Here is a 69,462-nt window from a genome sequence, read left to right as displayed (position 1 = left end):
TGTGACCAAGGAGTAGCCTAGTGGTTAGTGCAGCGGACTCTGATCCTGGGGAATTGGGTTCGATTCCCACTACAGCTCCTTGTGACTCTGGGCAAGTCACTTAACCTTCCATTGTCCCAGGTACAAATAAGCACCTGTATATAATATGTAAACCCCTTTGAATGTAGTTGGAAAAACCACAGAAAGGCGGTATATAAGTCCCATTCTCTTTCCCCTTCCCTTCAACACAGTTTCACAGTCAGCGGCAGCTCTTCATAGGCGCCCAACACTGGCACCCAGGTCATGCTCAGTTTTCTTGCGCATGCGTGAAAACTAAGCAGAGTGCCAGTGTTGAGCAGCAAAAGAGAACTGTCTCCAGCTATGAAGCACACCAGCATTAAATATAAAAACGTTTTTTTTTTTAATGTCCTGGGCACTGCAGAGCCCATCCCCACCCTGATACCTGCCTACATTAAATATAAAGTTTTTTTTTTTTTTTTTTTTTTTTTTTTTTTTTAATGTTAACCTGGACACCTGAGACCATCCCCACCCAATAAATAACCCACCAAAATTTAAAAAAAAATATACAGCCTTTTTAAAATTTTTACCTGGGCACTAAGCCCACCCCCACCCAGAAACCCACCAACATTAAAATTTATTGTTGGTGAGTTTATGGAAGGGGATGGGCTGTGCGGTGCCTAGGGGGAAAAAAAAAGTTTATTTAATGATTAAATATATATAGGCAGTAAAGAGCCCACTCCTACCCAGAAGCCCACCACCAGCATTACACTCACTGTACATGTAAAAACATTTATTTTACCTGGGCAGCTGGGCTTCAGTTTCTCTAATTTGTGTGCAGGTGGTGGCAGATGCAGCCTGTGCTCCGTGTGCTGGCTCTCGTACTTGCCTTGATGGGGCTGTGGGCCTTGGGATACTGCTGAGGCCTGGCTGGTTGGGGGGCTTAACTGAAAGTTGATCCAGCAAGGGCCCAGTAACGTCTTCTCTAGCCCTGCTCTCAGTGCACAGTGAAGGAAACCCAGCTGCGAGCCACAGCACTGGATGTAGATTTTTCTGTGTGCGCCGCGGGAGCAAGGGGGGAGGGGGAGTAAGGCAAGGTAGGAGCACTGAAATAGCGAGACTGACGGGCCTCGGCAGTAAGAGCAGCACTGCTGCAGCAGCAGTAGCGCGGCGCTAGAGCACCCAACTTCCCGACCCGGACTAAAAACAATGAAGCAGGTTACCGCACTACCGCAGGTAAGAGGACGAGACTGTTTGGAGAGCTGCTGATTTTTCTGACGGCTACCTAACTGCATGTGACTGAGGCTGCTGCGACGAAACTGAAAGGCTGTGCATTCCCACTGCAATCTAATTGGAGGAGCATGGCAAAATAGGTGGGCCTGATCTGAGATATGGGTGGGCCTGGGTTCTCCATGGACAGCAGGATTTCGAAGCCAAAGACTGGTGACATCAGCCGATGGTGCCACTGATGGAACTAGCTCTCCTAAAACTTGTAAAGGTTTGTAAATGGCCCTTCTGAGCACGTCAGCCATCCCCCCCCTCGCAGTAGCCCCTCAACTATATCCGAGAGCTGTAAACAGGCTCATTCTAGAGAAGGTGGGTGGATTTGTGTGGCTGACTTACCCTGTTGTCCCCTGAGAACCCCTGTTACAGGTAAATAACCCCACTTTTCCCCTGGATGTGCAGAATGAGTCGGCCACACACCAGTGCCTCCCAAAACAGAGGGCTGGGAAGGGGAATTCTGTAAAGGAGCATGAGTCCGGCCTGTGATAGGATGAAGCTGTGTAAAGAAGAGAAGGTCTGTGGTAAGGGAGTGGCTGTGATGTAGTTTAGGGTGTCCAACAAGGTGAAAAACTTGATCGATGGAACAACAGGTGACCCAGCTCTAAATGTATTTGGACAGTATATCGTCTTCTCAACTAAAAATAAATAAAGGAAAATGAACACCGCTAAACCAGCAATATGAAAGACAAGCAAGCAGAGCATAAAGGGAGTAACTCTCTATAGGTTGACTATGTTGGAATGTAATTGTATTTTTACATGCATTGCCTGTCACCTATTATTTCTCTGTGATTACTCTGTGACCTCTGATGTGAATTACTTAGAGAGGTCACACAGCTATGCAACTTCCTGTGGGGGTTAGATGCAGCACATGCAGCACATGGAGCACATGGAGCTCATGATCTCTCCTAACCTGAGAGGATCTATGGTGGTGTGAGCATCCATTACCATCTAAGCACATGGAAGGAGCTGATAATACAAATGTATAGTAATATGTATATATAAGCCTGTCTGATTATAATCTAACTGCAAACTGTGAGTAAACAGATGTTTTGTTACTTCAACTTTAAAGTGACTCAGCAGTGAATTATTCAGGGGTGAATGAGAGAGAGATGAAGAAAGAAATTAACATTTCTAAAGCTGAAGCTGTGTGTACTAAAATCTGCTAATTATTTACTACAAATAATCCAACAAAAGGGTTATGGGCCCAGGGCCAGGAATTGAAAAAGAAGAGAAATATTACCAGGCAGAAAAAAAGGCCACATTTTTCTCTTAAGTTTTAAAGGAAAGATTCAGTCTGTCTCTCTCTCCCCCCACACAGCAGACAGAAGGCTAGGAAAATGGCTGAGGGAAGAAATTCACCATTGTTCTATTCTCTCAAGGTGCCTAAATTAACTGAGTTTAATTATCGGCAGTGGGAACTAAGATTCATATGTCTCCTTCGAGCAAAAAGATTAAATATATGCTTAGACCAAGACAGAACAGCTGAAAATATGGCTGAATGGGACAATGCAAACTATTATGTGAAGTGCATGCTTTTGGAAGCTCTCTCAGAGAAACAAGCCATATTAGTGGAGGGAAAAGATACACCAAAGGACATTTTATGTAAACTGAGAACTATGTATGCAACTACATATGCAAAGCAGCAACCAATTTGGTTAGCAGAGTTGAATGAAACCAAATTAAGGGATAAAAGTAAATGTAATGATCACATTATGCATCTTATGTCTTCATTTCAAAAGCTAGAACTTTCTGGAATTCCCATGTGTGATGCATTGAAAAGAGCATTTCTTTTTACCTCACTATCAAAGAAGTTTGATGTTTTTAGGTCTGTAAATGAGGCCATTGAAGGGCAATCTTTTGAACAGACAACATCAAAACTAAGGCAGGAATGCATAATAAATGATTCTGAGGAGATGTGTTCTCAAAGCAAGTCAGAGAGAAATGAAACAAATTTCTTGGCAAAGAACAGAGGAAGGCGGAGCTATGGGAAAACTCCACCCAAGGGCAAGCTGATTTGCTACTCATGTGGAAAGGAGGGACATGTATCTAAATGGTGTAAGGAAACACAAAACACTCCCTCTAGCTCACCTAAGCCAATGGAACTAAAGAATTTTCAAACCAGGAAATGTATGAAGGACAAAGATAAACACAGGGGCTTTCTAATGGCAGAAAAATCTTTGACTATGGTAAATAATAATTCAAATGAAAGTACTTGGATTTTGGATTCAGGGAGCACATGCCATTTAACCAATTGTAAAGATTTCTTTCAGGAAATGTGTCCAGAGGAAGGTATTCTTAAAACTGCAAACGCAGGGACTGCTAAGATCCAAGCAAAAGGTATTGGATTCTTAAAATGCAAAGTGTCTAATGAAGTTAAAGAAATTCCTGTAAGTGATGTCTTGTATATTCCCCAAGCAGTTTGCAATATGCTTAGTGTATCTACATTAGATAAGAAGGGATTTGTGATTCATTTTGAAAACAGTAAGTGCACAATCTCTAAAAATGATGAAGTGTATGCTGAAGCTTTTATGCATAATGATGTTTATAAGCTGAACATTTCAGGTGAAGCCTCACATCTGGCGCAAGTAAGGAAGAATGATGGTAAATGTAGTCTGGAAATCTGGCACCGCCGCCTGGGACATCGTGATTCTAAGGTGATCCAGGATCTTTACAGTAAGCAACTAGCCACCGGCATTCAGATAAGTGCAGATGCTGGTAAAATGGAGAAATGCATAGACTGTGTTACTCAAAAGGGTGTGAGACCCTCATTTCCTGCATACACAGGAAATAGGAGTAATAAAGTACTGGACTTAATACACAGTGACTTATGTGGACCGTTTAATATCCCATCATTGGGAAATAACAGATTTGTGCTAATATTCTTGGATGATTTCTCTAGATATTGTGTGGCCTATTTGCTGAAAGAAAAAAGTCAAGTCACAGACATGCTGAAGAAATACGTAGCCATGGTGAGCAATAAATTTGAAAGAAAACCAAAGGTTCTTCAGACCGACAATGGTGGTGAGTTCACTTCACAAAGCATGCGCACATTTTTAGAACAAGAAGGCATTCAGCATATCACAACAGTAGCTTATACACCAGAGCAAAATTCTGTTGCAGAGAGAAAATTTAGGTCACTTGTGGAAATGACCAGATGTATGCTGTCAGATAGCAATCTCCCTAAAAGACTATGGGGGGAAGCCATTCTCACAGCAGTGTACCTACAAAACAGAATGCCAACTAAAGGCGCTGAGCGCACACCACATGAGACATGGCATGGTAGGAAGCCAAACCTGTCGCACATAAGAACATTTGGAAGTACAGCATATGCTCATGTACCAAAGCAAAGAAGGCATAAGCTGGATTCCACAACAGAAAGGGGCATTTTAGTTGGCTATACTCCAGGACACAAAGGATATAGAATTTTGAATCTGAAAACTGGCATTGTTGGCATAAGACATGTTACATATTTTGATGAAAACAAGAGGGTTGATAAAGGCTGGATTATCCCAGATGAGCCTTATCATCCAGAATATGAAAATAGAACCATAATAGACATGCCAGTGTATATAAATGCCATACCAAGGCAGATGTCTGAAAGCAACTCATCTGTATCTAACGAGGAACAGACAGAGGAAACAGACACAGAAAGGATCATTGAAGAAGACAGTACAGTTGGAGAAGGGGAATCAATTGGAGAAGAACTCTCAGATTTAGAGGATGCGGAAAGGTCAGACCAACCTGTTGTCAGACGCTCATCCAGGGAAAACAAAGGTGTTCCACCCCCAAGACTGTCTTACCTAACAAAGTCAGCAGAAGCTCAAGAGCCCTCAACATGGGATGAGATTGAGAAAATGCCAGCAGAAGAAGCTGCTGAATGGCATAAAGCTGCACAAGAAGAAATTGATGCATTGGATAAAATAATACTTGGATTCTTACAAATTACCTCCTGGCAAGAAAGCTATAGGATGCAAATGGGTATTCAAGTTAAAAAGGAATGCACAAGGAAAAGTGGAAAGGTATAAAGCCAGATTAGTGGCAAAGGGATATCTTCAAAAATATGGAGAAGATTTTGATGAAGTGTTTGCACCTGTAGTGAAACACACGACAATCAGAACACTTCTGAGCATTGCAGTCTCAAAAGGCATGCAAGTCAACCACATTGATGTGAAAACAGCGTTTCTTCACGGAGATATAACTGAAGACTTGTACATGGAACAACCAACAGGTTTCATAAATACAAAACAAAGACAGCTAGTGTGTAAATTAAACAAAGGTCTTTATGGATTAAAGCAAAGTGCAAAATGTTGGAATGATAAATTGCATGAAATATTGACAAATTTAGGATTTAAGCAAGGTGAAGCAGATAAATGCTTGTACACTAGGTGCACAAATGGACAATATGCATACATTTTAGCTTTTGTTGATGATCTGCTCATTGCAAGCAAAAGTGAGCAAGAGTACAAGGACATTGTAAAATGTTTAAACCTCAATGTTGAGATAAAAGAACTTGGTAATGTGTCATACTATCTTGGTATAGAAATTGAGAAACAAATGATGGTTCTTATCTTCTAAGCCAGAAGCAGAAAATAAATGAGCTTATTGAAAGTTTAGGTATGCAAGATGCCCAAGTTGTAAGCACTCCCATGATCACTGATTTTCTGAAGGATGAAACAGTAAGAGAACCTTTACCAGATAACATCCAATATAGATCAGCCATAGGTAAGCTTTTATATCTAGCTACCACATACAGGGCTGATATAGCAAATGCAGTAGGAATTTTGAGCAGAAGGGTCAGCTCACCTACCAAATCAGATTGGACTGCAGTTAAAAGGATGGTAAGGTATTTAAAGGGTACCATTGATTGTAAATTAAAGATTTCAGCCAATAGTAATCCAAAACTAATATGTTACTGTGATTCAGATTGGGCAGGGGATCATTCTGATTATAAATCCACAAGTGGATATGTGTTTATGTATGGAAATGTACAAATTTCATGGGCCAGTCATAAACAAAGTATTGTGAGTTTGTCTTCTACAGAAGCTGAATATGTGGCCGTATCGGAAGCGTGCAGAGAACTGATGTGGATTGAAAAACTTTTGCTGGATTTTGGAATAGCTGAAAAAAGACCAATCCAGATAATGGAAGATAATCAGAGCTGCATCCGACTGTCACAGAATGACAAGGTTCAGTCACGCACCAAGCACATCGCAACGAAATACCACAACGTGCGAGAGTTGGCAAAAGAAGGGGTCATCAGTCTACACTATTGTCACACCAGTGAGATGACAGCTGACATCATGACCAAACCGTTACCCAGAGAACATTTTGTGAATCTGCGTATAAAGCTTGGACTTTGTATGAATAAATAATTGCATGACAGTTATGCATGAGAAGGGGTTTGTTGGAATGTAATTGTATTTTTACATGCATTGCCTGTCACCTATTATTTCTCTGTGATTACTCTGTGACCTCTGATGTGAATTACTTAGAGAGGTCACACAGCTATGCAACTTCCTGTGGGGGTTAGATGCAGCACATGCAGCACATGGAGCACATGGAGCTCATGATCTCTCCTAACCTGAGAGGATCTATGGTGGTGTGAGCATCCATTACCATCTAAGCACATGGAAGGAGCTGATAATACAAATGTATAGTAATATGTATATATAAGCCTGTCTGATTATAATCTAACTGCAAACTGTGAGTAAACAGATGTTTTGTTACTTCAACTTTAAAGTGACTCAGCAGTGAATTATTCAGGGGTGAATGAGAGAGAGATGAAGAAAGAAATTAACATTTCTAAAGCTGAAGCTGTGTGTACTAAAATCTGCTAATTATTTACTACAAATAATCCAACAGACTAAAGTTAGGTGCTGGGTTGATGCATGCAATTATCGTTATAGAATATTAAGTCCATAGTTACAGGCATAACTTTAGGTGCAAGTACCTACACTAGCTCAATGGCTAGTGTTAATAGTTGCACCTAACTGCTGTCACTTAGGTGCCTAATGGATCATATTTATTTATTTGCTGCATTTGTACCCCACATTATCCCACCTATCTGCAGGCTCAATGTGGCTTACATCATATTGCAAAAGATATAATTATGAACAGAGTAAGAGGTTTGTTCTAATTTAACATATTATTATACAAGAATTGAGGAAGATATGTCTGTAGAATGATTTACATAAGTCATACTAAGAAGCAGTAAAATATAATGATCAAAAATGATAATATGATTAAAATTATCAATTCAGGTGCGCAGGTTATATTCTATAACCTGCGCACGTTTGACCCACTCATGCCCTTCCCAGCTCCACATTCTCTTGCAATCACGTGCTATGGATTTTGTGCACTCAAGCTGTAGAATACCAAAGGCAGTTACTCTCATAACTGTGCATTAGTGCCAATTAACACCAATTAGAGCTAATTTAACAATTAAGTTACGTGTGTAACTGGCACTATTCTATAACTTGTGCATGCAACTTTGCATGCTGTCAAATCCTGTGCACAGGTTTATAGAATTAGGGGAAGATTGAGCACAACCAAAACTTGGAACATGACGAGACAACTGTAACAGGAGCTCTGGTTATGAAATGGTGCATCAGGACGGAATGTTATGTCGTCAGAATATTTAGAGCACATCATTCAAAGGACAGTTTGGCTAAAGGAGGTGTCGGCAAGAGTCTGTTGGTCAAGGCAATAGAGCCTCGTGAAAGTGTGCAAAGATCATGGTGTGGTCTGGGAGATGACCTCTATGGGGACTGAGTGGAGGTTTGTCAGGTTCGTCGCTGTGGCCCTTAGATGATGGGCACAGACCTTATCAGTGAGTTAAATACCTGCTTGTTCATAATAGAAGGATATACAGTCAGAGGTCCAGAGGGAGAAGATCCACTTGATGATTGAGGCCCCTTGTCTGTTGGGAATCAAAGGAAGCAAAGAGTTGGATGCTTTTTGAATGGGCAGTGTCCTATGGATATAGGTGTGAAAAGTATGTAAACAATCACGTATTATCCTTAAAATCGAGCGTGGTACCTGAAGATTGGAGGGTGGCCAATGTAACGCCCATTTTTAAAAAAGGCTCCAGGGGAGATCCGGGAAATTATAGACCGGTGAGTCTGACGTCGGTGCCTGGGAAAATGGTAGAGGCTATTATTAAAAACAAAATTACAGAGCACATCCGAGGACATGGATTACTGAGACCAAGTCAGCATGGCTTTTGTGTGGGGAAATCTTGCCTGACCAATTTACTTCAATTCTTTGAAGGAGTGAACAAACATGTGGACAAAGGGGAGTCGGTTGATATTGTGTATCTGGATTTTCAAAAGGCGTTTGACAAGGTACCTCATGAAAGGCTACAGAGGAAATTGGAGGGTCATGGGATAGGAGGAAATGTCCTATTGTGGATTAAAAACTGGTTGAAGGATAGGAAACAGAGAGTGGGGTTAAATGGGCAGTATTCACAATGGAGAAGGGTAGTTAGTGGGGTTCCTCAGGGGTCTGTGCTAGGACCGCTGCTTTTTAATATATTTATAAATGATTTAGAGATGGGAGTAACTAGCGAGGTAATTAAATTTGCTGATGACACAAAGTTATTCAAAGTCGTTAAATCGCGACAGGATTGTGAAAGATTGCAAGAGGACCTTGCGAGACTGGGAGACTGGGCGGCTAAATGGCAGATGATGTTTAATGTGAGCAAGTGCAAGGTGATGCATGTGGGGAAAAAAGAACCTGAATTATAGCTACGTCATGCAAGGTTCCACGTTAGGAGTTACAGACCAAGAAAGGGATCTGGGTGTCGTCGTCGATAACACACTGAAACCTTCTGCTCAGTGTGCTGCTGCGGCTAAGAAAGCAAATAGAATGTTGGGTATTATTAGGAAAGGTATGGAAAACAGGTGTGAGGATGTTATAATGCCGTTGTATCGCTCCATGGTACGACCGCACCTTGAGTATTGTGTTCAATTCTGGTCGCCGCATCTCAAGAAAGATATAGTAGAATTGGAAAAGGTGCAGCGAAGGGCGACTAAAATGATAGCGGGGATGGGACGACTTCCCTATGAAGAAAGACTAAGGAGGCTAGGGCTATACAGCTTGGAGAAGAGACGGCTGAGGGGAGACATGATAGAGGTATATAAAATAATGAGTGGAGTGGAACAGGTGGATGTGAAGCGTCTGTTCACGCTGTCCAAAAATACTAGGACTAGGGGGCATGCGATGAAACTACAGTGTAGTAAATTTAAAACAAATCAGAGAAAATTTTTCTTCACCCAACGTGTAATTAAACTCTGGAATTCGTTGCCGGAGAAAGTGGTGAAGGCGGTTAGCTTAGCAGAGTTTAAAAAGGGGTTGGACGGTTTCCTAAAGGACAAGTCCATAAACCGCTACTAAACGGACTTGGAAAAATCCAAAATTCCAGGAATAACATGTATAGAATGTTTGTACGTTTGGGAAGCTTGCCAGATGCCCTTGGCCTGGATTGGCCGCTGTCGTGGACAGGATGCTGGGCTCGATGGACCCTTGGTCTTTTCCCAGTGTGGCATTACTTATGTACTTATGTACTTATATGTTTCTCCTCTGGAGTGGAGTATGGTAGGTTAGAAGGGGATCATGATGATCCTTATGTGGAACATGGCGACATAACCCTTGGAAGGAACTTAAGAGGAGTCCAGAGTGTGTCCTGGTTGTGATGAAACTGGGTGTAGGATGGGTAGATGACTTGTCCTTGTAGCTAACCAATGTGCCTTGTGGAGGTGATGGCAAAGAAAAACTGTCTTCCAATTAACATGTTTAAGAGGGGCATCATGCAGTGATTCAAAAAGGGCTAAAATGGGTTCCTGCAGAATGATGTTGAGCTCCCAGTACAGGATAGGTTGGCAGATAGGAGAATGGAGCTTAATCAGGCCTTTTGTGAACCCTGAGCACAAGCGGATGGACAGATATGGGCTTACTGTTGATCTGGTCATGGTAGGCAGCAGTGGTATCAGGAGTACCTGTATGAAGGTTATTTTGAGACCCGTGCTGACCTGGATGATGAGGTACTGAAGGAAGAATGGGATGGAACAGGAGAAAGGGTCCAGCTGAGCAGAGGTATACCAGGTTTGGAACATCTTTACTTGAAGCCATACAGTCTTCTTGTAGACTGCTGTCTGGTCTCCAGAAGGACCTGCTGTGCTTTGAGATTTGGGGGGCTCAGCAACCAAGAGAAGGGAGCTATGGACTTGGGAGCAATTTAGAAAGTCCACTGCAGTGCCCCCTAGGGTGCCCGGTTGGTGTCCTGGCATGTCAGGGGGGACAGTGCACTATGAATGCTGGTCCCTCCCACGACCAAATGCCTTGGATTTGGCCGGGTTTGAGATGGCCGGCATCAGTTTCCGTATTATCGAAACGAAAGATGGCCGGCCATCTTTTTCGATAATACGGTTCGGGACTGCTCTCGGCCAAATAGATGGCTGCCGCCGTTCGATTATGCCCCTCTATGATGAAAAGGACTTGCAGAATAGCACTTGCTTTGATCTCTGATTGTCTCTGAGTGCATTTCAGGCCTTTAGAGATGAGGGTTCGGAGAATGATAAAATGGTCTTTTATGATGGTGGTGATGTTTTAACTTTATGACCAAAAGGTTTTTGCTAGTGCATTGGCAAGGCATTTATAGATGTCTTCTCTTAGACCTGAAGCTCTAAGCTCAACAAACCCCAAGCACCAGGTCATCATGGAGGCTAAAGTATTTGACGTGGCACCTAGGCCTCGGAGCACATGGGCAGCACAAAGGATAATGGGAACAAGGACCACACCAAAATGTCACTGCCAGCTGTCCCTAGCATCAGCCCCCTTTTCCTACCAGACCAACACCTTTAAATCCCCAGCAGCGTGACAGGGGTTTGTGTTTTTGCTGTCACTGCTCTGCCTATCATCAACCAGCTCTGTCTACCGGTATTGTGCAGGAGTTGGAAGCAGAAAACAAATACTTCCAGTATTGTGTGAGAAACAGGAAGTACTTGCAAACTGTACCCCAGCATTAGAGGTCACAGTTGCCTGAAGAGAATATAATCCCGACGCAAACCTGTTTCAAAAAATATCATTTCAGGTTACATTGGTTATATTTAAGTGCATATGACTGCTGAATAAATAAAGAAGTGTAACATTTTTAAATATATTTTTTTTTTTGAAACAGTGTTTCAGAAGACCATATTGATTAATTTGTACTGTAGCAATATTGGAAGACATGGAAACAACAGTTATATGAAGTTATGGCATTTTCTGATTTAAGTGCTCTCCCAGTTTCATGGTCCATACATATAAGTGCACAGGTGTAGAGAGAGATCTTATGATTTTGGATTTGATACCTCTCTCATGTTAATTCGTCATATAAAGGTTCCAAGGCTGACTTCAAAACCTGGATATTTAAAGAAGCTTATGGTACTTCTGACTGACTTTAAGGACTGTCTGACACTGACCCATTAGGCCCATTTCTCTTGCCCTCTCTCCTTACTATCTTTTGTACCAATGCTGGGCGGACTTCTACGGTCTGCGCCCTGATTGCGACTGAATAGATATATATGGATGGGCTGGAGTGTAAATTTTAAGGGGCTTCAACGTTAGCTTCAGTACTGGGCAGACTTTTACGGTCTGTGCCCTGAGAAAGGCAGGGACAAATCAAACTCGGCTACACAAATAAAGTATTTCGTGCCATGTAAAATGAGTTTATCTTGTTGGGCAGACTGGATGGACCGTTCATGCAGTGGCGTAGCAAGGGGGGCGGGGGCGGGGGGGGCGGTCCGCCCCGGGTGTCAGCTCAAGGGGGGTGCTCCCTGCCAGCTCCCCCCCCCCGGGTGCAGCACGATGACACCCCCCCTCGGCGCATCAAAACTCCCAGACCCAGTGCCTACCCTCAGCTCTGTGCAACCAGCTCCCGCACCCTACCTTTAAAGAAATCTCGGAAGCCATGACGAGGCGCAGCGTCTCGCACCTGCATGTAAAAGATGTGTGGATCGTCTCATCGGGCCTTCCCTCACTCTGTCTGTCCCGCCCTCCGCTGACGCAACTTCCTATTTCCGCAAGGGCGGGACAGACAGAGTGAGGGAAGGCCCGATGAGATGATCCACACTTCTTTTAAATGCAGGCGCGAGGCACCTCACCACGGCTTCTGAGATTTCTTTAAAGGTAGGGTGCAGGAGCTGGTTGGACGGAGTTGAGGAGGGTAGGCACTGGGGGGGGGGGTGTCATCGTGCTGCACGTGGGGGGGGGGGGTGCAACGGCGAACTGCCCCGGATGGCAGCCCCCCTTGCTACGCCACTGCATTCATGTCTTTATCTGCCGTCATTTACTATGTTTACTATGCAGGGCCACTGAGGGGGGGGGCAGGGGGGACAAAATTCCCCAGGCCTGGGCCTCCAAAGGGGGCCCAGCGCTGGGGTCAGGCCGCTGGCGCTGCAGTTCCCAGTCTCACCTGCCTGCCTCCTCAGCTCCTGGCCCCCTGCATTCGAAGCGGCAGTCACAGATCGCCTCCCTTCCGACCTTCCCTCCCTGTGTCCCGCCCTCGCGGAAACCAGAAGTTACATCAGACGAGGGTGGGACACAGGAAGGGAAGGCCAGAAAAGAGGCGATCTGCAACTGTCGCCTTGAATGCAGGGGGCCCGGAGCCGTGAAGGCAGGCAGGTAAGATCGCAGGCGGCAGCGGCAGGAGGAGCGACGGGGGTGGGGTGGAGGCGGGACGGCCTTGCCCCGCGCCCGGCCAAGTCTCTCAGCGGCCCTGTTACTATGTTATGTTACTATGTACCTTACCCCAAATTATTATCCCTTGGTAGTGTTTGTCCTATAATTTATGGAGTTCTTTTCTTGCTGTATATTACATTTGTAAACTGCTTCACACTGGTTTCAGTTTGAGCGGTATAGTAAATTATAATAAACTATATTGTTGATGATGACATAGTTGCCAGATCATGGTACCTGGCAAAGAGTGACTGCCACATCTTCACCAATCCAGAAGGCTGGGTAGAGGGGTGCAGAAAAGACACAGTGGAATGTGTGCAGTAGCTCCATCTTGTCCTTGATGCCATAAAACGAAAGGGTGCCAGCCGAGAAATCCAAGTAGACCCCAATGCATGAATACAAAGGTGCATCCAGCTTCCATTCCTTACCATTTGTCCATGCCGTGTGGCAGTTGTGCTGCAGCTGTAGGGACCAGGATGACGCATTCCGCCCAATGGTTGCTGTTTTGCACTTCTTCTTTCTCTCAATATTGCCATATGCCATGCCTACATAGACAAAATAGTCTGAGACCTTAACCTCCCAATAATGGCAGCCTTCCCCAAAGCTCTCTGTACAGAGCACCTGCCAGCATGACTCAAATCTCTCCGGGTGAACTGGGCAACGTGTTGTTACAGATATCATGTGCGTGGCTTCCTGGTTCCCTTTCGACAGCTGGATGTACTTATGTGCTGTGTTTGGGTCAAAGGTCAGATTCCGATAATCTGCAGTGAAAGGAACACAGGCGTTAGGTTTTGATCGAAGGGACTTCATCCTTAGTTTCCTTTCCTATTCTCAAAAAGCTTCAGATTTTCAGAAATAGAATCATTAATTGAGCTTTTTTTTTTTTTTTTAACCTTCTGAGAGAACACTACAATTAATGCTCTGTACTCTTCAATGCCATTTCAACACTACCCAGTTCTGGAATTTGCTAGGCTGAAATGTTACTTTAATTACAGAGGCACAGAGTGCATCTGATAAGACAGTGCCAGCATGCCCGTCCCTGTCCCTGCGGTACAGAATAAGCCTCTTACTGTGGAACAGCTGCGTCCTCAGCTCAGACTTGGGGCTAAAGGATGGCTCCGACTTCACTGCAGCATTTGTCTTGGATTCTGATCCTGCAGAAAGAATAGATAGAAGAAAGTCATCACTCAAAACTACAATGGAGAGAGAAGACAACATGCAGAAGTTGTTAAAGTGGAGCACAGGAGTTGTCCTCCAGCAGTGGAGAAGAAATAATGCACTCAAGCTACAGCAATAGTGTTTTCTATCTACAAGACTCACATTTCCCCTAGTTCATGAAATATCCACTTGGATTCAGCCCCCCCCCCCCCCCACCTCCTTCATACCAAGTCACCAAACCCCAGTCAGGGATCACATCTGAAGCACCACGAAATACAAGGTACAAGCAGGAGAACAGGGAAAATTATGCCTGCATTTTCTTAGCGCCAATCTGTTTTAAAAGGACTCAAAGTCGGATGGCTTAATTTATTTTTAATGCTGTGCTTACCTTCACTAGAATAAGTGGGCAGTCAAATTTTGGAGTGGAAGGAGCGGGGCCGCTGAGAGAGAGAGCCTAGCCTGGGACAGGGCCGCTCCTGCTACCCCACATAGTAACATAGTAGATGACGGCAGAAAAAGACCTGCACGGTCCATCCAGTCTGCCCAACAAGATAAACTCATATGTGCCACTTTTTGTGTATACCTTACCTTGATTTGTACCTGTCTTTTTCAGGGCACAGACCGTAGAAGTCTGCTCAGCACTATCCCCGCCCCCCAACCCCGCCTCCCACCACCAGCTCTGGCACAGACCGTATAAGTCTGCCTAGCACTATCCCCGCCTCCCAACCACCAGCCCCGCCTCCCACCACCGGCTCTGGCACAGACCATATAAGTCTGCCTAGCACTATCCCTGCCTCCCACTACTGGCTCTGCATCTGCTCCTCCCTTGGTTCTGTCACTCTGCTGCTCCTGTGTGGCAGGACCTGGGTTAACCTGGGTCCCAGGACATAAGAGCAGGAGAGAGACAGACCAAGGGAGCAGAACCTTCTGCCTGCCTTTGGAAGCCTTTCTGGTACAGGGTCCCCCTTGGAGGTTGGGGCCAGGGAATCTTGCCCTCCCCTCGGCAGCCCTGGGAAGGAGCAGAGCAAACTGAGCCCCCTCTGATAGTGAACAGACAAACTGTTGTAAAATAAACATTAAAAAAAAAAAAAGAAATAGTTGTACCTATGAAAAATATGAGAAAAAAATGGGCCTACTTCTAAATCATTAGCAAAAAAGGCAAATTTGTAAATTAAACGCCCATATGAGTAGTGTTAACTCGGAGCTTGGAAAACAGAAGAAAGCATGCCCAAAAGAACTGACAACAGGAAGACTTGTGGACCCAACTCGGGGGGGGGGGGGGGGGGGAGAAAACAAAAGAGAAGATAAAGGGATATACAAGAAAAAAGAAGGAAAAAAATCTAAAAGCAAAATGGGTAAGAAGGGACAGAAAAGAGAGAGAAGTGGTATAAGAACCATTAAAAATGTAAGGTAAAATTAGAAAAGGGCAAAGGAAGAATGGCGCAGCAGAGCGAGAGCAAAGAAAAGCAACAATAAATCTCTACCTCGGCCTGCACAAAAAGAGAGTAATTTTAAAACTGGTCACCTGGATTAAGAGGGCAAAAAGGTCCCTATTTGCAGCCTCTTGAGAGTAATTTTATAACTGGTCACCTGGATTAAGAGGGCAAAATGGTGCCTATTTGCAGCCTCTTTTATAAAGACACAAATCCTGCAGAAAGTGGGGGGTAAAACAAACCAACTACATTTACACCTAATCATGTCATTTAAAAAGTGCATAAACTGTTACTCTGCACCAACTTCATCCCAGGCCACGAACAAACAGGCACAATGTTTGTACGTCTCCATGTGTGGTGACTTTATAAGGGGAAATGGGACTTGATAGGTTGCCTTTCTGTGGTTTTTGCAACTACATTCAAAGCAGTTTACATAGTATATACAGGTACTTATTTTTACCCGGGGCAATGGAGGTTAAGTGACTTGCCCAGAGTCACAAGGAGCTGCAGTGGGAATTGAACTCAGTTCCCCAGGATCAAAGTCCACTCCACTAACCACTAAGCTACTCCTCCACTGGCAACATTCTGTGTAGAGACCTGCCCTTGCAGATCAGCAACGCGGTCGCGCAGGCTTCTGTTTCTGTGAGTCTGAATAGTGGAATTGCAACATTCCATGTAGAATCTCCAATAGCAGCAACAGAATCTTAACATTCCATGTAGAATCTCAAATAGGGAAAGGGAAATGGGTCTTGATATACTGCCTTTCTGACGTTTTTGCAACTACATTCAAAGCGGTTTACATATATTCAGGCACTTATTTTGTACCAGGGGCAATGGAGGGTTAAGTGACTTGCCCAGAGTCACAAGGAGCTGCAGTGGGAATCGAACCTAGTTCCCCAGGTCAAGGTGCTTGTGCTGCTAGAGAGAAAAGACCAGATCTCATCTCTGCTACATAACTTCTATCCACGCTGTGATTTTCATAGGTGTGGCCAGTGTTCCATCAATGTCTTGTTTATATAGGGCACTCCCTTCTTGCCTCTAAAGGGAGCTGAACAGAAGAGACTAGAAAAAAACCAAGCCCTTTTTTTTTACTTTAAATTTTTATTGCATTTTTCTTATGTGTACATTTGTCATCATCAACCCTAAAATTTACAACAATTTTGTGCCTGTCTCTTAACTTTATCTCAACATACAAGCTTTCTAACTGCCTATTAGCACACACCCACCATCCCTCCCTTTTAGTCCCAACTATTTCCTATAACCAATTCCCTCTATTTTGCCCCTTTTTTTTCCCCCCCCATATTTATTATTCTCCTTTCTTTCACTGGTGAAAGGATCCATATTACCCCCAAGAACCCCTCCTTCCCTCCCCCCACTTAATATATATCCTAATTCCCCTCCCCCTTCCCTGGAATGTGTCTCAGACCCCTTTAGAGTTCCTCCATCATTTGCTGAAGTCTTTGCCATTCTCTTTTGCGTTTAAGTTCACCCTCCCTCCTATATACCGTAAAAAACCAAGCCCTTTTATCAAAGGAAAAACACTTTAGAGTTCAGTTTTTTCTCTTTTATAATAATGCTAAAATTTATTAGAGTAAATAAATGATTACAATAACAATTCTTTTATCCCAGTGTTACAGAAAATTGAATTCTTATTTATATCAGTCCAAATTTCAGTATAAGGAAAATAAAATCAATCTCTCTCTTTCTCTCTGTGTTTTCCCTTCGGAAGCTGTCAGATTCTGACCTAGTACAAAAGGTACCCAGGCTGAAAACTGAAGCTTAATTTTGTCCAATCACGTAATGCCTTATATTTTCTCTCTTACTTATCTGGTATTCTTCAACTCTGACCTCTAAGGTCACCTTCACATAATTCTGTTTCTTGGTTTTTTTTTTTTTTTTTAATATTCATCACTTGCTCTTTGTAACCTCTTTACTTATCACTCATTGTGGTCCTTCACTGAAAATGTCCCTGTGTTATGTTAAAAGCCTGTTTGAAACAAACAAACAGACACTTTTTAAAGTTTATAGCCCATCACTAAGGTTAAGCAAGCCTGTCTATAGTCTGTGAGAAAACCAAGACACAAGCAAATTGCCCTACTAAATAACAAAAGGAAAAAGCTGACATCTGAAAAACCAAACAGCACTATACAGTCTTGATCACTGCCAGAACGTTATCTGAATCGTACATTAGCTAGTTTCTCTGTGGGTCCTCACTTTGCCTCCACTCCCTCTAATTCACATTTCCAGCACCTTGCAGAGGTCCAGCCTCTTGTTCAACTCCCACTTGAATTTTGGGTCACCTATAAGGCATTGCTAATGAAAGAGTACCAACCTCCAGAGTCTGAATGGGGTGAAGGTCAGAAGGGAAAAGGGTCCTACCTTGTATTTTATCACTGGCTTCCCCAGGATGCAGTGTGTTTGGAAGTTCTTTCTCGATCAGTCTGGAGAGCTCAGAAAGGACTGCTGTTACAGCCTCCACCTTACTCATGTTATTAAACATAATATTGGGTAAAGATTTTGAGTTCCCAAGGGGTGGAAGGAGTGAAAATGCCTGTTAAGGGAAAGAGAAGGGAAAGATGACTACAAATTTCTAATACTCTGATTCTGTTGCACCACAAAACCATTTCTAAGGACTCAAAAGTGCTGCCTTCCAACTTTGGGAGGTTTATACACATTTTTGTGTGCATGCCAACTAAACCCAATGTCACACAGACTGATAGAGGCTGAAGGCCCACTGCATTACCCTCCAGCTCCTACAGAGGATTAATTCTGTGTCCATTTGAGAGTCCATCATGAAGGTTTGTAAGGGCTTCACACAGAGGCGATTGGGGTACTAAGGGGTGCAAGATCTCTCCAAGTACCATCACCAGCTGATATACATTAAACGGAAACCAGGACAACTGCTTTTTCTGTAGCGAGGCCACTGATGTGAAACAATCTTCCTGGCCATTTGCAGGTGTGTTCAACTTTGCAGCAATTTAAAAATGCATTGAAAACTCGTTTATTTCCGCACACCTTTGCTAGTTAAGACTTAGTGTTTGTAAATCTGTAATTGTGTGAGATGTTACGTGTTTGAATCTTGAATCTGTATACCACTTAGGATGAAGTGGGTTTCTAAATGTTATAAACAAATAAGGGGCAACGAGGCATGCCCAGGATGGAAGGCTCATCTTCTGCCAGGCTATAGGCAGCTGTTCCACCAGCGTAGAGCACAAGGTCAGTTCATCACCAACCCTAGGTCAAACATCCCTTCATGCTGTTGAGATTAAGTCCTACTCCAGGTGGACTGAGTGCATATTTCATTCCAGAAAATTTAAATTTACCGGTTAATGCATAAAACACCTTTGGACTACAATACATAACAGTAATAATCCAGACCAATCAACAGTAAAATCTATACATGGTCTTGTATATTAACCCTTCTTCCTACCAGCCCCCAGTTCCTTTAGTTCAAGGCCAAAGAGCATATTTACAGTGTGTATAGCTACTCATGACTTGTGAATGACATACTTCACCTTTTACATTTCTATCTATTTTATAAAAAGACATTTCCAAAGTTTTGTATGAGGGAAGTCTTGTCTCTTCTGACTGGACTCTCATTCTCCTTTTTGCAGCCCTGTGACAGTTGATATCTTTCAGAGTTGAATCTTGAGATTGAGGTCATTCCTTTTCTAGTGAAGTTGTTGAACAAAATGGTACCCTTTTGGGCTTGTGTGCTCGTAGACTCACCATGATAGCCCACACCTGTGATGACCCTGTATCTTTCTTTATCTCATTTCAGTCTTGCCATAGAATTATAGCATGTGCTGATTCACAAAGTATATTACATCTCATACTGTGACTTTTCCTTTAAGGGAAAACACAGTAACATAGTAATTGACGCAGGTAAAGGCCAAATGGCCCATCCATTCTGCCCAGAAAGACAGCCAGGGTTGTACCTGCGAATATGTCTGATTTCTTCCCCCCTTGTCTTTAGGGTTGTAACTGATGCTCTGTGCAGTCTATTCCCCTCCCCCATGCCTCTTTCAGGGGCGGACTGACCATTGGGGCAACCGGGCAGTGCCCAAGGACCCAGAGGATCTAGGGGGCCCAGAGACTCTGCCCGGATGCCTGCCACACACTACAGCCCTCCCCAGTCCCACCTGGTGATCTAGAGGCCTCTGTGGGAGGGGGGGGACATATTTCCTGCCCATTGTGCTGCCGCTATTACCGCTGTACTTTAAAAATGGCAGCCAAGACTGTCGAGACCACCAGAGGAAGCCTCTACCACCATTTTGAAAACACGGTGGTGCTGGCAAGCGGTGGTGGCAGTGCAGCGGGCAGGAAAGAACATGATCCCTCCCCTCTGCAGAGAACACTAGGGCCATTCAGGTAGGGCCGGGGCTGCGGGGATGTTGGCTGCAGTGGTGGTAGGGGATGAGTCGGACAGCAGGCCAGGTGGGGAGCCCAGACCACTCTCAGTGCACCCATGGCCTCTTTTTAAACTTATTATGCTTTTAAATGTTAAGTTACTTAAGTTTTACTGTGAATGAAAATCAGATTTCAAATTTATTCATCTTTTGATATACCACCCAGAGCGGTTTACACAGAATTGAACAAAGTAGATAAATTACAAGAATATAATAAACTAGGTAAGTAAGACAGGAGAGAGGGCGAAAGGAAGAGAAGAAAAGAAACAGGAACTCCATTGGGCATAAGACAGGTCCAATCGAGGTAGAGCCGAGTGAAGGCAGAGGCAGGGTACTGATCCATACAATCCAAACCGCTCCAGCACAAGAAATACATGGCACTAATGCCTCAGCCAGAGCGAGGCAGGTAGAGGTCAAGAGGGAAGAAAGGACTAGGGGGGCTCCTGGCTGGAAGAGATCACTGAATATGCTCTGTATTTTTATTCTATTTACCTTCAAACCATATAGGGAACCTCTGTGTTTATCCTTCACCTTTATGAATCTGGTTACAGTGTGTTTTAAGCCTGTAAAACTACCTTAATTAATTCTTGAAGTGTATTTCTGTAGTTTGACCAGCAGGTGGTGCATGTTATGTTTAGGCTGTTACAAAGAACTGACCTTTCCTTCTTTAGTTAACACAAATAAAGGAAATGCCTGCAGTGATGTAACCAGCTATTTTTAAAACTTGTTGTTCTGGGCTCTGATTGACCCAGAAGCTGGCTTTTCCCCCAGTCTTAGCCAGGGAGAAAAGACAGACAGATCTCTTTGCTGAGGCTCGGTGAACAGATATGTCCCGATTTTCCCACGTACTTTTTAGAAAGTACACAAATGTTTAGATAGTTTTATAATTGATCCATATTTCAGTTACCTGTTGTTTGCTGATTGCACTTTTTGTTCATTGTTCAATATTTTTAAGACAATAAACACTACTCAGTTTATTGTCTCTGCTGTCTGGACTGATAAAGAATCCTGGTGGTTTGTGTGTTGGGTCTGTGAGTGCTTTCTGGTAACTGTTGGACCACTAGGAGTGTGGCCTCCAGTAACCTAGAAATCACTGGGAATAATCTGAGTGCAGGACACTCGCCCAGAGGCGGTTGGGACCCAGTCGGTGGGAGGAGGGTGATAGTGTACAGCACAAACGGCAGATGCAGGCAGACCCGAGCTGTGCTGGGGATAGATCCTCCGAGTGACTGTGGGGTAACTCCAGGCGGGTGACTAGGCATTTCATTACACTATCTGTTAAGAATTTGAATGTCTGTATCATATCTCCCCTGTCCCTTCTCTCCTCTAGGGTATACATATTCAAATCTCTTCTCGTATGTTTTCCAGTGCAGACCACGTACATATCTGGTCACTTTCCTCTGAACAACAGTTTGGTAAGGTGCCCCAAAGCCTGCATCTCCATGGCGGTCCAGAACAAATGCTCTGCTGCCCCCCCCCCCCCCCCCAACCAGTATTAATGCAACAGGCAAAACCAGTTAGGTTCAGGTACTATTTATTTATTTATTAGGATTTATTTACCGTCTTTTGAAGGAATTCACTCAAGGCAGTGTACAGTAAGAATAGATCAAACATGAGCAATAGGCAAATACAGCAGTAAGAATATTCAACTAACAATACAAAGTATGGCATGGTATTCTATTTTTCAATGTCAACACAATACGTAATAGAACATTATAATTGATAGTGAAGGGTGAAATGAGTCACAAGGTGCATCAGTGAGAGAAGCAGGATTTGGAACCTGGATTTGCTGGTTCTCAGATCACTAGACTCCACAGAGTGATTAGTTTCTAAATATCTGAAATCCTTTTTGAGTTGCAATACTGTGAAACGAGTTTACAAACATAGCTGTAGTGTCGTAATTATCTATTGCCCGTGTTCATCTTATTCTTGTTGTACACCATCATAAGTACATAAGTACATAAGTAGTGCCATACTGGGAAAGACCAAAGGTCCATCTAGCCCAGCATCCTGTCACCGACAGTGGCCAATCCAGGTCAAGGGCACCTGGCACGCTCCCTAAACGTAAAAACATTCCATACAAGTTATACCTAAAAATGCGGAATTTTTCTAAGTCCATTTAATAGCGGTCTATGGACTTGTCCTTTAGGAATCTATCTAACCCCTTTTTAAACTCCGTCAAGCTAACCGCCCGTACCACGTTCTCCGGCAACGAATTCCAGAGTCTAATTACACGTTGGGTGAAGAAAAATTTTCTCCGATTCGTTTTAAATTTACCACACTGTAGCTTCAACTCATGCCCTCTAGTCCTAGTATTTTTGGATAGCGTGAACAGTCGCTTCACATCCACCCGATCCATTCCACTCATTATTTTATACACTTCTATCATATCTCCCCTCAGCCGTCTCTTCTCCAAGCTGAAAAGCCCTAGCCTTCTCAGCCTCTCTTCATAGGAAAGTCGTCCCATCCCCACTATCATTTTCGTCGCCCTTCGCTGTACCTTTTCCAATTCTACTATATCTTTTTTGAGATACGGAGACCAGTATTGAACACAATACTCCAGGTGCGGTCGCACCATGGAGCGATACAACGGCATTATAACATCCGCACACCTGGACTCCATACCCTTCCTAATAACACCCAACATTCTATTCGCTTTCCTAGCCGCAGCAGCACACTGAGCAGAAGGTTTCAGCGTATCATCGACGACGACACCCAGATCCCTTTCTTGATCCGTAACTCCTAACGCGGAACCTTGCAAGACGTAGCTATAATTCGGGTTCCTCTTACCCACATGCATCACTTTGCACTTGTCAACATTGAACTTCATCTGCCACTTGCACGCCCATTCTCCCAGTCTCGCAAGGTCCTCCTGTAATCGTTCACATTCCTCCTGCGACTTGACGACCCTGAATAATTTTGTGTCATCGGCGAATTTAATTACCTCACTAGTTATTCCCATCTCTAGGTCATTTATAAATACATTAAAAAGCAACGGACCCAGCACAGACCCCTGCGGGACCCCACTAACTACCCTCCTCCACTGAGAATACTGGCCACGCAATCCTACTCTCTGCTTCCTATCTTGGGTGAATTTCTTGAAAAAGACAGTAAATAAATCCTAATGAATAAATACATAAAGAATGCATGAGTTTTGAAGTGATTGTCCCATATCTGGCACTAAAGGTCTGATGATAAGCAATTGTCTTTTTACATCCTTGGAAAGATAAAGCCTCCAAAACTGAATACGGTACTATAAATGCATTCTCACCAGTGACTTCTAGAGGGGCATTATCACCTCCTATTTTCAGCTGCTTATGCCCCCCCTCCAGTACAGCCTAGCATCCTTCTAGGCCAACGCCTTGTCACGCTGATTGTGTCACCTTGAGATTCTCAAACACTATCACCCCCAAGGTCCCTTTCGTGGCCTGTGCACATCAGCCTCTCACCTCCTATCGCATTCAGCTCCTTTGCATTTTTGCACCCCAACCTACAGAACGCTGTGGTCAAATTGATTTTTGGAGGCAAATCAACAGATCATGCTACTCCATTTCTTGAAAAGGTGCACTGGCTTCCTATTAAGAGCCACAGTTGAGTTCAAGCTTCTTTCTTTTGTCCATATATGGCCTAGCACTAAAGTATCTTAGTTCATTTGTTTGTATTCTTCAACAGAATTTGTTTAACAATCCCTATTAATTCATGGAGCTGGAAAGCAACCACTAGATCAAGGTCTATACGAGGTAGAGGTCCTGATCTATGGCATAAGCTTCCACACTGGAATTAGAAAAGGTGCAGAGAAGGTCAATGAAAATGATAAATGGGATGGGACTTCCCTATGTGGAAAGGCTGAAGCGTCTGGAGAAAAGATGGCTGAGGGGAGATATGATAGAGGTCTATAAAATAATGAGTGGAGTGGAACGGGTAGACGTGAATCATTTGTTTACTCTTTCCAAAAATACTAGGACTAGGGGGCATTCAATGAAGCTACAAAGTAGTAAATGTAAAACGAATCAGAGAAAATTCTTCACTCAACGTGTCATTAAACTCTGGAATTCGTTGCCAGAGAATGTGGTAAAGGCAGTTAGCTTAGTGGGGTTTTAAAAAGGTTTGGACTGCTTCCTATAGGAAAAGTCCATAGACCATCATTAAAATGGACTTGGGGAAAATACACTACTTATTTATAGGATAAGAAGCATAAAATGTTTTGTACTTTTTTGGGATCATGCCAGGTATTTATGACCTGGATTGGCCACTGTTGGAAACAGGATCCTGGGCTTGATGGACCTTTTGGTCTGTCCCACTGTTGCAATACTTATGTACTTGGGATTCTGAATGGAATCTTGCTACTCTTCGAGGTTCTACATGGAATGTTGCTACACTTTGAAATTCTGCATGGAATCTTGTTGTTCTTTAGAATTCTAGAATCTTGCTACTCTTTGGGGTTCTACATGGAATGTTGTTATTCTTTGTTTTTCTGCCAGGTACTTGTGACCTGGATTGGCCACTGTTGGAAACAGGATGCTGGGCTCGATGGACCTTTGGTCTGTCCCAGTATGGCAATACTTATGTATTTATGCACTGAGAGAAATTGACAATCATCTCCTCATCTTCAGATATTATTTGAAAACTTATTTGACCAATATTTTTCTAAAGCTTAGCTGCAATGATATTAGTGGGATTATTTTCTTTAAGGTGCACTGTCTGGGCCTAGAGCCCTTCCTCTTTGATTACTTATTGCTCTTTTTTTTTTTTTATTGTTATCTGCTTTGAGCCAATTTGAGGTGAAGCGGAATTATAAATGTTCTGATTTAAATAAGATCATCCTACATTACTCCATATTAATGCTTAACTGCCAAGCATTAGCCCATGCTTCTAAACAGCAAATGACCCAAAATGGACCACGTAGACAGCTTCGTTTTAATACATTTAGATCTGTCATTACTTTCCCGTATTCGAATGTCACCTTCTCATGAGAAACTATCCTGCAGCTGTGGCCCCACAACTATGGAATTCTCTCCCTGTATGACTGAGGTCAGAACAAGATTTGTGCTTCTGCAAACGACTTAAAACGTGGCATTTTAAAAAGTAGGTTTTATGATTTATATTTTTATTGTTTGTTGCCATTTTATTTTTTTGGTTTAACGCCATGTTTTTTTAAACCGTCTAGAACTCTTAGCATTTGACGGTATATAAAAAAGTATGTACTGCTATTACTGTCACAGGACTACATACAGTGGTGTGCTGGAGCCGGCTCGCACTGGTTAAATTAGCTCTTGCGAGCCGGTTGGGCTCCCAGGGGCGGCGCAACCCGGCGGTAAGTGAGGTAAGCATGGTAGGAGGGTGCCACAAGCCATGCTTACCTCACCTCCCGCCGCTCTGGGGGGGGGGGGTTAAAGCGTTGATTTACCTCCATCGCAGCAGCCACAGTGAAAGCCCGTCTCTAGTCTTCCCTTTGTTCCCGTTAGTGTCCCGCCTTCTTCTGACGTCATTTCCTCTTTCCGCAAGGGCGGGTCACCAACAGGAAACGAAGGGAAGGCTAGAGACGGGCTTTCACTGCGGCTGCTGCGACGGAGGTAAATCAATGATTTAAATCCCCCAGGGCGGCAGGAGCAAAATAGGGATGAAGGAAGGGAGAAGAGGATGGGCAGGTGGACATTGGAAAGGCTAGAGATGGGCTTTCACTGCGGCTGCTGCGACGGAGGTAAATCAACGATTTAAATCCCCCTGGGCGGCAGGAGCAAAAAGAGGGATGTTGGGGGGAGAAGAGGGCGGGCAGGTGGACATTGGAGTGGGAGGGCAGGGGAGAGAGGAGCATCGAAGCCATCGATGGAGATGTATGGGAAGGCAGGGCCCAGGGAGAGAGGAGTAATTGCTGGATATGGAGAGGAGGGGAGGGGAGGGCAGGAGAGAGAGGACAGCTGCTGATATGGATGGATGGAGGGGGCAGGGGAGAGAACAGAATCGCTGGGTATGGATGGCTGGAGGGGGGGCAGGGGAGAGAAAAGAATCGCTGATATGGATGGATGGAGGGAGGGCAGGGGAGAGGAGAGTTGCTGGACATGGGTGGATGGAGGGGAGGGCAGGGGAGAGGAAAGTTGTTGGACATGGGTGGATGGAGGAGAGGGAAGGGAGAGAGAAGAAATGCTGGACATGGATGGAGGGGAGGGAAGAGTGAGGAAGGAGATGAGGGAAAAGGAAGAGGCGAAAAGCTGCACATAGATGAAGAAAATAGGCAGAAGCTGGATCCACTGGACAGTCAAGTCTGCGGAGGGCCCAGCTTTTACTTACGGATGTAGGGCAAGAAATTAAGAAGAAAGGTGGAAGGTAAAGAAATAAATGGAAAGGAAGCCCTGGAAACGGAGTTAAGAGGACAGATAGCAGCAGAATTGAATACTGGGCCAACATAATCAGAAAAACAAAGTCACCAGACAACAAAGGTTAGGGTTACCATATTTTGTCCTCTGAAAAAGAGGACACATGTCACGCCCCCCTGCCCCGCCCATGCCCCACCCACACCACACCCCCTTCCCCACCCCACACCACACCCCCTTCCCCGCCCACACCACGTCCCTTTCGAATCCTCATTTTGCCCCCTGTCACATATTCAGGCTTCCCAAGGCCAGATTACAACAACAGTTAAGATGAACCCATCAGGAAACAGGATATCGTCACCATAATTTGGCCATCTGTATTGTATAGAACAGTGTCGAAAAATTAGAACAAAATACAGAGTTTAAAACTGCTTTTTCTACCAGCTACAATAATTTTTTAAAGCTGTTTAAAGGGGTCTTTTACTAAGGCGCGCTCACGTTTTTAGTGCGCACTAAACGTTAGAGGCGCCCATAGGAATACATTGGCGTCTCTAATGTTTACTGCATGCCTATTTTTAGCGAGTGCTAAAAACATGAGCGCAACTTATTAAAAGACCCCCTTAGTGATTTTCAATTTTTATTTCATGATATAAATATCTAGATATGGGAAGCTTTCAATAAATTAAAAAGCAGTCAAATTAGTAAAATATATTTTTCTCCACCTTTTAAAGCACTGTCTATACAACTCGTACAGCTTTAGACTTTTTACACGAATAGGCAGTCCGTTATTTCTACTACTAATCTTTTGCTATTGTTTTGGGTGAACTAAAACGGCGGCAAGCTCCGCCTACTGGCTTCAGCCCATATAATGGACTAGGCTCACTCCGTCACCTGTTTTCATCCAACCTCCTTGTTAGAGGGTGGTTTGAATTGATGCACTCCCCTGTAGCAGCTCTCTGATAGGCTCTAGGCAAGGGAGATGGGGGAGTGTGAAGCAGCTGGGAAAGGTCTAGGAAAAGTGTCAAGCGACTGTCCCACTCTCATTTGAGAAAGGTAGAGTAGGTAGAAGTAGCAGTTAGGTAAAAAATCAGCTACGGGCAAGCTGGTGAAAGTCCCTTCAGAAGCTCAGCACAGCACACTACCGACCCCAGACAGCACTGACCCGCGCAGCATAGCGCCGAGCAGCAGTAACAGCGATAGACAGCGGCCGCAGTCTCTGGACTGTCACTCGGAAAGCACCCCACATTGTTCGAATAGCGGACAACTTGGGACAAGGCTGGCAGTAGCACTGAAGCCCTGCACTGCGCCTGCCTGCGTGCAGGACGGAAGGCGGGACTCAGAGGGAGGATCATCATTACAACTAACATCAGCTGACTGGGGCAGGCTGGCTAGCAGTGCACACGCACGGACGCTGCTGCACGTTGCGTGCGTGCATAGGAGGACGACGGACGGGAGGAGTCTCAGGAGTCTTGGAGAAACCCGGACAAAGCCAGCAAATTAAGAAATCCGCCCGGACTCCCCACGGCGCCCTCAAAAAGAGGACATGTCCGGGGAAATCCGGACGAATGGTAACCCTAACAAAGGTAGAAAACATCATTTTATTTTCATTATAGTGTTTGGAATATGTCCACTTTGAGAATCAGGTGCTCAACATTAAAAGTTTATATTTATTTATTTATGGCATTTTATCCCACATTAAACATGAATTAGATTGGAACCTGGGATCATTTAATTTTTTTTTTTTCTGGAGTAATGCATTCCCCCACCCCCCCTCCCCAGGCTCTCTCCCTGGCTACAGCCAGCTCTGCAATTTGATGGGGGGAGGTGCAGAGATGGACCGGGAGAGAGCCTGTTGTTAAACATTTACCAGCACACCACTGACTACATACCTCTAGGAATGTTACATCATCAGCATGTTGGCACAGCTCTTCGGCCTGCTGCTGGTACTGGCCCAGTGAATCCAGTCTGCTCTGCAGCACTGCATGCTTCTTCTTTGCCTGCTCCAGGGCAGTCGCTGTTTCCATCTCCATACTTTGTACTACCAGAGTTTTGCACACCTCAAAGGCTTTCTGCAACTGGTCAAACCTAACTGAAATCCCACTTATAGATCTCTCAGAGGTGTCCTAAACAAAAATGCACAGATACAGCAAAGTATATTTATTAAACTGCCTGGATGGTAGTACTGTGAAATTGCAAATCTTAGAGAACGGGCTTTGGCTTACAGCACTTATTAAACTTTCTGTGGTCACAAGCCCATCATCGCAGTCACAGAAAGCATGCGATGCTGGAATTGCATGCCAAAATGGCATTTCTATAGACAGCTCACCCAGGTCATAACCCCAAATGCAAATTTTGCAACTCCATTTGGGATCATGACCTACAGTTTGGGATGTCTTGGGTTTTTTTGTTTGTTTGTTTTAATTGTATTAAGCAGTTGCAAAGGCTCTCTAGTTTCAAAGAAGCAAATTAAAACCAAATACAAAAAAATGCCTTTTAATTTGGGCCCTCTGAGAACTCGTGGCACTAGAATCCCAGACCTGGTTCTGGCTGAGCTAGAGGAAAAAGGAAAACCTAGCAAGGCAAAAAAAAAAAAAAAGCAAACCCTTCTAGACATGCTCCAAGTAAGATTTTAACTAATAAACTTAAGAGTCACCAGTTACCAGCTAGTCAGAGATGTATTGAGTAGATCAACAAAAGCGTATCAGTTTGTTGACCCACATTTTTATATAATATTGCCCCATGTAAGTCGCATTGAGCCCGCCATGAGTGGGAAAGCGCGGGGTACAAATGTAACAAAAAAAATGAATATGGCAGCCGCAATACTTTATCCACTGAGAAAAAAGATGAAGCTTGAAGTTCCAAGGAAATATAAAGAAATGTTTCTTTTGACAAAACAGTGGGTGCTTGGAGTCACCTCACTGCGGAAGAACCAATATTGCAATGTAAATGTGAGGGACAAGGGCTGACCATAAGGAGTTAGTTGTATGGCCTGGGGTAAGTATCCCGGAGCTGGTCCCTACCTAATATTGAAGAGTGGGAGGGAGAGGAGAAAGAGGCAACTGTATTTGAGTCTCCTCTGCACTGAAACTCTTGGCCCAGTGGTGTTCAGATACAGAAAATCCTGCTGGGAATAAAAGCTACCACAGAGCCCAGGGCAAGAATCTTCCCGCCCCCAATAAGGGCCCTGTATGGGACAAAATGATAGTAAGGACCTGGGAGGAAAGCTATTGGAAGTCAAACAGAGACTATGATCACACAGCAAGCGGAGCCAATGGGTGGAGCAAGTGATACTGGTCACTGTAACATAGTAGATGACGGCAGAAAAAGACCTGCACGGTCCATCCAGTCTGCCCAACAAGATAAACTCATATGTGCTACTTTTTGTGTATACCTTACCTTGATTTGTATCTGTCATTTTCAGGGCACAGATCGTATAAGTCTGCCCAGCACTATCCCCTCCTCCCAACCACCAGCTCCGCCTCCCACCACCGGCTCTGGCACAGACCGTATAAGTCTGCCCAGCACTATCCCCTCCTCCCAACCACCAGCTCCGCCTCCCACCACCGGCTCTGGCACAGACCGTATAAGTCTGCCCAGCACTATCCCCTCCTCCCAACCACCAGCTCCGCCTCCCACCACCGGCTCTGGCACAGACTGTATAAGTCTGCCCAGCACTATCCCCGCCTCCCAACCACCAGCCCCGCCTCCCACCACTGGCTCTGGCACAGACCGTATAAGTCTGCCCAGCACTATCTCTGCCTCCCAACCACCAGCCCTGCCTCCCACCACCGGTTCTGGCACAGACATAAGTCTGCCCAGCACTATCTCCACCTCCCAACCACCAGCCCCGTCTCCCACCACCGGCTCTGGCACAGACCGTATAAGTCTGCCCAGCACTATCTCTGCCTCCCAACCACCAGCCCTGCCTCCCACCACCGGTTCTGGCACAGACATAAGTCTGCCCAGCACTATCTCCACCTCCCAACCACCAGCCCCGCCTCCCACCACTAGCTCTGGCACAGACTGTATAAGTCTGCCCAGCACTATCCCCGCCTCCCAACCACCAGCCCCGCCTCCCACCACTGGCTCTGGCACAGACCATATAAGTCTGCCCAGCACTATCCCCGCCTCCCAACCACCAGCCCCGCCTCCCACCACTGGCTCTGGCACAGACCATATAAGTCTGCCCAGCACTATCCCCGCCTCCCAACCACCAACCCTGCCTCCCACCACCTAATCTCGGCTAAGCTTCTGAGGATCCATTCCTTCTGAACAGGATTCCTTTATGTTTATCCCACGCATGTTTGAATTCAGTTACCGTTTTCATCGCCACCACCTCCCGCGGGAAGCCATTCCAAGCATCCACCACTCTCTCCGTGAAAAAATACTTCCTGAAATTTTTCTTGACTATGTTACTATGTATTACATTTAAGCACAGGACTGAAATTATTTGCAAAACAAGACGCTTACTATGTGTACACCCTAATACTTACCCTGTAGGTGGTCATCTGAGTTTCTAATTTCTGAATCTCTGCTTTTGTACATTTTAACTGGCTTTCGTTCTTCAGTAGTCTCTCCTTTAGTGTGTCCTGTAGTGAAATCAGAATCCAGGCTTTAGTGTGTGTTGGTCTGCAGATAGAAACTTCCACATACCTTGGCTGAAACCCACCCCTTCTTTATATGAATGGCAGTGGTGAGCTAGCAGGCTTCCTAATACCATACCACAGCAAGCCTCTGGGCAGGAAGTACTTTTTGATGAGCACATGGACTCTTTTTATACATCTTCATAAGATTTAAAACTTATTTTATAAAACTGGTTGGTACATGCACATATTTATTTATTTGTTGCAATTGTATCCCACATTTCCCCACCTATTTCCAGGCTCAATGTGGCTTACATTATGCCGTGATGGCGATCACCATTTCCGGATTGAGAAATACAAAGTGGTATTGCATTAAAGTTCATAAGTGACAGAGTAAATTAAGCAGTCAGGTATGGAGAGTTCACTACTGGAATGAGAAATAAAGTGGTATTGGTGGTTGGGAGGCGGGGATAGTGCTGGGCAGACTTATACGGTCTGTGCCAGAGCCGGTGGTGGGAGGCGAGGATAGTGCTGGGCAGACTTATACAGTCTGTGCCAGAGCCGGTGGTGGGAGGCGGGACTGGTGGTTGGGAGGCAGGGATAGTGCTGGGCAGACTTATATGGTCTGTGCCAGAGCCGGTGGTGGGAGGCGGGGCTGGTGGTTGGGAGGCGGGGATAATGCTGGGCAGACTTATACGGTCTGTGCCAGAGCCGGTGGTGGGAGGCGAGGATAGTGCTGGGCAGACTTATACAGTCTGTGCCAGAGCCGGTGGTGGGAGGCGGGACTGGTGGTTGGGAGGCAGGGATAGTGCTGGGCAGACTTATACGGTCTGTGCCAGAGCCGGTGGTTGGGAGGCGGGGCTGGTGGTTGGGAGGCAGGGATAGTGCTGGGCAGACTTATACGGTCTGTGCAAGAGCCGATGGTGGGAGGCGGGGCTGGTGGTTGGGAGGCGGGGATAATGCTGGGCAGACTTATACGGTCTGTGCCAGAGCCGGTGGTGGGAGGCGGGGCTGGTGGTTGGGAGGCGGGGATAGTGCTGGGCAGACTTATACAATCTGTGCCAGAGCCGGTGGTGGGAGGCGGGACTGGTGGTTGGGAGGCGGGGATAGTGCTGGGCAGACTTATATGGTCTGTGCCAGAGCTGGTGGTTGGGAGGCGGGGATAGTGCTGGGCAGACTTATACGGTCTGTGCCAGAGCCGGTGGTTGGGAGGCGGGGCTGGTGGTTGGGAGGCGGGGATAGTGCTGGGCAGACTTATATGGTCTGTGCCAGAGCCGGTGGTGGGAGGCGGGGCTGGTGGTTGGGAGGCGGGGATAGTGCTGGGCAGACTTATACAATCTGTGCCAGAGCCGGTGGTGGGAGGCGGGACTGGTGGTTGGGAGGCGGGGATAGTGCTGGGCAGACTTATATGGTCTGTGCCAGAGCTGGTGGTTGGGAGGCAGGGATAGTGCTGGGCAGACTTATACGGTCTGTGCCCTGAAGAGGACAGGTACAAATCAAGGTAAGGTATACACAAAAAGTAGCACATATGAGTTTATCTTGTTGGGCAGACTGGATGGACCGTGAAGGTCTTTTTCTGCCGTCATCTACTATGTTACTATGTATATAATGACAACTGTATGAAATAAAGAACTGTCCAAATAAAATTTTAAAAATGATATTGTTACATAATGCCTAAGCCCTGCCCCTAACACCCACTTGGGGTTAACCCTGTGGCCACTCAGCACTGCCCAGGCCCACTCACACCTGCACACGTGCTCCTACACTGGCATACCCTCCACCCACTGACTGGGTCCCGCTTGACTCTGGGTGAGTCTCCTACCTGCAAGTTATTTCCCTGGTGATTTCTAAGGACACTGGGGCCACAATCTCAGGGGTCCCACAGTTCCTAGGAAACACACACAGACCGAGAACCCAAACCACCAGGATACTTAGTCAGTCCAGGACAAAAGACCTAACAAACTATTAAGTTTATTATCATATAAAAGGCAGAACAGTAACAGGTAAAATATCAGGAATCAACATTAAAACTAACTAAACACTTCTTACTACCTAAATAGTATCTGGGGAGTTCAAGAAAAATAACTCAATGCAGATGTCTTCACTCTCCACACTCCCACTCTGATGACTGGAGAAATTCCAGCAGTGCACACTCTGGCTTGATCTTAGGCTTCAGGGCCCAGAGCACTAGCACTAAGGGGTTGCTGGCCAATGGTACTGAAGGACAAGGTTACTTTCTCCCTGGTGTTTTCCTCTTTCTTTGGGAGACTAAGCTGAAAGGAAAACAGACCTCTACTACAGTTATAAAGCAGAGGATAAACACCACCTGCTGGCCAAACAAGGGAAATGCATTGAAGGGGAAAGAGTGACATAAAGCAACATTACAAGTCACAGATGTTGAAAACAGAAAGTAACTGTATGGTCCTGTAAAACTGTACAGGTTAAGAATTTAAAGCCACAGCATAGGGGCTGTATGGCTGGATAATACCATGACATAATTTGTAACTATCTAGAGGGCAAGAGAGGCATAAGAAACGAGTATGTTGGTGGCGCCCATCAGAAACAAGCCAGAACACTAAACCTAGATTTGTTCGGCGGGTGGGTGTGTGTGTGGGGGGGGGGGGGGGGGGGGGGTTGTGGCATGCACAATTGCTTATCATCAGACCCTTAATGCCAGATAGTGGGACAATCAGTTCAAAACTCATATGTTCTTTATGTATTTATTCATTAGGATTTATTTACTGTCTTTTTCAAGAAATTCACCCAAGATGGTGTACAGCAAGAATAAGATAAACACGGGCAATAGATAATTACGACACTACAGCTATGTTTGTAAACTCGTTTAACAGTATTGCAACTCAAAAGGATTTCAGATATTTTGAAAGTAATCACTCTGTGGAGTCTAGTGATCTGAGAACCAGCAAATCCGGGTTCCAAATCCTGCTTCTCTCAGTGATGCACCTTGTGACTGTCATTTCACCCTTCACCTGACTGGTTTTGCCTGTTGCACTACTACTGGGGGCATAGGAGCCACCTTTTCAAAATTATTGGGGGTGATAAGCCCAATGGAAATGACCCCTCTCTGGACACATACAAGGAATTTTCTCAATATTGGGGGTGCTCAAGCACCCACAGCACTCACAGAGTCAGTTCCAATGACTGTGGGGGGGGGGGGGCACAGAGCATTTGGTCTGGGTCCCCATGACGATACACCCTACTAGCTGGCTTTGGGGCACCTTACCAAATTTCTGGCGTGTTTAACATGAGACCAGACTACTTATAGCCTCACCTACCCCTCTCAAGCTGATGAAACAGGCACTAAGCGGGTTTTTGGAACCTTCAGCTCTTCTAAATGGTTGGGGACTGGTGGCAGGGGAAGACTAAAAATCACAGAAAATAGTGTGACCTTCTTAACAAGGGCCAGACAAAAAGCCTGAGTTAAACGAGAAGGACTTTCAACAGGCAGCTCCTTGTGACTCTGGGCAAGTCACTTAACCCTCCATTGCCCCATGTAAGCCGCATTGAGCCTGCCATGAGTGGGAAAGCGCGGGGTACAAATATAACAAAAAAAAAAAAAAAAGTACCGAGCAGCACATTCGTGTTCTGTCTGTGTCCCTAGATATTTTTTGTTAAATCTTTAATCCCTCCTCCTTCAGAATTTTAGTAATTTTTATACCGCAGACAAAATCCATAAACATTGTTATGTTGTCAAATTCCTTCTTCCCTTTCCACCATAGCTTTTCTGCCACTATACCTAACCACTATACCTCTATTCAGGAAATCTAGGCTGCCCCAACTTGACATTTCGTCCTTTAGATTATCAATAGAAATCAAACAAAATAAAACATGGAAAAGAAAATAAGATGATACCTTTTTTATTGGACATAACTTAATACATTTCTTGATTAGCTTTCGAAGGTTGCCCTTCTTCCTCAGATCGGAAATAAGCAAATGAGCTAGCTGACAGTGTATATAAGTGAAAACATTCAAGCATTACTATGACAGTCTGACAGGGTGGGAAGGAAGTATGCATGGGGACATCAAAGCATATCATTGATATTCTAACAGGGTGGGTGTGGATAGGTGAGGGGAGGGTGATCAACAGAGACATACAGCTTTATGGTTTATAATGGGCTAGGAACCCCAGATCCTTGATAACCTTAAGAGTGGGCTAACACGGCTACCACAGTCCTTTAGATTGTAAACTCCTTTGAGCAGGGCCTGTCCTTCTTTGTTAAACTGTACAGCGCTGCGTAACCCTAGTAGCGCTCTAGAAATGTTAAGTGGTAGTAGTAATCATAGGAGCCGACTCTGTGGGTGCTTGCGCACCCCCAATATTGAATAAATTCCTTGTATGTGTCCAGGGAGGGGTTATTTCCACTGGGGTTAGCACCCCCAATAATGTTAAAAAGGTGGCTCCTATGGTAGTAGTAATGCTATGGGATTTCTATCCTGCCCTCCTCCCGCAAAAGTCTTGACCCTCCTCTTATTTCCTCTCCCAAGAACTGTACTCTGAAAGATAGTGCAAAAGTTGACTTGCTGTACAGGGGGGGATCGCGCTGGCGGTTACCTCCCGGGCTCGTCGCTCGTCACCAGCCAGCACCCGCTTGTGCTCCTGACACTCCCGCACCGTGCACTCGTAGCAGATGCAGCGCTTCTCGGTGCTGCAGTAGAGCTGCAGCGGGCGGTCGTGCCTGGCGCAGCGGGGCCCGGCCGCTGCTGCCTGGCCGGGAGAGGAGGGGCCGGACGTGAATGCCGATTCGTGGCTGCCGCCGGTGGAGGCTGCCTGCACCTCCTCTACCAAGTTGTTCAGGGCCACGCTGCGCTCCAACTCGGGTCGCTTCTGATAGCATTGGCGACAAGTGGGGCAGCTAAAGGTTCCGGCCCAGCCTTGCGCCTGCTCCTCGCTGTCCCAGTGGCCCGACACGCAGGGCCGGCAGAAGCTGTGGCCGCAAGGGACGGTGCCCGGGTCCTTGTACAGCTCCAGGCAGATCGCGCAGCTCAGCTTCTCCCGCAGGTCTTCGGACGTGATGCTGGCGGTGGTGGCTGCCATCGCGCTATATCGGGGGAATCAGCGCGCGCTGCCAGGGGTGGGGACGTGCGAGGCTGAGGCTCAGCCCAGTTCTTAAAGCAGCAGTGATCACTTTAGTGCAGCCCTTTTTTTGTACATAAGCCTTTTATTTGTGTCGGTCTTGGAAGGGCCCCAAAATCCATTTCTACAGCTCTTATTTCTTGAACGCAGTTTTCAGTGTAAAACTACCCAGGGTGTGAATTTTTAACATCGCAGCCACCCAAAAAAAACAAAACAGTACTAGAAAGTAATAGATCATCTATTCTATGGTGTCTATCATTCAATGTAAGAAGTGCCAGGAAGGTCTTAAAGATCTGGGCTTTCTATCCCACTATAACCCATACAGTTTTACTGCTTTATTACGCTCTTATCTGCCATACAGCTCTCCCTGTTCACTTTATATTCTACTAGTAAAAAAGCCCCGTTTCTGATGCAAATGAAACGGGGGCTAGCAAGGTTTTCTTCTGTGTGCATGTGGGAGTGTGTGTGTCCCTGCCCTCTGCCCTCTCTCCCTTCCCCTGTGCTGTCCCCTCCCCCCTCGGAGTCGAGTCCTTCAGTGTTGTTTCCTGCTGTGCTGTGTTTGTGTTACAGATATAGTGAGGGCTTCTGCCCTCTCTCCCCTCTCCCCTCTCCCCTCCCCCCTCTGAGTCCTTCACTGTTACAGAGAGAGCGATTTGATTTCCTGCTTTGCTGTGTTTTCCTTCACCGTTTGTGTTACAGAGAGAGGGAGGGCGGGGCAGACACTCATGGGGAAACCGGATATCTCTCCCCCTTCACACTTCATAGAACGTTGGTGGTGCCTTTTATATATAGAGAATATTTGTTCAAATTAGCTTATTTCAGATCTTAAAGAAAGGTTACCTTTGAAAGCAAATCAAAAGATGTATTAAGTTAAGCTAATAAAAAAGGCATAATTTTCTTTTCTGTGTTTTGATTTATTTCTGTTTATTACATTAATCTGGAAAGGCATCAGTGTTAGAGTCCTGCCAAAACTGCAGCTGAAAAAGTTTGGTTGTGTGAATGTGAACCAATGAGGACTACGGGGGCTTGTCAGAGCTTGGGCAGCTCTCTAACCCCCCCCCCCAAGCCGATTATTGTAAGTACATAAGAATAAACAGACTGGGTCAAACCAATGGTCCATCTTGCCCAATATTCTGTTTCCAACCAATGGCCAAGCCAGGTCACAAGTACCTGGCAGAAACCCAAATAGTGACATTCCATGCTACCACTCCCATGGCAAGCAATAGCTTCCCCATGTCTGTCTCAATAGCAGACTATAGACTTTTCCTCCAGGAACTCATCCAAATCTTTTTTAAACCCTCATACGCTAATCGCTGTTACTACATCTGTAGGGGTATTTTCTTACTATCTCACCTTTGCTGGTCTGAGGCCTGCTAAGCCTGAGCCATCTTTTACCAACTAATATGGATTCTACAGCCTGTGCCCTGAATACATCTGAAACCATCAGAAACCAGCTTTTCACAAAGGAAAATTACTATTTGACATACACATTATGACTTCATCCAAGTACACACGGTTTACTGCAGACTAGCCTCCAGTTATCTCCTGGGAAGCGCGGAGGAGCTTACTTCATAGAGACAGTGCCTCCGGGACTATATGTGAACCCAGAAGGAGATTGCTACCATCAGCCTCATGACTTTCTTTGCTGCTATCACAAGGCCTTGCATTGTCCACCATGAATTCTGCTGGACACCGTTTGTGATGGTCCATAGGTATCACCTGACCCAGAAAGATGCCAATGTTGGACTGAAGAGGAAGAAAGAAGGGAGAAGAACACAAGACTTGTTGGTGGATAGATCGCTCTGAGAGGTGCTAGAGAGACTGATTTTCCTAAACACACCAGTGAACTTTATCCTTCTGATAAAGCTGCCAAGGTCAGTTCCACTGCAGCACTAAGGCCTTACCCCGAAAGACTGTGTAATCAGTATACACAGTAAAGACCTTGCATTTTATTCCTGGACTGAGATAGGCTCACAGATAATTCTGGTAGAGTCTCAATGGAGGAATATGATTCTTCACCCCACTGGAAGTCTGCAATACAGACTGCAGGGTAAGGGAAGCAGGATTTACCACCTATGATTCAGGGTATAGTTACTTAGTAGTTTTTGCCTGTGAAGGACTGGTTTCTCTCAGGATTTGTGGTCAGTAGGATGACTCGCTGCTAAGTGTGCAATTTGCACAATATATATTTTAGTTGTGTAATCTTCCATTTAGTTTTATTTAGCTACAATCATATATCTTCATGCTCTCGGTGATCTATATTTTTGTAGTGCACAAGTATATTGTTGTAACTTGCTTTGCATTTTGCCACATTGTTATTTTTATATCTATAATAAATAATATATTCTAGTTTCTGGCATTCGTCCTTTCATTGTCTGGCAGAAACCTAAGGGCCAAATAAAAGGTACCCTCATCCCCTAGAAACGTGTCCAGAATAATTGCTATTTAGTAATTTTCTGCCAGCCCAAGAGTTCAAGAGCTTAACTATTCTCCAGTCCCAGGGTTTCTGCCAGGTACTTGTGACCTGGTTTGGCCGGCGTTGGAAACAGGATACTGGGCTAGATGGACCATTGGTCTGACCCAGTATGGCTACTCTTGTGTTCTTATGTAAACTGCAAGCGTAGGCTGACAACTGGGAGACACATTTTAGCAAGGCCTTCTCAACAAGGGTGGCATGTTTAGGTTCCCCAATCAATGCAAGTGTAGTTAAATATCCTCTGTGTACAAGTAACAAGAGGAAGTAGCATTGAGATATTTCCCATTTTTGTATTTTGTTAAAGGACAAGTTATAGATTCTTACTAAAACAGGGTAAAGGGGCCCAGAAACTGGTCTACACTGCTGATATTATACCAGTCTGATGCACAATCCAGAATAAAAGAGTACATTACTGAATGTGAGGACTCTATGCTCTGAAAAATTACAATCAAGCACAATATCCACCTTATAATTGAAAGAGAAAAACGCCTAGATTTCGACCCAAATCGGGAGATAGACGTTTATCTCACAAAAACGAATAAATCGGTATAATGGAAAGCCGATTTTGGACGTTTTCAACTGCACTCCATCGCGGAAGCTTACAAAGTTGACGGGGGCGTGTCGGAGGTGTGGCGAAGGTGGAACTGGGGCGTGGTTATCGGCCGAGGAGAGATGGATGCCTTTCGCTGATAATGGAAAAAAAGTATGCGTTTGTAGCTAGAATTTAGGGCACTTTTCCTGGACCCTGTTTTTTCCACGAATAAGGCCCCCAAAAGTGCCCTAAATGACCAGATTACCCCCAGAGGGAATCGGGGATGACCTCCCCTGACTCCCCCAGTGGTCACTAACCCCCTCCCACCACAAAAAAAATGTTTCACAACTTTTTATTTTCACCCTCAAATGTCATACCCACCTCCCTGGCAACAGTATGCAGGTCCCTGGAGCAGTTGTTAGGGGGTGCAGTGGACTTCAGGCAGGTGGACCCAGGCCCATCCCCCCCCTACCTGTTACAATTGTGCTGCTTAATGCTTAGTCGTCCAACCCCCCCAAACCCACTGTACCCACATGTAGGTGCCCCCTTCACCCCTTAGGGCTATAGTAATGGTGTAGACTTGTGGGCAGTGGGTTTTGAGGGGGATTTGGGGGGCTCAACACACAAGGGAAGGGTGCTATGCACCTGGGAGCTCTTTTACCTTTTTTTTTTATTTTGTAAAAGTGCCCCCCCTAGGGTGCCCGGTTGGTGTCCTGGCATGTGAGGGGGACGAGTGCACTACGAATCCTGGCCCCTCCCACGAACAAATGCCTTGGATTTATTCGTTTTTGAGCTGGGCGCTTTCATTTTCCATTATCACTGAAAAGCAAAAACGCCCAGCTCACAAATTGTCGAATAAAACATGGACGTCTATTTTTTTCGAAAATACGGTTCGGTCCGCCCCTTCACGGACCCGTTCTCGGAGATAAACGCCCTTAGAGATAGACGTTTTCGTTCAATTATGCCCCTCTATATTTCTCAAAGTATTTTTCAATATCTAAACTTGATTTCATTGTGTTTTAATTAGGGCTGCATTTCCGAAGTAGGCTATGAAAAATGTAAGGCTGTTTACAGCTAGTCTGTATGCTGTTTTAGATTCTTTAAATTTGATTTGTATTTATCTTTTCATTACTTTTTATTCTTTAATTTAGGGCTGTATTTTGATTGACTTTTGTAATCATGATTAATTGCATGATTAAGAAGTATGTTATTTATTTATTTTCCTGCTGCAGCTTCTTGTGACTCTGGCCAATGATTTCACCCAGAGTCACAAGAAGCTGCAGTGGGAAAAAGAAATATAGTCTTTCATCTCATAATTAATCGCAATTAAAATTGTAGTCAAAATGCAGGCCTCATTGTATTTAATTTCCCTACTAGCACTATAAGCTGACCAGTACTTGCGCTTGAAAAGAAATCAGTGCAGATTCCCTTTTTCATAGCATCTAGCTTCTGCACACCACAAGTTTGATTAAAACATGCCCCCCCCCCCCCCGTTTACTAAGCCACACTAGCAGCTGGTAGTGTGCTAATGTCGACACAGCCCATTCAATTTGAATGGGCTGTGTCGGCATTGCTGCGCTGCTTAGTAAACAGGAGGCTACGTCTTCGTCATACCCAACAGCGCCTGGAAATTCTTTAGAATCACCCAACTAGTATCCAAGTCAGAACATATATGTAATACCCCATTAAAATAGGTATTACTAAACTGGAATTTGCAAGAGCTCTCCAGTCTCTGGGGGGAGGGAGATGAGTTTGTGGGTGGATAGAGGTCCAGCCCAAGGGGGGGAGGGGTGTTTAAATAACAAGTGATCAAAAGAAATTGTTGTTAGATGGTGAATGACATGGGGTGCAAGGTGATAGGGCTATTGGTTGCCTGTTCCCCTGCAGAGACCCTAGGAGGAGGGGGGGGGTCTTGGACAGGCAGAATAAATGAGTAGTTGTTGCCCTTGCAGTGCCAGCTGTGAAGGAGTGTGGTGCTCAGGGTGGGTAAGGGGAACGCAGCCTGGAAGCTAGGATCAGAACAGGGAAAGCCTGTTCACGGCCAGGGTGAAGCTCCACGAAGCACATTGCTGAAAGGACAGTGTGGAGGGTCTGTGCCTGAAGGAGACCTGGATAGTGATCGGAAGCGATAGGAGCAGACTTGGATTATTATTTGTCTAAGGGATAAATAAAGGCCAGGTGAAACTGTATGTATATAAATGAGTTGAATATACTACACGAATCCAGTTGGAAAGCAGTTGGCATTATAATACATGATCTTGAAAAACACAGGCAAGATTTCTGACATAATTAAAGGACTGTACAGATGAGTTATAATATCTTTTTCTGCTGGTTGCAGAAAGTTCAGTAAAGTTGCGTTACATATAAAAGCAAAAATCCTTGAAGTACCATGTGGTTCTTTGGAGCAGGAGTGAGGATGCTTGCTTCCCCGACCTGGCAAAGTACCTTTATTTATTGCATTTGTATCCCACTCACAGCTCGAAAGGTGGTGTCTGACTGTATAAAGTGGAGATACCAAATGGTGAATCTGAAGGCGGAAAGAGGAAAAATAGAGACTGAGCTAATGCCGGAGGCTGGCGAGGCCCAGGTTACACATTTGGAGTAACAGCTGTTGGCATATCATCCCAAATTTATAGACTTAAATTCCAGCTAAACTTTTGTTATTAAAAGCATTTATTTGGAGCACTCTATTTATCATATAAAAAGTACTACACAAGATAACTGAATTACTTGCAATCGCATTACAAACACGCACACACACAAAAATTCAAAGAGTAGCCTCCCCCCCCCCCCCCAAGACTACCTTACAGCCCTTGTGGTGTAGTCAGGGCAGTTGCTCTTGCCCATGTCAGCACTACTCTCAAAATGGCTGCTAGGACATCTTGAAGCAATCTCATGAGACTGCCACTAGAAGTCATGGCAGCCAATTTGAGATCGCTCCTGTCCTGACTATTCCTCTAGACTGCCAGGGATTGTAAAATGGGCAGGAGGGAAAGGCAACTCCTGTTCGGAGAGGGAGGGAGGACAAAGCACAAATTTTCAGCTTCCACCGAAAACACATGGTCAGTTCCAGCTGAAACTGGGCAGAAAAAGGATTTTTGACCAATTTCTGCACCTTAACTGAAATCAAAACCAGAACTTGAATGGCCTCTAATCTTGTTACAACATTTATTCTAAATTGTCTTAATCCTCTTTTGAACACTAACCTAGTCATCCTATGCCATAAAAAAAAGATACATTTGTAAAAATTACAGCTGGGATCTCACTTGACAGCAGTGTTGCTGAAAGTTTTATCTAGTACAATCCTACATTAATACTTGTGACCTCAGACGCTGCTGCTGAAGACAGAATAGCAGATTTCCACCCCCCTCCCATATCCACGTATTCTTCCCTCTACATTTCCAAATGATGAAGGCAGCAGTGGTGGTAGCAGCTCTGTACAGGGTTCTGTGTGTCGACGTGCGCTCAAAGATTCCAGTACTCTACCCGGCTTTTCAATCTAATTGGAAGCACGCAGGAGGAGGGGGCAGGCCAACTACTAAGCATAGGTCACAGCCAAATGCAGAGGAAGGGAGAGAGGCCTAGTTTCTGAGACCTCTTCTACTGATGTGACCCCACTGAGAACCACTGCTCTAGAGCTCGGAAAATCAGCACTGTCCCAATTCTTATCTGCATGGAAGAGGTTTTTGGTTCTGTTTTGTGTTCAATTTAAACTATTTTGAATGTTATCCCCTATAGATCAATCCTTTTCTGGCTGTGACCCCCTGACTGCTGCCAATTAATTCTGTAAACATCTAGGTTGTGACTCCCATTTGAGATCCAGGCCCATAGTTTAGGAAGTTCTGTCCTACAGGCAGTGGCGTTCCTAGGGTGGCTGACACCCGGGGCGGATCGCCGATGCGCCCCCTCCCCGGCAAAAGGACCCCCGGATGCATTTTTACCTGCTGGGGAGTGGGTGCCGCGCGCCTGTCAGCTTCACTCGTTCCATGCTCCCTCTGCCCTGGAACAGGAAGTAATCTGTTCTGGAGCACAGAACGAGCAGAGCAGACAGGCGCACGGCACCCCCCCAGCGGCGTACAACCGACACCACTGCCTACAGGCTATCATATTCCCCCTCATTCAATAACATGAAGCAATCTGATTATAGAATACTACTAATCATTTCTATAGTGCTAATAGATGTACGCAGTGCTGTACACATTATATGCAGGTACTTTCTCTGTCCCTAGAGGGCTCACAAAACTTTTGTTTTTAAATCCGGGGCAATGGAGGGTTAAGTGACTTGCCCAAGGTCACAAGACGCTGCAGTGGGAATTGAACACTGGTTTTCAGGATGAAAGCCTGCTGCTCTAACCATTAGGCTACTGCTCCACTTCTAGCATTTATGCACTTTTGGGCCCTAAGTGGTAGTCTATAATCTTGGTGTGCAACTTGCTCATGTGAACACTCCCTTGTACACTTTGCAAGGCAGAGTGTGGGCATCTCCCGCAATTACACATACATTATAAAAGTGTCATTTATACGTCAAAAGTGCTACATTTACACCTAGCAACAGGAATGGCATACGTGGGCATGCCTAAATGTTAGCACGGAAGAGCTAACTTATGCTAGTATTCTATAATGGAATCGGGGTTCCCAGGTCTCGGTATAGAATTTGGGCTTAACGCCCAGAATGTTGGCACACTTTATAGAAGTGTGAATGAGACCTGTGCTTGCTTCCTAGGAGAGCCAACTGCTAGGGGGACACTGCAGAGGTAGCACTCACCACCTCCAGGAGGGAGTCTCACCCATTCACTTAACACAGTGAGATTACCTGTACCAGCTGGCTAGACTTCACTTGCACCAGACTCTGGCGATCTACCAGGAATATACTGAGCCACAGTCAAACCATGTGCAACTCGCTTACTGATGCCTCCTTGTCCTGCCCTACCAATGAGACGGGTGGGCTCAAACAGCTCCAGGTATCGACTGGGCTTTGAGTAGGTTCATTCATTTCATACACACACATAGATACTATTTTTATTGCACTTAACTAAAGATTTCCTTCTTTCAGAATCATTACCAAGGATTTGTATTCATAACTTAAGGTTATCAATAGAAATCAAACAAAATAAAACATGGAAAAGAAAATAAGATGATACCTTTTTTATTGGACATAACTTAATACATTTCTTGATTAGCTTTCGAAGGTTGCCCTTCTTCCTCAGATCGGAAATAGCAACATTCCATGTAGAATGTCCAATAGTAGCAACATTCCATGTAGAATCTCCAATAGTATCTATTTTACTGTCATAGTAATGCTTGAATGTTTTCACTTCTATACACTGTCAGCTAGCACATTTGCTTATTTCCGATCTGAGGAAGAAGGGCAACCTTGGAAAGCTAATCAAGAAATGTATCTTTAAGTTACGTCCAATTAAAAAAGGTATCATCTTATTTTCTTTTCCATGTTTTATTTTGTTTGATTTCTATTGATAACCTTAAGAGTGGACTAACACGGCTACCACACTCCTCTATTCATAACTTAGAATTTCAATCAAAGGGGGTCTAACACAGCAATTGCTCCTCCTTATTCACAATCTGAGTGTATGTTTCACACCCTAGAATGATGGCTGTCTCTGTAATAATGCTGTTCTGACATTCACATTCATTGTTCAATGTTTCCTTGTTACACTAATGGGCAGAACTTGTACATAAAAGCAGTGAGTGGACCCCCCCCCCCAAGAGAAACAGTGAGAGGACTGGGCTTTTCTCATGAAAAGAGAATACTGTAGCAGCACTAGTGGCCCCTGTGCTTTCATTTGCTGAAGGCTACAAAGTGGGTTTTTTTTTTAAAGCTTTTAAAACAGCAAAATCCTATTGGAAACTGGGTACTTAGTACTCTTACAGAGAATGTACAATTAAACAGGACAATTAAAACAAATAGTGAAGGCAATCTCCTTCTAACACTTCTGTCTAAACAACCATACACAATAATGAAGGAGATAGGTACAGACTCAACTGGCGTTTAATCTGACCAAACATTAAATTTATAAAGAGGTGATGCCTCAAGAAGCCCCCGGCTATATAACTAAAGAGCTCAAGGGGGCTGGGCTGCATCATCATCGGCAAACACCCCTGGACAATTAAACAATCCTCTGTGAATTATTTTTTTACTTTTTTTTCTTACTTTTTAAAAAATTTTGAATATACAGATTACTTAGCCTTCATTCAATCTAAGCTCTTAAGACGCTGGGTGCGACCATGACCAACGGTGGCCAACATTTCGTCACCTGCTTCAGGGTCATATGGTCTGCGTCAATCACCTCTTTACTCTATAAATTTAATGTTTGGTCAGATTAAATGCCAGTTGAGTCTGTACCTATCTCCTTCATTATTGTGTATGGTCAATTAAACAGGACTCCAGCTTATTTATATAAAGTTGTGTCTGGTGATAGCTTATCACACTGTATTGATGGCCTCCCACTGCCATTTTAGGATTGGGGTATTTAAACATTTCATAATGCATGTAAGACTTGGCTGTTGTGCGAAACGTTTTAGGATTACTTTACTGCTTTCTAGTTTATGTATGAACTTGTTCTGTAGCTTAGGTTTGGCATCATTGTAAGGCTTGGCTATCTGAGGAAGCTCATTATGATTGATTTTACTGAATTGGATTTATTTTTATTTAGCACTAGTAAATAAGGCCCGTTTCTGACACAAATGAAACGGGCGCTAGCAAGGATTTCCTTGGAGTGTATATGTTTGAGAGTGTGTGAGAGAGAGAGAGAGAGTCTGGGTGTGAGTGTATCTGTGAGTGTGTGGTGACATAAATTTATATAAATAATCTTGAAACACAAAGCAGACAACTTGAAATCCCTCCTATACCCAGGCAAAGAAAATTATCAGTTACAAACGTTATGTTCATGTTTTACTTTTTAGTTTAAAAGTTTTTTTATTGAACAATAAATCATTACAACCATAAGTCTGTGTGAATTTTTCATTTTTTCTTTCTTCCCCCCTTTAACCCCCCCTCCTCCCCAAAACTTCTTGTCTTATTCTTCTTTGTTACTGCATCCTTTCTTCTTGTATATTAACAATTTCAATAGAACTCCCTATGATTAAAGAAGCTCTTACGTACAGAACTAGTCTCTCTTTATGTTAAATATGTACATATATGTCAATTTTTTATTAACTATTCTTCCCTACCCCCTCCCGTTTCCTTCCCTCCCCTTTCCCTTACTTCTACTCCCTTCCCCTCCCCCCCCCCCCCCCCCCCCCCAGATAAGGGGTCAAGAATTCTTTATACTGAGACTGACTGTCACCAGCTTGTAGCAGATATTACTCCCTCTTTCATTAAAGGGTCCCTAATCGGTTTAGAACAAAACTGCGTGCTCGTGGAGCCAATGCTTGTATGTATGGTTTCCAAACTAAGTAAAACTTTTTGTCTTTTTAATTTCCATTGCACTTCTCGGAGTTCCATTAATAGTAACGCATGCAGTCTATTACGCCATTGCCAATATGTAGCAGCCTCTTGGTGGATCCAATTGGCTAAAATGCATTTTTTCCCTATTAAAAATGCTCTATATAGCAAGAGATTATGATGGACAGCACCAGTACCTCCCACCATCTCCCCTCCCAACAATACCTGTTGTGGGCCCACTGATATATGTTGATTCATTATATGTGCCATGAAAATACATATCTTTTCCCAAAATTGTTTTACCACCGGGCAATCCCACATGGCATGAAAGTATGTACATTGCAGCCCTCCGCATTTTCCACAGTTTGGTGAATCCACTCCTCCCATTTTATACAATCTAAATTTGGAGGTATATGCTCGAAACAACACTCTACCCTGACACTCTCTCAAGTCTGCATTACTCATGTTTTACTTTTTATCAGTACAAAAAAAAGAACACAGGTATCAGTGCTTACTTAGTGCTGTGGAGAGGGGCCAGAGAAGCAGGAAGTGATGTGGAACAGCTAAACCCTACAGCTGTGTGTAAGTACACCAGGAGGTTAAGAGGACAAATAGTGCCTGTGTAGGTGCCTATTTTACAAAGGCATATAGACAATGATGTGTCTTTATAAAATACTAGTGTACATGCCACAAATCATGCCTTGAAATGGAAGCATGGACCTCTGTACCTGCTGAACAGCAGGCGTGAATGCTTGCAAGCATGTGCACCAATTATTTTACAATTGACTATGTACTTGCAAACTCTGCTCATGACTACCAGCAAAGCACACACCTCCTTGATGAGGGGTGTATATATCAGCCAGTCGGTATTTTATAAAAAGCTTTTTCCATGTTTATATGGCCATGTGTATGAAAAAGACTTTATAAAAATCTGTACCCCAAAAGTGCATCTGTGTCTTTCTTGCCTAACACATCTTGAATGACTTTTCATCCTCCCTCAGAAGATACGTACGAGCAGATAAAGACATGAGGGCAGACGTTTATCAGATCATACTGCCATCTGTGTGTTTTTCATTATGCGTGTGCAATGTCCCTCACTCTCAGAACCTGTGAATGGCTGGACCCACCTCAATCAAACTGGATGTAGATTAGGCCATTTCTATTTAAAAACAGGGATTGCTTTTATCAAGTAACATAGTAGATGACGGCAGAAAAAGACCTGCATGGTCCATCCAGTCTGCCCAACAAGATAAACTCATATGTGCCACTTTTTGGGTATACCTTACCTTGATTTGTACCTGTCCTTTTCAGGGCACAGACCGTGTAAGTCTGCCCAGCAATAGGGCAATGGGGGGGGGGGGGGGGGGGGCAAACTTACAAGTTTAGCCATAAGAAATGCACTGGGTAAGACAGGAAGAGGGGAGGATAGGGCTGTAGTTTCTTCAGGGAAGAGGCGTGTTTATGTCCACTTGTTTAATCGTTACAAGTATTATTCTATATTTTTTAGTATAAAATTCTTGAATAAAAAATGGACCCCCCCCGCCCCCCCCCCCCAAACATACTGTGTCTCAACCAGAAAGGACATTATGGGGCTCATTATCAAAAAAGAAAAACGTCCAAAAAATGGCATAAATCTGCATTTGGACATTTTTCTCACAAAAGCGTCCAAATTGGTATTTTCAAAACCAATTTTTAGACTTCAGTCTGTCAGAAGTGCTTTCAAATCACAAGGGGGTATGTTAAGGGCGGGACCTCGGCGTTCCTAACATTTGGACATTTTTCTGCCACAATAGAACAAAACAAAAACATCCAGGGCTATAAGTTGGACATTTTGGTCTAGTCCTGTTTTATTAACGAATAAGCCACAAAAAAGTGCCCTAAATGACTAGATGACCACCGGAGGGAATCAGGGATGACCTACCCTTACTCCCCCAGTGGAGACTAACCCCGTCCCAAAAAATGTGATTACAAACATTACTTACCAGTCTCTATGCCAGCCTCAGATCTTATACTCAGGTCTATTAGAGCAGCATGCGATCCCTGGAGTAATCTTGTGGTGGGTGCTGTGCACTGTAGACAGGTGAACCCAGGCCCATACCACCCCCTACCTATTACACTTGTGGTGGAGCCCTCCAAAACTCACCAGAAACCCATTGTACCCACATATAGGTGCCCCCTTCATCCATAAGAGATACTGGGAGATAGTGGATTTTGAGGGGCTCAGCACACAACATAAAGGAGCAACGGTGAGATGTGTACCCGAGAGCATTTATTTGAAGTCCACTGCAGTGCCCCCTCGGGTGCTCCACTGCACTCCCCCCTCGGGTGCTCCACTGCACTCCCGGGATGTCTGTGTGGCCAGTCTACTAAGAATTCTGGCTCCTCCTACATCCCAATGGTGTGATTTTGTGCATTTTTCACTTGGACTTTTTTTTTGTTTGTTCAAAAATGGTCCAAAAAGATAAATTCACCAAGCACAAAAACAGACGTTTTTCTGTTTTGAAAATGGCTATATTCCCCACTTGAATTTTGGATGCTTTTAGCAAAACATCCAAAGTTGGACTTAGATGTCATATCAAAAATGACCCTCTATGCCTGTTTGCTTTGTCTTAAAGAACTGTCTCAGGTTCCACTGGGGTTGGTGACTTGGCTTTGAACCATAAACCCAACAATGGCTGCAGGGGGAGGAGAGGGGAGGCTGAACTCGATGGACTGACGTCTTCCAACCAAATGGTGCTGGCCGGCCATGTACCGCTAGGATACCTGCTAGCAGATTTAAATGTTTTCATCAACCTTCAGCAGATGTAAAACAGAACTCTCCTCACGCCAAAAAATACACAACTATATTGTCTCGGCATCTGGAACCTCCTTATAATTTCTGTAAAACGTTCAGAGATTTAACAGTACAATGTAAGCATACGGTTGCTACTAGCCATCAATATTCTTGATAGCTAATTACTGGAGAGGGAGAATGCCAATAACGATGGAAAATGGACTTGCGCTGAAAGGATTTAATACAGAATTGCTGGAATTTGCTAATAATGACTCCTAGACCTGATTCCTGGGCCACACACTCAGTAGATTCCATACGTGGGCTCATCAGTGTCCCTATACCTGTCCAAGTATCTCAGGGGTTGGAGATGGGGAAATTTCTTCTGTGGTGGATGATAAACAGGAGGACGTTCAAATTCAAACACTGGCTCCTTCATATCTGCAGAGAAAGAAGCAGCAACAATGCAGAATTTAATCAAAAGATTACTCACAAGTGGCCCCATAAAATGATAACCATCTTTCCAAAGTACTAGGTCTCCCTTTTACTGGTATAGAGACACTCACACAATCTTTTATGGGTAGGTGGAGAGATTAGTCTTACCGTGATAGGACTGTTTGCTCAAGTCTCTCCTGTACAGACCTTGATACAGCATGCTAAGAAGGTGACCTCAAGTATTATCTAATTGACTGGCTTTCACATGTGAACTAAGAATGAAACTTCATGTAGATGACTGCCAAACAGTAATACCTAACTAAGAACACTTCCTGCAGCTGCGTCATGGTAAGGCTGAAATGCAGGTGTAGGGTTTGTGCTCCAGGGTAAATGTGTAGCTGATACACAGAGGCAGAAGGGTGGGGCATGTTCAGCACGGTCCTCTTGTTCACTATACAATGTCCTCTTCCAAGATTAGAATTTTGGCATGTCAGACTTTTCCATCCCTACATGTTATTTTTCTTGAGTGCTCTGCTTTCATATTCTGCTCATCACGGCGAAAGAATCGGATAATCAAGGAGATTTGAGCCTGCACAATGAGAAAACCTGAACCTTTTCCCCATAACTATTACCCTGCACAAGACACCAGCTCTCAAAAAGCACATTTCAGACATTCTCAGGGAAGGTTATTTGTTCATTGTATTCCCAGATCATTTTACATCTTCAGGTGCCTCAGCATTATGAGTGGCCATGCAGTTTCTCGCTCTCTCTTTCCATATGAACACCGTACTTATATAGTAACTGAACGCTGTTTGCTCTGGCACATGCATTCATTTGTCTCAGCAGATCTCACACATCCTTACCGAGGAGGTGGTGATACACTTGCGTCACACACTCCTCCCACGTGCACTGGAAAAAGGCCAGTCCCGCTGGAGTCATGTGATCCTCGTGCTTTCGGTAAAAGTCTATTGTCTTGAAAGTTCTCATCTTGAGGCTGTGACTAAAAGAGAGAAAGATGATAGGTTACTATAGGGTGTGTCACTGACAGCTGCAGGCACAGCAAGGACAAAATAACCCCAAGGGCGGGTGTAACCATCAGCCCTGCGAGCACGGTGTCAGAATTACAAAGGCAGGTCTGTTGTGGAGACATCTGTAGCGAACACAGGAAATCAAACCAGTATCACTTGTCATTTTCTTACAAACCCCCCCCCCCCCCCCCCCCGATATTCAGTTGTCAGGCAGTGCTAACTAAACCTGGACATTCAATGCCAGGCCATATCCAGTCACTGGCATTGAACATCTGCCCTTTTTTTTTTTTTAAAGCCAGCTAGCGTATGCCCAGTTAACTCAATATTCAGAGCTAACTGGCCATTCGTTAGTGCATAAGGATAGGATTGCATAAATAGCAGTCCTATTTATGCGCTAAAACTGGCCAGTTATCTTTGAATATCAGGAGTTAACCGGACTGTACCCCAGAAATGCCCCCAACATAGCCGGCTTGCACTGCAGCACTAACTGGTCATTTTCAGCAAACATAACCAGTTAAGTGCTGCTTAAAATGACTGGATAGCCGCAGATAAGCGAGTTAGCCAGTCAGCGGCTGATCCTGGCCAGTTAACTCACTTTGAATATCGGCCAGCTGGTGTTTTTGATATGAAATGGGCTTTTTCTTTTCTCTGGTTTTATTATTATTGGTTCTGATTGGAGTGGAGGAGCAGCTGGTTGATAAACAGGGAAGCCAGAGGTCAAATCCCACTGTGGCATTTTATAATCCTGGGCAAGTCACTTAACTCTCACTGCCCCAGGTACAAAAAATTAAATTATAAGCCCTTCAGGGACAGGGAAACGTCTGTTATACCTGAACATAATTCACCTTGAACAACTGACAAAGGTGTGAACTAAAACCAAAATCCATATTCAGTGTTCTTCCCCCTCAGCAGTGGCATAGCCACAGGTGGGCCTGGGTGGGCCAGGGCCCACCTACTTAGGGCTCAGGCCCACCCAACAGTAGCACCTATTTAATGGTAGCTGGTGGGGATCCCAAGCTCCTCCAGCTGAAGGCTTCCCCCTGATGGTAACGAAAATGCTACTCTCCACGATACCGGTACCTGCATATGGTGGAAAGTAGCATTTTCTCACCAGCTGAGATTTTGTTTTGGTGGTGGTGCGGGTGAACACTTGGTGCCCACCTAGTTCTTGCCTAGGCCCACCCAAAATCTGTTTTCTGGCTACGCCCCTGCCCCTCAGGATCTCTCTTTAGGTTACAGGCTTTTCTAAACTCAGGAATACGAAGCCAATCATGTTAGTTACTTGGTTATGGGTGACAGCAGGCCCGAGAACACAGGGCTGTAAGTGATGGGGCTTAACTTTTCCTTCCCAATTTCACCAATGATAAAGCACATGAGAATCTGGTAGACACCCTTTCCTCACAACTGACAGAGGCTAACTTACCATGGGGTTGGTCTCAGGTCTGTTTCAAAGTCTATCGACCTGTCCTGCTTGAAAAGGATGAAGATGTAGCGGTGGTATCCTGTGCCTTTTGCAGGAAATGGGGGGAAGTAATGGCAAATCTCCTCTCCAGAGGCCACCTGATTCCCAGGGATGTTTCCTCTGTAAAGCAAAGCCATAGACTTTACTTTCCAGGGTTTTTTTTTGCTCACTTCTGCAACTTTTCACCAAGGTAGATGGATCACATATTAGTAATGCAAGACAATAAATTCAAACCCAAAGGTGACATACTCACACCAGCCAATGCATGTACTCCGCCTCCGTTTCTCGCAGGTGTCCGTCTGTGGAAAGAAAGGTAGTATAGTTACCATGTGACATCCTATCAACTAGTTACTGCTGCCAGTAAACATATCTGTACATTCCTTGTCTGGCTCAAACAATACTGATCTTTCAAATCTCACTGTCCCTAGATTCAGGGTTTACTTTTCTATTGTGATAAGAGTAAACTATAAGAAATCTAGAAACACTGTGCTCTTTTGATTAGGATGGAAGCAGACACCAATGTAACCTGTCTTGCCTGGAGTGACCTAGGCTGAATAGGTTCAGATAGCATTTTAAAACTGTAGCTCATATGAGAACTGAGTGCACTGTACATGGCACGGTAAGGAAGGCCTGTGCTTTTAAGATGGAAACAGCCTAAGACTTCTTCACTGATGTGAACAGCAAAACTGAGTCCACAATGATCAAATTTATTTATTTTTATTTCATTTATATTCCACATTATCCCAATAGATCAGGTTCAATGTGGCTACAGTACAAAAAGTGATGTGGGATAGTATACATTAAGAAGTAATAAAATAAATGAGGATTAATAATCTCTCTATATAAAAGGCAACACCAACGTTCTATGAAGCCTCCAGCTGGAAGTGTGAAGGGGGAGAGATATCCGGTTTCCCTATGAGTGTCTGCCCTGCCCTCTCTGTAACACAAACAGTCAGTGAAGGAAAATACAGCAAAGCAGTGAAGGACTCAGAGGGGGGAGGGGAGAGAGGGCAGAGGGCAGGGACACACACACTCCCACATGCACACAGAAGAAAACCTTGCTAGCCCCCGTTTCATTTGCATCAGAAACGGGGCTTTTTTACTAGTTACAATATATAATATGGAAACGAATGCTAGATGCAAAAAGGTAACAATTTATAGTCATCCATGTATAACAATTAGAATGGAACTGAAAAATTGAATAATTGTACAATTAAGGATTTAAATTAATCATGATCATCCGTGAGAAACTGCTTAAACAGAGAGGCTTTAAGGTATTTCCAGAATACCAAATAATTAGGTTCCCATCTGAGGAATTTCAGGAGGGAATTCCACCATTTCCTACAGAGGTAAGAGAATCCTGACATATAGATTGACTTGTAGATCACATTTTTGCAACTGGGATAGTGGAGGCTTAGATAATCTCTTGAACCAGGGAGAGCATTGCAAAGGGGGAGATCAATTAAAGGTTGCATATAATCAGGGGTTAAGAGATAAAGTTTTGAAAACAAATGTTTGGATGTTATTCTGGCTTTGATTGGGAGCTAGTGTAACTTTATAAGCAAAGGGGCTGAACTTTCAAATCTTGTAGCCTTGTAGACTAATCTGGCTGCTGTAATTTGAGCTGTCTTCAGTTTTTTCAAGCAACATTCCTTACAGCCAGCATAAATGGCATTACAATAATACTAATATTTATCCTAAGGTTCTAAACATATCATTAGGGAAGATATGACTGATTCTTTTTAGTTTCCACGTTGCTTTAAAGGTTTTTGTGATGACTGCTTGGACTTGGATGTTGAATAACATGTAGGAATCAATTATATCAAGTATCTTTAGTTGGGACTCCAATGGATAAGTTACATTATCAACTGTGAAGCTGTGACAGTTTATGACACAGTGAGGATTAAGATAATAACACTGGTATGAACAACAAAGACCAAATCAAGGAGAAAGCAGAGAGCCAAAGGCTTCCTTGTTCTGGGGCAGAATACCCATAATGAATACACATGAGATAGATCTGTGTTAATGTACCTTAAAGGATTTAGTTCATGCTGTAAAAGCTGATTTGTGTGCCTTGAAGTTCTCATGTGTATTAGCATCTTTCTATTAGTACAAATGTGTAAAATGAACCAAAAAAATTGCCTCTAAGTCAGGAAAATAGGCCAAAAATCCCAAAACTAGCCGAAATCTTTTCCCTGTGCACATCCCTAACTTGTACACACAAGGTTCCACTGTATGCAAATCTATTTCATGCATATTCATTTAGGCTGTCCTGAAAACCAGTTAGTTAGGTTTGACTCCAAGGCCTGGGTCAGGCAACACTAAAGCATACTGAAAAATTATCTCCCTAGTAGATCACAGCCTTCCACATTTGCTGTAAATGGTCTCTCTTAGCGCTATTTAAGAACTAAAGAACCCCTCATCCACTGCAGCGCTGACACAATCACTGGCACACCTGCAAAATGTTTCCAACAAATAACAGGGCTGTCCTGAAAGTAGTGTTAGGTCACGCACCTGGGTTAGTGAGCAGCAGAGTCCACAGGGAGCCTTCCTCTGCTTCATAAGTCACATGCGGAGGAGACGAAGCCTAAGCATCAAATACAAGTATCATGTAACATCTAGAATTTTTGCATATGTCTAAGCACTCTATATTATCATAATATCCCCTAATTGTGCACTAGAAAGCCCTGTACTTGAATTTTCCTGATTATAATAATCTGGCAGGCAGGTTGAGACCGAGGAGGCACAGAAGAAAGAAAGGAGCTCCAATCATTAATGGACAGACACCTATTGGTTAGACTCGGGGCACATGTGTGTCAGGTTCTAGAGGAAGCTTTGGTCTTTGAATCCTGGCCTAGGACTGTTGCAATGCTGGATAGCAAACAGGTTTATGAAAACGTGTGTGTGTGTGTGTTAGTGGGGAGGAGGACAGAAAGGGTTTCACCTTGTTTGGCTCCATGAGGCTAACCACCTACCTCGGAAGCAGTCACCACATTTCCATGATAGACTGGCATGACGGTTTCCTCATTTTGGTTATATGCAACCCGTAGGATGATTCTTGGGACAAAAAAGGCTCCCTCAAACAGGTCACGGTATATTCCATAATGCTCAGCAACTTGCTGTATGTGGAATGGCCCACTGGTTCTCTCCCACTCTGCTTTCACTTCATCAAGCGGAATCAACACTGAAACAACGATAAAAATTAACTGTGAAATTTATTTGATTGAAACTTGCGAACTAGTACAAAACAGAAGATGTACAGCAACCATACAACAAAAGTTAAAACCTGTTCTTAGTAGTATTTTATATTTAAATACTCCGATCTCACCCAGCCAACCCACCCCAGACCTTTTCGCCTTTGACGCTGCAATGAGATAGTATGCAACTCCAAAAAAAAAAAAAAAGAAGATATTTAAGAATTCCCATTGTAACCAACAACGTAACAAGCCTCACTATAACATTAGTTTCTGCATAAGTCTTGAGGAGATTGGTCCTTGTTATGTGAATCAGAGTTTGGACTTATCATCCATACACTATCAATGGCTCTTAATTAACTGTATTTTATGAATGTTTTCCAGGACAGCAGGCCTGAAGTCAAAATACTATAGAAACCCCAAGTAGAGAAAAATTCTCAATAAACCCCTAGTATGATTTTCGCTACAAAAATTGCAATACTCTTGAAAAGAATCCACTTATCAAAATATAAAATGAGACCAAATGCGTCTTGATTTAAATTAAATGGAAACTCTCAGATCCAACCACCTCCCTAATTATAAGAGAAGACGCTGAGGGCAGCACCATGCCCGCTGGTGCTTATCTCAAAATTGCCTCCAAAGCGAGTATTACTCCTCAGTTTTACATCATACAGTTTTCCATATTTGAGTGCCTAAAACAGATCATGTGGCAGTGTCTCAACTCAAAAGTAGTCAAAAACACTTGAATAATTATGAGTTTGAAGATGTGTTTTTTTTCACATTTTTGAATCTGAGCGAATTAAAGACTTTAAATTTGCAGTAGCACGCATTAATTTGAGCGATCATTTAGCACTACTTTTGAGTTGAGACACTGACACATGATTTGTTTTGGGCACTCAAACATGGAAAACTCTATGATATAAAATCGAGGCACTGACTAGGATGAAAGATTAAGGGAGTGTGGAGCGAGGGTGATATTACGAGCCTACATAACCAAAGCACAGTTAACCTACATGAACCCGCAGGAGGGGGCAAATTGTAATAAATGTAGACAATCTAGGCACACGTTCTTTCATGCGATATGGGCATGTCCTCGGATACAGCAATTTTGGGAAAAGGTGAGGAGGTTTTTGACTAGTATATTGGGAATGAGGGTGAAGGGGTCAGTGGAACAACTCGTATTAGACAGACCAAAATCATATTATCCGATGAAGAAACATGCAATCCTCTTGAATCATAAGCTGACCCTTGTAGCTCGGAAACTCATATTACAACACTGGGTGTTGGAGGAGTCACCGGCATACTTGCACTGGAGGAATCAGGTGCATTTGTTGGCGACATGAGAAGCTGGGGATGCCAGGGGGTCTCCTGGGCGGGGTAAAGATTTCTTGGCGGTATTGAGCCCTGGCCAAATTGAGCCCTAGGGGGAGAAGCCTCATTGTCAATACCTTATGAGGAATGGAGGAGATACCTATGTTAGTCTTTAGGGGTGGGGGGATGGGGAAGTTTAACAACCTTGAAGGGAGGGTTTCAGGGAATCAATGTACCTAGAACACTTAGGTAGTAGCAGGACATGGGTATATGAAAAGATGTTGACAGTGAGGCATATTTTCAAAGCACTTAGCTTTCCAAAGTTCTATAGGTTTCTATGGAACTTTGGAAGGCTAAGTGCTTTGAAAATATGCCTCAGTATGTTCGGAGAATGCTTTGTTAAGTAACTTTTGACACTGGCATTTCTGTTTCATTGCTGATGGTGGTGTTTACATTGACTTGTCATCAATAAAAATTGTTGAAACATAAAATTGAGGCATAATACTCGCCTTGGAGGCAATTTTGAGATAAGCCCCAGCGGGCATGGTGCTGCCCTCAGCGTCTTCTCTTATAATTAGGGAGGTGCTTGGATCTGAGAGTTTCCATTTAATTTAAATCAAGACACATTTGGCCTCATTTTATATTTTGAGCAGTTGATTCTTCTCAAGAGTGTTACAATTTTTGTTGCAAAAATCATACTAGGGGACAGCAGCCTGAAGCAGTTCTGACAGAATATCAATCCATCCATTTACTAAGGTTTTGATTTTTCATGAACTTAATTTTGCCATTAGGATGCACACTCTGTGGTTGCTCTTTGCAATAAACAGGAAGGGTGATGATGAATGTTATGAATTTGTTGTAGTGGAATCAGACTTTTACAAGAAGTCCTATACCAGAGTAATTTGGAAGAGACTTCAGGTATAATTAAGACTATTGCAGCAAGGGAAACACTGTGATGCCGATGTTACTTCCTGAACTAGTTACGCCAAACTCTGGAGCTCAGTAACTGGAAAATTCAAAAGGAACCATTACTACTACTACTACTATTTTGCATTTCTATAGCGCTACAAGGCGTACGCAGCGCTGCACAAACATAGAAGAAAGACAGTCCCTGCTCAAAGAGCTATGTAATAAAAGTGAGCCAAGTATAGGACAATCAAGCCATTGTGACATTACTGATGAGGTTGGCTCTTATTGGTGGACTGAGGCATTATGACATCACAATATTAGCTCTGGTTACAAGAGACTACTACTACTACTATTTAGCATTTCTATAGCGCTACAAGGCGTACGCAGCGCTGCACAAACATAGAAGAAAGACAGTCCCTGCTCAAAGAGCTTACAATCTAATAGACAAAAAATAAAGTAAGCAAATCAAATCAATTAATGTGAATGGGAAGGAAGAAAGGAGGGTAGGTGGAGGCGAGTGGTTACGAGTCAAAAGCAATGTTAAAGAGGTGGGCTTTCAGTCTAGATTTAAAGGTGGCCAAGGATGGGGCAAGACGTAGGGGCTCAGGAAGTTTATTCCAGGCATAGGGTGCAGCGAGACAGAAGGCACGAAGTCTGGAGTTGGCAGTAGTGGAGAAGGGAACAGATAAGGAGGATTTATCCATGGAGCGGAGTGCACGGGAAGGGGTGTAGGGAAGGACGAGTGTGGAGAGATACTGGGGAGCAGCAGAGGGCATATTGAACTGAGAACAGGATTTGGATACTAAAACGGAAGAGTCTAACTGTTATTTTAGGAAATGGAAGACAGAGAGATTTTCCAAAGCAACACAGACACCTCATCAGAGCCAAAGCAGAAAAAAGATTTGAGTTTTGCTACTGGAAAGCTTTTAACCTTACACAACTTTGCAGAAAAGCAGAAGTTACATAAGAAGGTGTAACGGCAAAGAATCTCCACTTGACAGAAAGACAAACAACAAGTCTCACACTACGCACATGTCCTGAGACGGGCTGCTCTCTCCAGCTCCACATTCTGATGATTTTGTTTCATTATCTGTTTGCGCTCTTCCATTTCCTTTGACCGCGGCGGCCTATAGTATGGTAAGCCGATGTCAATCTTCGCCTCTTCATCTAGAGGGTGAAATGACAGAAAGAAGAAGCATGAGTTTAGGCCAAGTGTGCCTGAAAAAAGGATGGTGAAGCTCAGCATGCCTTATGATTTACAATTAATACTGTAACCCAGTCCACCCTGAAAAAAACTACAAAAATAATAAGCTTGTGTTATGAGGTGAGCCTGAGGGGATTTTTTTAAAAACTTTACCTTGGCAACTGTTGAGTTCAACTGCTGGACCGCAATGGGCCATGAGTGGTGCTCCTCACTACCTCTCCACCCTCATCTCCCCCTATGTTCCCGCCCGCAACCTCCGCTCACAGGACAAAGCCCTTCTCTCAGTACCCTTCACCACCACTGCCAACTCCAGGCTCCGCTCATTCTGCCTTGCCTCACCTTATGCCTGGAATAATCTTCCTTTACCCATACGCCATGCCCCCTCCCTACCCATCTTCAAATCTCTGCTTAAAACTCACCTCTTCAATGCTGCCTTTGGCGCCTAACCGCTCGAGATATATAAAATACCCCAATCTATCCACCCTATCAGATTAACTGTTCACTCGTCCTCTAGATTGTTCACTTGTCTTTAGATTGTTCTCTTGTCTTTTAGATTGTAAGCTCTTTTGAGCAGGGACTGTCCTTCTACGTTTGAATTGTACAGCGCTGCGTAACCCTAGTAGCGCTTTAGAAATGGTTGTTGTTGTTGTTGTTGGATTAAACCCTAGCTGTAAAGACCCTGCTCTACACATAGCTTTTTGGGAAGTACTATGTAGCTGAGAATACCACCAGGATAACTTAATTAGCTGATACTATATTAGAAAAATCATCTATGTTCTATGAGATTTGTTGATTGTTTAGGTCTAAACAGTTTTGATCCTACTTTACAGCCGGACAAAATCAACTGGGAAGTGGAGAAACGTGTCATGACAGCGAGAGAGATTTAAATTCCTACATCATATAGACGCACAAGCCATATGATTAACCTTTAGCTTATCAAACGATTCATTTGCAACAGATTATTTTACACTGAGTCTCCTTTTCAGGGATATTTGTAATGGTGATTTTATTTATACTGATGACCTGACAAGTTTCCTCCTGCTTCTTTGGGCTTCTAGCTTAACTGAATCTGGCCTTTGCTGGGCTATGGCTCCATTCAGAACGCCTTGCTGTTCCTTCCCCATTCCTTCTACGTAAACCACTGTTAGCAGTTCTCAGCCAGGGCCACAAACCACACCTTCCCTGAGATCCTGAGACACATCCACCTGAGTCTGACTACTAGGTATCACAGTGGCAATGGCTGGCATTCCCTCCCTTCCCCTGTGGGCAGTAAACGTTTATGCAGCAGTATCTCCGGCTGGCCCATGGAGCAGAAGCTGGGTCCAAAAATCAAGCCCATGTATCTAAACAATGAACAGTAGTGCCACTAAATTGTCTTGCCTCTCTCCCCCCACCCAAATAAAAGAAAAAAAAAAACAATCTAACTCAGCCAATGTAATGATAATGTTCTGTCAGCACCTGGGACATATGCACCCAGAATATGACCACTAGGTGTCACTGTTTGGCAAAGACTGGGATCTCCTCATCCCTTCAAGGTTATGAAAGCTGGCGCCATAGCTATCTTGATTTCTTAGCAGGAAAGATGGAATTGCAAAGGAATCAAATGCTCTGGAATAAGAGTTCAAATATTAATATCAAAGAGAGACCAGGAGGCTGCTGCATGCTCTTCTTATATTCTTATCTTATTTAGTCAAATTTTATCAACAGATCCAAGGCGCTTTACATACATATCACAAAATACACACACACACACACAACTTCACAGCAATCCAGCCCCCAATCCTCCCAGAACCCCTATTAACTCATTGCTCCAAATCTTCCTAATAAATCATGTTTTTGAACACCTATAAACCCCCAATAATCTCGTTATACTCCAATTTAAAAAAACAAAACATGTTTTCAAGATCTTATGAAAACCCTACAACCCCTTCTAGTAAAGCATTCCAGAACAGACCCCTGATTTACAGGCTGCAAAACTCTCCTTGGCAGATCCTCCTGAAGCCTTCCCTGCATTTAATACGGAGCCAGACCCCTCAAAACTTTAAAGGTTATCACCAAGAACTTATAATGTATTCTGTACTCTACAGGCAGCCAATGCAAAGAGTACAAGAAAGTGGTAACATGATCCCATATCGCCTTCCCAGTAATCAGACAGCTGTCGTATTCTGGACTATATCTGAAATTGGCCGGTTCCTCTGGAACATACTCAGGTACACCAGATTGCAGTAATCCAGGTGACAGATCACAATAGCCTGGGTATTCACTTACTAAATCTGACAATGAAAAATGCGACCAAAGCTGCTGGATCATCCTTAGTTTCCCACACAACTTTTTCATTAACGCTGCCATCTGCACATTCATAGTCAAATTCAGCCAAACCCCCAAATCTTTTATTTACCTTATGGGCCCACCAAATATCCACCCCATTTACCTCTGACTGAAGGGAATGGTCCTCCTGCCTCATCACCCTCAATTCCTCTGATTCTGACACATTCATCTGCAAGTCATGCGCCTACAACCAGTGAGAAAGCTCCCAAAGACAAAGATTCAAAGCACTCCCTGGCCACCTCCCAAAACTGGGCAAAGGATTTGGACGCTATACACATAAATATAGCTAATAAACACTGTTCACCCTACCAACTCTCCTACCTCTCTCACATAAATATTGAACAAAGCTGGGGGCAGAAAGGACCTTTAAGAAACCTCCTGCTTCAACTCCCAAGGATCTGACTGACACGTATCCAGCACCACCATCTGTGAATGGCCAGCCACAAAAGAAGCAAAACACTGCCACACAACTGCCTTGATCCAAGGAAAACAACTACTGCAAAAGTAGCTTATGGTTCACCATATTAAACATGGCTGAAAGCAGCAGCAACAACGTAACTGAGCCCTTCCCTTCCCTCAATCAATATAACACCATAAACCATTCATAACTGCCAAACAGAACTTTTTCTGTTCCATGAGCTTTTCTAAAACCTGGCTGACATGGGTCCAATAATTTCCCCCTCCAAACTGCATAAAATCCACAAGGTATTCTAAAACTAGTTACCCGGTGATCTTTCCCCAAAATTAGAGATAGATGATTGGTTGATTAATACTCAAAATATCCTTCCCTTCTTCTGGTTGCTTCAGGAAAGGTTGAATAAAAGTCTTGCTTGCACATCCATTTCTTCTGTATCCACTAGCTTAAATTCTCCCAATTCCCACCTCTAGAGAACCCTCTGTGACATATTTTTAGTTACAGAGAGAATTAACCCTCTAGTTTCTGCATACCATACCTTGGGACTCTGTGAGATATTGCTTGCACGTTCTCCACCAGTGGGTTTTCTTACTCTCTTCCTCTGCTGCCTTAAAGTAGCGAGCATAACTGCGATACTTTTCCAAGGCCTCTAAGTTGCTAACATCGATGTGTTCATTGGGCATAGGTCCCGGCGGGGCTGCTCGTCTGTAGAGAACAGCTGGAAATAAAGGAGGCTTAATTAAAAATGATGGGCGGGCAACCAACTAGTGTGAGAACAAAGAAATCACCTGGTGACCACATTTTAAACACTTTCTAGTGTGAACACAGGCAACAGTGAGGCAAGAGCAAATAAGGTGAAGAAAGGAGAGAAACAGAAGCTGAACAGAGCTGCATTCTGAATGGAGGACTGCTGGGATTTTGTTAAATTATTTTATACAATTCCCTTACAACAATAAAAAGTAATTTACAAACACACATACATGCAATCAGCATAGATTATTCTGTTTCAACTAGATTAATGACAACACAGCATAGGCCCCATCTTATCTGCACCAAATAGACCACCAACAGAAATGTTTCAAACTATTCCAATACCTAAACAAAATTTCTGAATTCTGTAACTATGACATCACACCAGTTATTTACCGCTAACCATAAATCCTGGATCCCCATCTGGGCCTTTATAGAGCTAAAACAGCATCAAGAACTACCATAGTAATGGGGAGTTCCCTCCCTCAAGTGCCAGAAACAGGTCCGATTTTCAGGATTTCCACAATGAATCATGCACTACTTAGCAAGCTTGATTCAAGAATCAAATCAGAGTGCATAACTTGTCTATACTGAAAATCAAAGCTGTTTGTAGTGCAATCCCTGAACACAATGCTTCACTCTGTAAACACAATGAGGGCGAGGGCCGAAAGAGGAGCCACCCATCCATTTTCTTAGTTTTATCTGTCTTTTGAGACAGACAAATTCTGTAATAGCCTTTTCTTAAGTTCTAATTATAACTTGGTCATGATTCAGAGGACATGACTATTTTCAGATGTTAGTAAGCAAACAGAGGAGGAGTGGGAGTTTGGGTGAGATACATGAGCCATGGGCATAGACATGATAAAGGAATTTAAAGTAAGGAAAGTTACAGAACGGAGAATCAAGAAAAAGAGACAGAGACCAGAGGACATAAAACACAATCCGAGTCAGACTTAGGGTGGTAGACTTAGGAGTAATATCAGGAAAGTAAAGGTACTTACCTGCGGCAGGTATTCTCCGAGGACTGTAGGCCTTATATTCTCACATGTGGGTAAAGTGGTCCGCGTTGCCTGGTCCGGTGCTTGTAACAAGCTTTACAGAGCTCTTTGGAGTGTGTCGTGCTCAGCTACGCAAGCGCGAGTGTCTTCCCGCCTGCCGCAAAAGCGCAGGACCAACAGTATAATACTATAGAATGCTGCAAAGAGGAGACAACTCCAAGGGAAGGTGGGAGGGTTGTGAGAACATAAGGCCTGCTGTCCTCAGAGAATACCTGCTACAGGTAAGTATCTTTGCTTTCTCCGAGGACAGAGCAGACCTATCAAAAACAACCACCACTGGACAACTGGACCTCACAATGGCGAGGGCAAAATACAGATTAACCTAAAACTATATATAAACTGTGTGAACATACAGCCTGGAACAGAAACAAAACGGGCCTAGGAGGCTGGAGTTGGATTCTAGATCCCAAACAAATTCTGCAGTACTGTCTGTCCAAACCAACTGTTGGGTATCTTGCTCAAAGCATTAATGAGATGTGAATGTGTGGACTGAAGACCATGCTGCAGCCTTGCAAATTTCTTCAATGGAGGCAGACGCCAAGTGGACTACCAACGCAGCCATGGCTCTGATATTGTGAGCCTTGACATAACCCAGCTTGGGCTTAAGTGAAAGAAATGCAATCTGCCAGCCAATTAGAGATTGTGCATTTCCCGATTGCAACTCCCATCCTGTTGGGATGAAACGAAACAAAATGCTAGGTGGACTGTCTGTAGGGCCTAGTCTGCTCCAAGTAAAAGGATACTGCTCGTTTGCAGTCCAAGGTGTGCAGTGCACTCTTACCAGGATTGGTATGAGATAAGGGAAAAAAATGTTAGCAAGATAATCAACTGGTTCAGATGGAACTCCAACACAACCTTAGGTAGGAACATAGGGTGCATGCGGAGGACTACTCTGTTGTGTTGAAATTTGGTATAAGGTGCGTCCACCACTAGGGCTTGAAGCTCACTCACCCTGTGACCTGAAGTAACAGCCAGCAAAAATACAAACTACCAGGTCAGGTACTTCAGTTAACAAGAATCAAGTGGCTCAAAAGGAGTTTTCATTAGCTGGGCGAGAACGACGTTGAGGCCCCAAGATACAGGTGGAGGTTTGATAGGGGAGACAGTCAGCCATATCAGACATACTGTGCACCAAGGACCAGAAGTACAGGCTCGTGTACAGCTGGTACAATTGGATACAGGAGATGAGCATAGAGGCCTGATACATCTTCTGCCAAAAAGAATCCAGGGTCCTAGCTTCCCTGTCAGGGGGCGGGTGGGAAGGCACTCGCATAGTGGAGCATGACTCACGCTCCAAAGAGCTCTGTAAAGCTTGTTACAAGCACCAGACTATTCAACACAGACCGCGTAACCCACATGTGAGAATTATAGGCCTGCTTGTCCTCAGAGAAATTCTTTTCCACAGACAGGGTGGCAAATGCCCTCCCGAGGGAGGTGGTAGAGACAAAAATGGTGATGGAATTCAAAATGGCATGGGATGAACATTGAGGATCTATAATTAGAAAACGGATAGTATAAAAAACCTAAACTTAAAAGGCTGCATGTGTGTGGATGTGTCCAGTGACACTTAAGATTGCAACTCCAGCTGTGATGAACTAGAGCCGGTGCCATGCAGACTTGTATGGTCTGTGTCAGGGCTGGCCCAAGGCAAGATGCCGCCTGAGGCGGAGCTTACACCCCCCGCCCCCTCCAGGTGACGTTCTAAACCTGGCAGCGATTCCCATACACTGCCCTGCCGTCGACAGCACTCGCCTCTTCCCTTTTCTGCGGCTGCCTGAATGAAACAGAAAGTTACTTTAGGCAGCTGCAGTAAAGGAAAGAGGCGGTTGCTGGTGGCAGCAGGGCAGCATATGTGAATCCTGCCATTGCCAGTTTGGAAAGTCACCATGAGGTAAAACGCCGCAAAACCGCCCCCCGAGACGCCACTCCTGAAGAGTGCCACCTGGGGCCATCGCCTCTGGTGGCCTAATGGTCAGGCCACCCCTGATGGCAATCCTGTTTAGGATGACCTGGAAAGGGCTTCAACAGCAACTACAATGCTGGGCAGACTTTTACAGTCTGTGTCCCACAAATGACAAGACAGAAAGGCTGGAGTGAGCATTGACAGCAATTCCAGTAGTTGGAATGTAAGAACAGGGCCGGGCGGACTGCTATGCCCCAGAAACGTCCAAGAAAGACCATGATCAAATATTTTACATCACATTCATTGTTGATTTAATCATGAATTGATCAAGAGTGTGACAGTTGGCAGATTGGATGAACCATTCTGGTCTTTGGAAGTGTGCGCTAAATGCTAGAGATGCCCATGGGCATCTCTAGCGGTTAGTGCACATTAATGATTAGCGCATGCTAAAAATGATACCGTGCATTTGTAAAAGGCCCCCTTAATCTGCCATCACTTACTTGGTTGCCATGAAAAAGACAAGTGAGGGGAGCAGTGGCGTACCAAGGAGGGGGGGGGGGGGCGGTCCGCCCCAGGTGCACGCCGCTGGGGGGGTGCTGCGTGCCGGTCAGGGTCGTTCGTTTCCATGCTCCCTCTGCCCCGGAACAGGAAGTAACCTGTTCCATGGCAGAGGGAGCATGGAAACAAACGATGCTGACCAGCGCGCGGCACCCCCCAGCGGCGTGCACCCGGGGGTGAGGGGGTTCTTTTGCCGGGGTGGGGGGTGTCCTTTCAGCGAGGGGGGGGGTTCGCGCTGCACGGGGGGTCGCTGCACCAGGGGGGACGGGGCGCATCGGCGATCCGCCCCGGGTGTCAGCGCCCCTAGGAACGCCACTGGAGGGGAGACCTAAGAGGGGTGTGACAGCACAAGAAGAGAACTGAAGAGACACAAAAGTTGACAATTACTCTTTTTTTTTGTTTTCTCTGTACCCTATAGAACTTACCTCGCGAAATACTTCAAAGAGAAAATCATACAACTACGACTTAGAATACCTACCAGACCTACCGAATACACCACATTCCTGAACTACCTAGACCCTGAAGACGGAACATACCCAGCAGACAGGATCTGGACCGAATTCGAAGTACTGTCAGAAGACCTTATCCTTAAAACGCTTAATAGATTCGCCAAATCCCAATGCAAACTAGACATCTGCCCAAGCAACCTCATGAAATCAGCTCCTCAACAATTCATACTAGACTTAACGAACCACCTGAATTTCATGCTACAAAACGGACTTTTCCCCAAAGGAAAAATCTTACTCACCCCAATACCCAAAGATACAAAGAAAAACGCTAGTGAAATAACTAACTACAGACCAGTTGCATCCATACCACTAATAACCAAAATAACAGAAGGAGTGGTAACCAAACAACTCACAAGTTATCTCGACAAGTTCTCAATACTGCATGACGCCCAATCAGGATTCCGTTCGAATCACAGCACAGAGACAGTACTAACTACCCTACTGACCAAATTTAAGCAACGGATCTCAACAGGCTCTAATATACTCCTCCTACAATTTGACATGTCAAGTGCCTTTGACATGGTTGACCACGGAATTCTATTACACATTCTTGAATATTTCGGCATCGGAGGCAATGTCCTAAATTGGTTCAAGGGGTTCTTAACCTCACGCTCTTACCAAGTCACATCAAATTCAATCACATCTGCTGCATGGACACCTGAGTGCGGAGTACCGCAAGGATCTCCCCTTTCACCAACAATTTTCAACCTACTGATGACCCCACTAGTAAAACTTCTATCAAACCATAACCTTAACCCTTACATATATGCCGATGATGTAACGATATATATTCCTTTTAAACAAAACATCAACAAAATCAACCAAAGTCTACACATCATGAATACCTGGGCAGATGCATTCCGACTGAAATTGAACGCAGAAAAAACTCAATGCCTCATATTAACCTCCCAATACAACACAACAAAATTTACCGCCATCAATACACCTAAACTAAACTTGCCAATTTCTGAAAATTTAAAAATCCTTGGAGTCACAATCGACCGCCACCTTACACTTGAGACTCACGCAAACAACACAACAAAAAAGATGTTCTTCTCCATGTGGAAGCTGAAAAGAATAAAACCATTCTTTCCAAGATCTGTCTTCTGCAACCTGGTACAATCACTCCTATTAAGCCATCTGGATTACTGCAACTCATTATACGCAGGCTGCAAAGAACAAATAATGAGAAAACTTCAGACAGCCCAGAATACAGCAGCCAGACTCATCTTCGGAAAACCAAAATACGAAAGCGCAGCACCATTACGTGAGAAACTACACTGGCTCCCACTCAGGGAACGTGTCACCTTTAAAGTATGCACGTTAGTGCACAAAATCATTCACGGTGAAGCCCCTGCATACATGTCTGACTTGGTAGACTTGCCACCCAGAAACGCCAATAAATCATCCAGAACCTTCCTCAACCTCCACTTCCCAAAGTGCAAAGGCATAAAGTATAAAGCACTACATGCATCAACCTTCACCTACAAGAGCACGAAACTCTGGAATGCACTGCCAAGCAGCCTGAGAGCGGTCTATGAGTTGACAGACTTCCGCAAACGATTAAAGACCTATCTCTTTGAAAAAACATACCGCAAGGATTAAAACATATAAATCCCATATACATCATAATAATGCCTCAAGACATTACCTCACGTACTCCACTTCCCCGTACTCTCTCCCACTCAACAATCTACCCACAGATAAAAACTGTCTACCCATCACTCTCTTGCTATTATTCGATCACCGTAGTAATTCCCCAACGTCATATCCTATAGTTTCTACGCCCCAAAGGTGACCGATACAACTCTGTCTTCCTTAACTATTCACAATGTAACCATAATCGTAACTGTATTTCCATTATTTATTATTTACAATGTATTGTAAGCCACACTGAGCCCGCAAATAGGTGGGAAAATGTGGGATATAAATGCAACTAAATAAATAAAATAAATAAATACACGATTATTCCTTTTGAAAATTATTCTTTCAAAACAATTTTTTAATCGTTACAACGAATTTAAGAGAGCCATGAAGCCTAGCAGGATCCTAAGGCCAGCTGGAACATCCATCAATCCCTTCTCCTGCTTCCCCCTCCCTACTCTTCACCCATTGCCCTTTTCTCCCTTTTTCATCCCCTCCTTATTTTCCTCTTCTCTCTTTATATTTTAATTTATTGTAAACCGCTCTACTGAGCCTTGGCTTTAACAGTCGTACACAGTCTGCATGAATGAATACCTTACTTTCATCACGCGAATAAACTTATTATGCCAATAAAGCTGTTAACCTCGATCAATCAACAGGAGACCCGAGAAAGGAGGGCAAGACCGAAACAGAGAAATTATGAAAAGGGAGGAAAGGACCCCACGTGGGAAAGCCCACACAAAAAGCTGAGAAAAAGAGAAGCCGACCAGCTCCTGCCCGCGTTCGCTTTCACTCTTGAGATCCCACACGTAATTACCAGCGGTGCCGAAGAACCGGCCTGTCCCCCGTATAGCTACCGGAGGAGCTAGTCTCACCAAGGGCGCCGCCATCTTCCTCCTTAGCACCTCCTCTTTGCAGTTTGCACCCGCCCCCCCCCCCCCCGGAGCTGGTGGTGACGTCATGGTGACGGGGCCTTAGCCGCGATTGGCCCGTACAGTGCATGAACGAAAAATCCGCTTCCTGCCAGGTTCAGTACTCGCTTAGCATATTGTACAGCCCAAAGAGCTTAGATTGAGAGCTGGAGCCGGTACGAGGCTATCTAGCCCTTTATATGGATTGAAGCCAGTAGGCGGAGTCACAAGTACACCCAAAACAATAGCAAACGCTATTGAAAGCAATAGTACTACTACTACTTATTTCTATGGGCTGCCTATGCGTCGTCCATTTGTAAACATTCAAAAGTTGTTCGAGTTGGATAGGCAGTGCCTTAAAAGGTGCAGGACAAAAGATTTTTTTCATTTATAATTATTTGGCAGCTTTTATATGTACTTGAAAGCGTACCATATTCTATATAATAAAAAGAACCTCCAATATTCTGAAGCCGAGAAAGTGAAGCCTGAAGCATCCGTGCTCTCTGTATCCATCTGTACTTCCGAGTTCGTCACAAGCAGAAGTGACCAACCACACGAGGTTTCTCGGCTTCAGAATGTTGGAGGTGCTTTCTATTACACTAGCCGTTGAGCCCATTAAAACGGGCTAGTATGGGGTTTTGGCAAGGCCCCCTCCCCTCGCCACTGTCCTTCCCCCCCGAG

The 69,462-nt window shown here is 44.3% G+C and overlaps 2 protein-coding genes across 2 annotated transcripts; both read right to left on the bottom strand.

Moving 5' to 3' along the window:
- Positions 1-13,059: 13,059 nt before the first annotated feature.
- TRIM65 (tripartite motif containing 65) lies at positions 13,060-35,965 on the bottom strand. The gene is made up of 6 exons (XM_030208234.1): positions 35,461-35,965; positions 30,801-30,896; positions 28,197-28,430; positions 17,967-18,138; positions 14,067-14,150; positions 13,060-13,757 (listed from the first exon to the last, which is right to left on the bottom strand). Exons 1-6 carry the CDS (start codon positions 35,941-35,943, stop codon positions 13,225-13,227), a joined length of 1,602 nt encoding a protein of 533 aa, XP_030064094.1. The 5' UTR covers positions 35,944-35,965; the 3' UTR covers positions 13,060-13,224.
- Positions 35,966-48,904: 12,939 nt separating this feature from the next.
- Positions 48,905-68,775, bottom strand: MRPL38 (mitochondrial ribosomal protein L38). The gene is made up of 9 exons (XM_030206309.1): positions 68,688-68,775; positions 61,987-62,166; positions 58,534-58,668; positions 55,063-55,271; positions 54,602-54,674; positions 52,341-52,386; positions 52,049-52,207; positions 50,461-50,597; positions 48,905-49,603 (listed from the first exon to the last, which is right to left on the bottom strand). The coding sequence occupies exons 1-9, from the start codon at positions 68,758-68,760 to the stop codon at positions 49,467-49,469; spliced, it is 1,149 nt and encodes a 382-aa protein (XP_030062169.1). The 5' UTR covers positions 68,761-68,775; the 3' UTR covers positions 48,905-49,466.
- Between the last annotated feature and the right edge of the window lie 687 nt (positions 68,776-69,462).

This window comes from Microcaecilia unicolor, chromosome 6, assembly GCF_901765095.1.
Source record: "Microcaecilia unicolor chromosome 6, aMicUni1.1, whole genome shotgun sequence".
NCBI lineage: Eukaryota > Metazoa > Chordata > Amphibia > Gymnophiona > Siphonopidae > Microcaecilia > Microcaecilia unicolor.
This window is presented reverse-complemented; position numbering and strand designations above follow the sequence as displayed.

Excerpts from the sequence above, each read along its gene's own strand:
- TRIM65 (XM_030208234.1), bottom strand. The coding sequence starts at position 35,943 with ATGGCAGCCACCACCGCCAGCATCACGTCCGAAGACCTGCGGGAGAAG. Across the intron at positions 18,139-28,196 it reads ATGATGTAACATTCCTAGAG|GCATTTTCACTCCTTCCACC; the intron begins GTATGTAGTCAG and ends TTCCCTTAACAG. Across the intron at positions 14,151-17,966 it reads AGCCAGTGATAAAATACAAG|GATCAGAATCCAAGACAAAT; the intron begins GTAGGACCCTTT and ends TTCTTTCTGCAG.
- MRPL38 (XM_030206309.1), bottom strand. The coding sequence starts at position 68,760 with ATGGCGGCGCCCTTGGTGAGACTAGCTCCTCCGGTAGCTATACGGGGG. Across the intron at positions 52,387-54,601 it reads TCTGCTGCTCACTAACCCAG|ACGGACACCTGCGAGAAACG; the intron begins GTGCGTGACCTA and ends TTCTTTCCACAG. Across the intron at positions 50,598-52,048 it reads GACCTGAGACCAACCCCATG|TCACAGCCTCAAGATGAGAA; the intron begins GTAAGTTAGCCT and ends TCTCTCTTTTAG.